The 72089-nt window shown below is 38.0% G+C and overlaps 1 long non-coding RNA gene across 1 annotated transcript; it reads left to right on the forward strand.

Moving 5' to 3' along the window:
• The first annotated feature begins 20779 nt into the window (after positions 1–20779).
• Positions 20780–32037, forward strand: LOC117596844 (uncharacterized). Its single transcript, XR_004577832.2, has 3 exons — positions 20780–21417; positions 31520–31601; positions 31862–32037. It is a non-coding gene; the product is annotated as an uncharacterized LOC117596844 (long non-coding RNA).
• The last annotated feature ends 40052 nt before the right edge of the window (positions 32038–72089 follow it).

Raw genomic sequence — 72089 nt, forward strand, 5'->3', positions numbered from 1 at the left:
TTTTCATCTTTAAATACAAAAATAGAATAAAATAAAATAATTGAATAAAAAAACAATATTTAACCTTGTTTATTAATATAATAATATTCTAAAAGGATAAAAAAAATAATGTTTATAAATTTAATAAAAAAGTCAAAATCAAGGAACCTTGTTTATCTACAAAAAAACAGACAAATATAAAATAATTATTTATAAATTACAAAAATAAATTATTACATAGATTATATAATTTTATCATTCTATGTTGCCTTTATATGTAAATCCATAAACACTCTAACTCCTGCAATTGTTTTCATCTTATTATTTATCAATTATGTATTATTTATTCATTTGAATTAGAGTAAAAATAATGAAGTAGAGTGATTAAATCAATATTTAATTATTGCATGCATTGTGCCAATTTTTTTAGTGCTTTAAATTATAAAAACATAAAACGTTTAAAATAACAATATAATAAATAATTTATATGATTACATTTGGTCCAGGCATCATTCATTCATTCATTTACTTATTCATCAGAGTATACAATAAAAAAAAAAGTAATAAAATCATTACACCACTTATGCATAAAAATACAGTTGGCCTAATCGTAATTATTGTGTTTGTTGTGTGAATTTAATTATTTGTTTAGTTAGTTCAATTGTATTTAAATTAAAAATAAAAATTAAAAAATCTATATGTTTGGTCAACACATTATTTGTTTACTTGTTTGCTTATTTATTTTATGTGTATTAGATGTTATGTTTTTAATGAAAGAGATATCTTAATATAGATTTTAAAAGAGATATATATTTACTCCTGTAATAAATTTAAATCACTGAAAAAAAAAAAAAAAAAAAAAAGGAATTGGTGTGAGGCCACTGGACGATAAGCATCGTGTCAGCTAACAGCATGAATTACTGACTGGCTGTTATAAACACACACACACACACACACATACACACACACGGCCATTAAAGCTAACAAGGTAGGGAACAAAAGTGAGCACTTGGCAGACAAGAAAAAAGTGGAGTTCCTCCTCACTGTCTCTGTGATGAGGGAAAGAGGAACGAGGAAACCTGAACACCGACCCCCAGCGCCATATGTTCCAGGAAGAGCACACCTGAATTATTGATCAGAGAGAGAGAGAGAGACAGGGGCATTGAGGTGGAAGACTAGAACGAAGGAGACGCGATGTTCATTATTGATGACGGGACAAAACAGGCAGGTGATTTCAGGCTTGTATTGATTACTGGAAACACCAGGAGGTAAGTGTACTGTGACCACACACACACACACACACACACACAGAGTCACCTCTTTTATTCTGACTCGTCCTTTCACTCAAACTGAAGGTCAGTGTAGTGCACGAGGGATGAAGGGATCGAGAAATGAAACATGTCCTGTTGAAGTTTGTGAAGTTCTGGTCTCTGCATGGCTGCGTCCCAAACGCACTACACTACACTGAACAGCACTACGTAGTATGCTAACATAGTACACTACAGCTTACAGCGTCACTCTGCTTCCTTTTCATTTACTTTCTTTATTCTTCTATTTTTCTTTGGTTTCTTTTTTACTTTTTTCCCCTCCCTTTCTTTTATTTTTCCCTTTTTCTCTTATGTTAATTTTTTCTTATTTTTTTCTCTTTTTTTCTTTCTTTCTTTCTTTCTCTTTTATTTCTTGTTTCTGTTGTTTAATTTTACTTATTTTTCTTTCCCCTTTTCTTTATTTTCTCAATTTCGTATTTCTTTTCACTCTTCCTTTATTTCCTCTTTCTTTTCCCTTTTTAATCTGATTTCTTTTTCCATTTTCTCCCTTTCTGATTTTTTCCCTTTCTTTATTTCTTTCTTAGTTGATTTTTGTTACTTTTTCTGTCTTTTGTTATTTTTTTACTTCTATTTTCTTTGTTTAATATTTTATTTATTTTTATTTACTTATTCTTTCTTTCTTTCTTCTGTTCATTTTTATTTCCTGTTTCTGTTGTTTGCTTTTATTTACTTTTCTTTTCCCCTTGTCTTTGTTTTCTCAGCTTCTTATTCCTTTTTTTCCACTGTGTCACGTTACCATCCGTTTTATTCGTTTTACTTTAGCGGCCATGTTGGGCTCTAATAAAATTTGATCAACACAGTGGAGACAAATCGAATTGTGTGTAAGTGGAGAGGACGTGTCTGTGTGTGTGTGTGTGTGTGTGTGTGTGTGTGAATATCCACTGCCATCCGTTACTCTCTCCCCTAATGAAATATAAATATCCATTAGCCGTGATTTGTGTAGCAGTGATCCACTCCTGAACAAATCATCACTTTTATAGTAGACGAGAAACAGACTGAGAGAGAGAGAGAGAGACAAAGAGAGAGAGATAGAAAGAGAGATAGAGACAGACAGACACATGGAACAGAGAGACAGACAGAGAGAATGACAGAGACAGAGAGAGAGAGAGAGAGACAGAAAGAGACAGACAGAGAGAGACAGACAGACACAGAGACAGACAGACAGAGACAGAAAGAGGGAGAGAGAGACTTTAGAGATGGAGACACGGCCCATATGCCACGTCGGTGCCAATGTGGTTCTCTCGTCGCTACTACGTTCGGTTCCCTGACAGCGCGTTGTTCTGCGTGTGATTTAATGAAAGCTGACACACTCGCTAACACAAATGCAACACATCAATGAAACCGGTGGTGTTTTTACACATGGAACACGCAAAGAGAAAAACGAGCGACTCTTTTAGATTGTGAGTTCAAATCCCAGGAACTACCACAGAACCACAGTTAGGACCTCAAAGTGTTTGAAGAACCAAACAGCGCAAGTTACGAAGTAAAAGCGACACAGTGAAGTGAATAAACGTGTGGCATTACCTCGACTACACCACACTGGTAAAGTAGAACTTCATCAGCAAGCTAGAACTGTCATTCTCATCATGAAGAACCCTCGAGAAAACCTGTAAATCTGCGCCAATTTGACTCGCTCTTAGAAAATGTAGAACCTTTAAGGGTTCTTGGGTTGTTCCTCTGGGGGAACACGTAAAGATTCTATGTAGAACCCTACAACAGGGTTTCCCTAACTGAATGTTAAGAACCATTAATTACCCAGTGAACCTTTGAGGAACCCTTATGTAAGAGAGTTTTCTCGGGACCTCAAAGTATATGGAGAACCAGAATACCACAAGTTCTCTTGTTATGATGTAAATTAAAGTGAATAGACATTTCAGGTGACCTCGCAATGTGTCGATGATGCTGCACTGGCGTTTTTGCTGTACACTCTATACTCTGGAATAACGTAGAACCCTACAACAGAGAAAAGTAGAGCCCCGGTAGAAAGCTAAAAGTGTTACCCATCCGAAGAACCCATGAGAAAGCATGTGAAAATGTGCCTCTGCGAAATGCTTCAAGGTTCTATATAGATCCCTATAACAGAGTGATTTCCTATCAGAACGGGTTCCAAATAGAACCCTGTTAGGAGGATAAGAACCCTCAATTATCATATGAACCCTTAGAGAACCCTAAGATTATCCTCTCTTAAAAAGAGAGAGAACCTTTAAGGGTTTCTGAAGTATCAGCTGGGATTATAGACATTTTAGAATTTAACCTCCACATGTCAGATATCAGCTGATACAGATATAAACTGTAGAAACTCTAAAAACTCCACACTGTAGAATTTTAAATATCAACTACAGTAATGTCCAATTAGGAGTTTGAAATATAAAACTGATATCCTAGACATTTCACATTTTAAACTTACCTTGGAATTTCAAAACTCTAATAAAATGTGCATTATAAAGTAGAATTTCAGCATTTTTGCATTCTCAGTATAAACAGTGACTGGAATTTAGAATTTCCACAAATTCTAGCATCTCAGTGTTTTACAATTTTAAGTATCACCTGGGATTTATAGAAACTTTAGAATTCAATGCCTGTATTTTAAATTTCAATTTACACTGAAGAAAGTCTAAAAATGGAATACTGTAGAATTGTAAACATCAACTATGATGGAGAATTTCTGAATTTTAGGTTTCAACTAAATAAAGCTGATATTCTAGATTTCACATTTTAAACTTCTCATCTTCAAACTTTAAACTTTTTTCCATTTTAATTTAGAATTTCAAAATTTTAGGATTTCAAAATTCCTCAAGAGTAGCTCTGGAATTAGAGAATTTCCACATACTAAAGTCTCTCTACGATGTAGAATTTCAGTATTTTGTTATTTAAACATAAAACTAATATTTTAGAATTTTCACATTTTAAACTTACCTTAGAATTTCAAAACCCATTCATTCTTTTTCATTTTAAGTTAGAATTTCTTCATTTTAGCATTTTGTATTTCAACAATGACTCGGAATTTGAATTTCCACCTACTAGAATTTCTAAAAAATAATAATAATAAAAAAATCCTAATATTTCAACACTGTACAATATCAACAACTGTTATATAAACCAATATCTTAGAATGTTTACATTTTAAACATACCTTAGAATAAAAAGCTTCCCTTTTGAATTTCTTTATTTTAACATTTTATATGGATTTGTAGAATTTTCACATATTAATTAAAAACAAAAACAAAGGAATTCTCATATTTCAGTTACATTGTTGTAGAATTTCTTCTACATTGTATGAGTTTCACATATAAAACAAATATTTTAGAATTATCATGAATTTCAAAATCTTTTTTTAATTTTAATTTATAGAATTTCAGTGTTGACTCTGGAACTGTAACATTTCCACATATTAAACTTTCTCAAACAAATTTGAGTATCTCAACTACAATGATGTAGAATTTCTTCTACATTTTATTAGTTTCTTTCTTTCTTTTTTACTTGATTTCTTTTTTCCTCTTTCTTCTTTCTGTTCATTTTTTAATCCTATTCTTTTCGTCTTTTATATTTTTCTTTCTTTCTTTCTTTCTTTCTGTCTTTAGTTTTTTAAATTTTGTTTCGCGTCTGGTTCAGAAACTAGGGTTCAGGTAGCAGTAGATGGATTTGCTCATGACTTCTCTCTTTACATGCTCTCTAGGTGAACGAGGGAACCCCAGAACTCTCTGGCTGAGCGACGCAATCCTCTTTTGTCCTTTTAAATGTTATAATTAGCCAAACAAGCGCGAGCCCTGTGGAGCTGGACGCTTATCTCATCCGCCATCACACGACATGGTGTTAAAAAGCAGGCCAGGTCACATGTAATGAATACATCGACCCCGCTAGCCCCATCCAGTGATACGGCTAACACGATGCTAATGTGATATGGCTAACACGATGATAATATGATACAGCTAACATGATGATAATGTGATACTGCTAATGTGATGCTAATGTGATACGGCTAATGTGATGCATGCTAATGTGAGACGCAGTGCAGCTCCAGGTTAAAATCCAAATCCCACTGAGTGCATCAGGTCTCTGAGTCAGTACACTCGTACCGCTAGCACTTAGCCTTAATTCCTGCTGTGTGTGTGTGTCTTTAAAAATAACTGAACCTGCTAACACATTCTGACATCATGAAAAAAAGGAAGCAAGATCTTCCTTGTCTACTTTCTTCTCTCCTCTTTTTTCCTGTTTTTTCCGTCTTCTTTTTCTTTTCTTTTTTCTTATTTATTTGATCTTTTTTGTTTTTTTTTGTCTTGCTATCTGAAAGATGTCTTTCTTTCTTTCTTTCCATTGTTCTTTCTTGTTTCTTCTCACTCCATTTTTTCCCTCACACTATTTTTTCTTCTGTCTGAAAATGTCTCTCTTTCATTCTTTCCCTGTTCCTTTCTTTTAATTTTTTACTGCTTGTTTCTTCTCATTCTATCTTTCTTAATTCCTGCTTTTCTTGTTCCCTCTCTCTCTCTTTCTCTGTCAGGAGTAAAATGAATGTGATGTCACGGGTTAGATGATGGATGTTAATGTGTTTTTCTCTCTCAGACTCTGCAAGGCCGGTGATGTTATAATAACGATGCTGAGGCTGAAATGATAAGAAACAGTGAATGAGATGGAGCTGGGAGCAGGGGGAAGGTAAGTGATGATCTAGTCCACTTCCTCAAGTCTACTACACTTTATATTAATCTGTAATTAATGAAGTAAATGAAGAACACCCAGGCAGTGTGGGGGAGTATGGGGCAGTGGGGAGTAGTGTGGTGCAGTGTGGGGCAGTGTGGTGCTGAGTGGAGCAGTGTGAGGCAGTGTGTGGAGCAGTGTAGGGCAGTGTATAGGGCAGTTGTGGGGCAGTGTGTGAAGCAGTGTGGGGCAGTGTGTGAGACAGTGTGTGTGGAACAGTTTGTGGTGCAGTGTGTGTGTGGGGCAGTGTGTGTGGAGCAGTGTGGGGCAGTGTGTGGCAGTGGGGCAGTGTATGGGGCAGTGTGTGTGGAGCAGTGTGGGGCAGCATGTATGGAGCAATGTGTGGGCAGTGTGTGGAGCAGTGTGTGAAGCAGTGTGGCACAGTATGTGGGGCAGTGTGTGTGGAGCAGTGTGTGTGGAGCAGAGTGTGGGGCAGTGTGGGGGGAGGTGTGTGGGGCAGTGTGTGTGGAGCAGTGTGGGGAAGTGTGTATGGAGGAGCAGTGTGTGGGGCAGTGTGTGGGCAGTGTGTGTGTAGAGGAGCAGTGTGTGGAGCAGTGTGGGGCAGTGTGTGTGGAGGAGCAGTGTGTGGGGCAGTGTGTGTGTGGAGGAGCAGTGTGTGGGGCAGTGTGTGTAGAAGAGCAGTGTGGGGCAGTGTGTGTGGAGGAGCAGTGTGTGGGGCAGTGTGGGGCAATGTGTGTAGAGGAGCAGTGTGTGGTGCAGCGTGGGGCAGTGTGTGTGGAGGAGCAGTGTGTGGAGGAGCAGTGTGTGTGGAGGGGCAGTGTGTGGGGCAGTGTGTGGTGCAGCATGGGGCAGTGTGTGTGGAGGAGCAGTGTGTGGGGCAGTGTGTGGGGCAATGTGTGGTGCAGCGTGGGGCAGTGTGTGTGGAGGAGCAGTGTGGGGCAGTGTGTGTGGAGGAGCAGTGTGTGGGGCAGCATGGGGCAGTGTGTGTGGAGGAGCAGTGTGTGGGGCAGTGTGTGGTGCAGCGTGTGGTGCAGCGTGGGGAAGTGTGTGTGGAGGAGCAGTGTGGGGCAGTGTGGGGCAGTGTGTGTGGAGGGGCAGTGTGTGGGGCAGTGTGTGGGGCAGCATGGGGCAGTGTGTGTGGAGGAGCAGTGTGTGGGGCAGTGTGTGGTGCAGCGTGGGGCAGTGTGTGTGGAGGAGCAGTGTGGGGCAGTGTGGGGCAGTGTGTGTGGAGGGGCAGTGTGTGGGGCAGCATGGGGCAGTGTGTGTGGAGGAGCAGTGTGTGGGGCAGTGTATGGTGCAGCGTGGGGCAGTGTGTGTGGAGGAGTAGTGTAGGGCAGTGTGGGGCAGTGTGTGTGGAGGAGCAGTGTGTGTGGCAGTGTGGGGCAGTGTACAGTAGTGTGTTTTTATTTATTTTATATTATTATTTAATCTGCTGGTTTCATATTCAGATTATAAATAAAATATTTTTCTTACCTTTTTTATATAACCAGATATACAGTTATGTACACTCTAATGGACTAAAATCTTCATATATAATCTTCTTTATTTTTTTCTATTCTTTCTTTCTTTTTTCTGTCTACTTTTCTTGAGTTTTCCTTTCTTGCTTGATATATTTTTCATTTTCTTCTCTTTTTTGTTTTTCCTTCTTCTTTCTTTCATTTATGACCTCAAATGCATGCATACTGATGCCCTATGCCATGAAATATCTTTCTTTCTTTAATTTTGTTCCAGGTGACATTTTTACATTTTGTTGTTCAGCACTTAATTAGCCTTTTACAATGCTAGCATGGCATCTCTGTAGCATCTCTCCAATCCGACTCTGATAAACTCCATCCCTCTCGCTGATCACTGTGAAAACATGAATATTTACATGTTTTCGAAGTGTAACGAGGCATCAGCACTCAGATCTCCCCAGGACACTCGTCTTCTTTTCCACTACTTCATTTGAATCGACGTGCAGAACGCACCAGGGCTTTGTTCACTGCGTGTTGTGTTTCCAGGCCCTTGATATTTACATTTTTCCGTAAGAACAAAGAGGATGCGTGTCAGGAGCCTTGTTATACAGCTTAGAAAAGTTCTAAAATGTAAAAGCGCTTAATTAAAGTTGAGGAAAGTTGTAATAGAGCCGTCGATGCGTGTTTTTTCCTCTCTTCTGCATCTTGAGTTGTACAGAAACGGATAAATGTCAAATTTAGTCTTTTCTGTTCCCTTCTATGCTAACAACAACTTTTAGCATGCTACATGTTTAATTTTGAAGAACACACACACACACACACAAGGAGATGTAATAGCTGATTTTACATCTTGTTGCCATCAGTCACGTTAGCATCGCCAGTAAATTAAGCATAAAACTTATGTATACACCCTAAAAAAAATTTTTATTTACTGTAATGCTAATTTGTGGGTTAGCTTATTTTCTACAATGCTAGTTCAAGTGTTAGCATGTTTACTATAATGCTAGGTCAAGTGTTAGCTTGTTAACTGTAATGCTACTTCAAGTGTTACTCTGATTACTATAACGCTAGTTAATGGTTTAAAATTGTATCTACAATGCTAGTTACTGTGTTAGCTATTTCACTATTATGCTAGTTCAAGTGTTAGGCTGATGAGAATATCGCTCAGCAACTATAATGCTAATTACTATGTTAGCTTTTTGACTATAATGCTAGTTCATGATTTCCCCCATTTATTCTAATACAAGTTAATGGGTTTAGCTTGTTTACTACAGCGCTAGTTTGTGGGTTAGCCTGTAACCTGTTTGATCGTTGTCTAGTACAAATGTCAATTGCTTCTATGTTTTTGTTAAATAATTATCTAGCTAGCATTTAGGCATAGAAATGAGACAGAAATATCAACATTTACCTCAGATGTGTTGGTAAAATACTAAAAAGGGACTCAGTTGGACTAAAATTACACTTTAATCACATGTAGCATTGACTGGATTTCTAAGAGTTATATATTAAGAAATATCAACTAGTTAACTCAGTTGGCACTGTCACAACATTTCAGTGGGGCATTTGTGTAAAATTTTATAAACACAGCGAACACGACCATGTTTTAAAACACACTGCTAGTTACTAACCATTTATGCTAGTTTATCTAGCACTTAATATATTTCTGTCAAAGTTTGTGCCTTTATCATTCTCTGTAATGGTTGAAATACATTAAAAAAAACAGTTTAAGAGAATAAAAGTTTATCAGATTAGATTAGGTGCTGTTTCAGGTTCTGTGATGGACAATGTGACGCTAATCATAGCTAAACAAACAAACTTCTTTCTACCACTTATTTAAAAAAACAAGAAATGGTAATATCGTGCTTGATAAGAGTTCTTATTAAAATCTGAATGTAATGTTTATTAAGAGTTATAAAAGTTAAATGTTAGCAACTACAGTGGTTAGCATGTATCATATTTATGCTAACTACTGGAAACATTTCAACATAACATTTCAGCCTACGGAGTGACATGGCTCTCTTTTTCCCACTTATACAAATAACTGAGAGGGAAATAAAAAAAACCATAAAGTAAGATAAGTATTGTATTTACAGCCACTCTACTGAAGCACAATCTTTCAATAGGCACCACATCACCACAACACACACACACACACGAAGGAAACAGCAGCGTAGGGTTTAAATAAGGCTGTCTGAATTCGGTCTGATAAAGAGCCGGTGGAACCCACACCATAAATAAACGCTGCAGTTGCATTTTAAGGTGATAAATATTACAGAGGCAAGCGGAACCATATTTAAAACACTCTCTGCGCTTCCCGCCGAGAGATTAAGATCCTCTCCGTTTAAAGATAATCAATTGTTTTATTTTATTCGGCTTCAGCTGGGGCCGCCGTAACGGACTCTAATAAACGCTGGAGATCTGCGCGCCATTAATCTACATGTTCTGGAAATGTAGGCAATTGTCAAAGTGCAGCCCGTGGATATTCCATCACGCGTGCAATTGGCTTTTCTCCTGCTGCACAATTCATTTGCGGCGTAATGCGCCCAATAAAAATGTATTCCGACCGCTCTATTGATTGTGAAATAGCTTAATCTCCAGCAGCAGAAAGAGATGAATATGGCCATTTTCTCCCACGAGTACTGTTTTACTCCATCCTCACATGAATTATCGCTGCAGAGGGCTTGGCGCGAGATCCTTTTCTATTGTGTGTTTTTCCTCCTGTGTTGTTGTGCAGCAGAGATGAGAGAGACATCACAAAACACTGCATGATGCTCTGAGCAAGTCAAAGTCAAAGAGGCCTGGCGTGGAGTGTGTGTGTGGTGTGTGTGTGAGTAGTGTGTATTGTGTCTCAAGTTTTGTTGTGTGTACAGTAGGCTGTTGTATAGTGTACATGTAGTGTGTGTAGTGTATATAGTGTGTGCAGACTGGTGCAGTGTATATAGTGTGTATAGTTTATATTGTGTGTAGACTGGTGTAGTATATATAGTGTGTAGTTTATATTCTGTGTGCAGACTGGTGTAGTGTATATAGTGTGTGTAGACTGGTGCAGTGTATCTAGTGTGTGCAGTGTATACATCCTGTGTAGTGTATATATTGTGTCATGAATCTAGTGACTGTAGTGTATACAGTGTGTGTAGTGTACATAACGTGTACGCAGTGTATACAGAGCGTATCATATAGCATGTATAGCATGTGTACACTGGAGGAGTGTATATAGTGTATTCAGTGTGTGTAGTGTATATAGCAGGTGTATGCTTGTGCAGTATATATATTGTGTGTAGTGTATATAGGATGTGTATGCTTGTGTAGTGTGTACAGTGTGTGCAGTGTATATAGCGTATGTAGTGTATATAGTATGTGTAGTATATATAGAATGTGTATGCTGGTGTAGTGTATATAGAGAGTGTCATACCCCCTATCAGCCATAACACTATGACCACTGACAGGTGAAGTGAATAATATTGATTATCTCATTACAATAGCACCTGTCAAGGGTTGAGATATATTAGGCAGCAAGTGACCAGTCGGCTCTTGAAGTTGATGTGTTGGAAACATGAAAAATGGGCAAGCGTAAGGATTAGAGAGACTTTGACAATGGCCAAATTGTGATGGCTAGATGACTGGGTCACAGCCACACTGTAAAAATTGTTCAGGAATGGTTCGAGGAACATGACAAAGAGTTCAAGGTGTTGACTTGGCCTCCAAATTCCCCAGATCTCAATCCAATCGAACACCCCACCCCACCTCGCGTCTTACAGGACTTAAAAGATCTGCTGTTAACGTCTTTGTGCCAGATACCACAGCACACCTTCAGGGATCTAGTGGAGTCCATGCCTCGGTGGGTCAGGGCTGTTTTGGCAGCAAAAGGGGGACCAACACAATATTAGGCAGGTGGTCATAATGATATGGCTGATCGGTGTATGTATAGCATGTGTACACTGGAGTAGCATGTATAGCATGTGTATGCTAGTGCAGTGTATATGTATGTGTAGTATATATATATAGAATGTATATGCTGGTGTAGTGTAAATAGAGTGTGTCATATGTATAGCATGTGTACACTGGTGTAGTGTATATAGTGTATTCAGTGTGTGTAGTGTATATAGCTTGTGTAATGTATATAGTATGTGTCATGTATATAGCATGTGTACACTGGAGTAGCATATATAGTGTGTGTAGTGTGTACAGCGCGTGTCATGTGTATAGCATGCATACACTGGATTAGTGTATATAGTGTACTCAGTGTGTGTAGTGTATATAGCATGTGTATGCTAGTGTAGAATGTGTAGTGTTTACAGTGTGTGCAGTGTATATAGTGTGTGTAGTATATATAGAATGTGTATGCTGGTGTAGTGTATATAGTGTGTGTAGAGTATATTCTGTGTGCAGGCATGTGAAGTGTACACAGTGTGTGTAGTGTATATAGTGTGTGTAGTGCACTACCTTACTGTATAGTGTGCACTAGGATAGATTTAGGACAGAGTGTTTCAGTCACCTCATTATTGCTTTACTCCATTATCTGCAGCCATCTAGTGTCTGCTCTGTGCTCATAGCAAAAATCTTGCTGTATGAAATGTGTGTGTAATTGGGAAGCATCCACAGTGGACCCAGGATGGTTTTTATGTGGCCTATATAGTGACTAGGGTGTGTGGTTTGGGACATGTCCGCAGTGGACCCAGGATGGTTTTTATGTGGCCTATATAGCGATTAGGGTGTGTGGTTTGGGACACGTCCACAGTGGACCCAGAATGGTTTTTATGTGGCCTATATAGTGACTAGGGTATGTGGTTTGGGAAACGTCCGCAGTGGACCCAGGATGGTTTTTATGTGGCCTATATAGCGACTAGGGTGTGTGGTTTGGGACACGTCCACAGTGGACCCAGGATGGTGTTTATGTGGCCTATATAGTGACTAGGGTGTGTGGTTTGGAACACGTCCACAGTGGACCTAGGATGGTGTTTATGTGGCCTATATAGTGACTAGGGTGTGTGGTTTGTGGTGTGTCAGTTCTCCAGTGTAGGGATTAAGAAGTAGTACCTCAGAAGGACCCTACTTTTTAGGTGAAAGGTGAAGCAGGTAAGGAAGTATGAGAGGAATGTTTTACCTTGTGTGTGTGTATTCTGTAGTGCGTGAGAAATGTTAAATTGGTATCTTCACTAGGCCGGTTCCATCCCAAACGCACCTGCAATGCTGCAGGGAATCTGTCGTAGGGGCCTCCACCTGGGCTCAAGACCCACCCGCTGCCCAGGAGGCAAACAAGGCCTGTCAGGGAAGCCATTAATCAGCTTCGGTACCACACACAGTGTAAAGAGAGCAAGTTAACATGCACATACAGACACACACACCCACACACACGAATATAGCATTGTAGCTCTATCTCAAATTACATACAGTATTATGTGTAGTTACAAACTTTCAGGTACTAGAAAGTCAAGTACACAGTGTACAGGGTAGGAATATAGTGTATATTAGCTACTCGATTTGAGATATAACCTTTATGTCAGGAGTGAAAATGTGGTAAAACAAACACAGGCTATAGTTAAAAAAAAAGACTAGAAGAAGTTAAAAAAAATAACACAGGCTACAATGTGAAACTCTCTGAGACATAAGCACGACAACAACAAACATAAACTACAGAAAAACAAACACACACAGGCTACAGAGTGAAAAAAAAACACATGCTGACATAACCACATAATCACACCACATAACCATAGCAACAACAAGCATGGACTACACTAAAACAAACACACAGGCTACACTTAAAAGCAAACCCCAAAAAAGAAACACACTCCAAGACACATCCATGGCAACAAATAACACACAGTGGGGAACAATTATCACAGGCTACAGAGTAAAAACAAACGAACAAAGAAACAAACAAACAAACTGTGAGACATAACCATGGCAACAACAAAGAGAAAAAAACCAAACAGGCTACAGAATGGTTACATTCTGAGACGTAACCATGGCATCAGTGAACATGGACTACAGTTAAGCAAACACACACAGGCTACAGTGGGGGAAAAAAACACATACTGAGATGAAAACATGGCAACAATAAACACAGGATGTTATCGTAGTAACAGCAATCACAGGCTACATCACACTCTGAGACATCCATGGCAACAACAAACACTGTACTGTAAAGTTACATAAACGACAGAGTTATGAAACACGAGTCAGAAGGTGTAGTGTATTCGAGTTCTTCAGCCTGTCACGTCTGCTGTTTTTGGTTGTTGGTTCTATTTAATCAGAAACCAATTATTAAGAATCTTTTGTGAAAATTGCAAACTGTAAACGTTATGATTTCCCATCACCTCCTGCTTAAAATGCTACACACACATGGCCTGTTCTGCTGTTTTTTTTCTTCGGAGAGCCATATTTCACTTCACTATCCTGATAAATGACTGACGACTGCCTGCTACACTTTATTAAAAAATAATAACAATTTTTGTAGGCCCCCTTTTGTGTCGCGAGGGGCCGCCATGAATCACGGCCCGCTGGTTGTCGCCATCTGATAAATGTGTCGTTTACCAGCTGAGGAGTTATTTAGGACTGCCTATTAATTTAAATCCCATTTATCTCCTCGGAAATAAGGCTGACGCGACTGCACAATGATCAGCCACATGGCTAACTCCGTGTGTGTGTGTGTGTGTGTGTGTGTGTATGTGTGTGTGTGTGTGTGTGGAGGGAGGGAGATGTGATTTATTGCTACAGCTAGCGGAACAGAGGCGCACTATGCTAAAGAAGTCAATCTTCAACCACCTTTTGGTTTATGAGATATGAATTTTCTCACAGAATTTCCTCTGCTGCTTTTCGGAGAAAACTTTGGGCCTACGCACCATTCTGTTGTTGAATTCTGGATTCTGATTGGTTGGAAGGTGTTGAAGAATTTTCTGACAGATTTATAATGATATGCTATTGTTTCTATAGTTACGGCTCATTCACAGGGACAGTAGATGCTGCACGTAAACAGATTAAAAATCGTCTTGAGTCGTTGATACAGTGAAATTTTCTGTAAGGAGACCTTTATTTAACAATTATGGAAGGAGTCTCCAGTGTCAGCACTTTGTATAACTGTAACATTATGCTTTTAGACATCTTCAGGACAGAGGAGGTTATGCTTTGTGGTTTCTCGGGAACAAGTTGCTTTTTTTGTCATATTAACTTCATTAGAGAAAAATAGCTTCCATAACATAAGTGAAAACAGGAACTAACTTGCTTCGCCAACATCTCACAACATTAAATGTAACTTTGATAAATAAAAACTTGGAATCATTGGCAAATTGCTGTGGTATAAGAGGAATAGAACACTTCAGGACGTCCTGTTATGAATGGTAAATCCCATTGTTGATTGATTTGATTTACAGCCGCACACACAATGTTTTATCCCTTACATCTCTAACATCATTAACGTTGGCCTGGCACTCGTCCCCAAATCTGTGCTAGCTCAGAAATTGCTTTTTAACTCTAAATGTACAACCATAAAGTGTCCACAGAGGAATGGAGAGGTGGCTATAATTTATACTGAATAAAGTGTATAAAAAAATATTTTCATGTCAGAGCATTCACACCTAATTCACCTCTTCTCCAGAGTTTAGCATTTTCATGTGCTATTATGCTGCTAAATAGTATTTTTTTTAATTGGAGTAGATGTGAGTCAAAATAACTTCCACTTCTTCGTCTGAGGAAATTCCTTTTCTTTTGCGATTTTGTCCTCATTTTGTGCTTTCAGCTCTCTGTGAGCTTTACCATTTATGGAGTTTTGTGGGTGTCGCTAAATGCAAATGAGCTGTGCCAAAGAAAAAGTATGCTTTGCACTTTACAGGTGATTCATAAACATATGCCTGTGGGTATGAAATAAATCTAAAACAAAATAAATGTTGTAAATCTGGCAGTTTTTAGTTCAGTTTGGCCAAAAACACTTTAAGATTAATAAAGGTCCAATGATTTTTAGTGTGCATACTATATAGGGTGGAAGCGTCTTGCTTTTCGGAAGTGGCCTTTATTGGGAATTGTGCATGATAAGTATGTACAGTAGGTACTGTATTGTCTGATATTAACCATTTTTGTAGCGGGTTCATGTTAAGATCTTTAAAGTGCCCACTACTTATGGTGGAAAGCTCGTTTTTGAATATGGACCTTTGGATGACCCTTGAACTTGAAGGAACAAGATGAAAAATCCAAACACAGGCGTCACAGTTACCACTTAATTAAAGATGGCGGGAGGAGCTGAACTGATCCATCACACACACATACACATGCTTGGCCATGTTTGCCTAACCCTGCTTCTGTAGCTATGGTGTTAATTGAAACCTAGCGTTATTAGGTTACTATGTGTACAGTTATAAATGCCGGATATTAACACTGTTTTCTTTTAATTACTTTTTCATTTTACGTTGTGATCGAGTGCATGAGGGAATTCCACATGCTGCTAATGTGTGTGTGTGTGAGAAGTGTGTATTAGCCATATCAGCTAAAAGGTAGCGAAATTAGCTAACACACTGTTTTCCTGTTGTCACATGCCTGAATATCTTAAAATAAAAATATGTAAATATTGTTAAAAATTATTATAGAAATTATAATAAAATTATAAAAAAAAGAAAGTCACAGAATTAAAATTAACTGTTCATTTTTTCTTTTTTCAAGTTATATGTTATTTATATTAATTTTTAAAAATACTTTATATAAAATTATATTTATTTATTTATTTATTTACATATAAGTTGCTGAATAAGCGCAAGCTCATTCAAGCTAGCTTCCTCGCTTTCTCCCACACAGGTAACACTCAATCCATTAACCTTTTTGCTTTTAGGACAGACTTTGTGTCTAAAACACACACACACACACACACACACACACCTAATCCATTTTTTCCTTAATAGTAGCTGAGTGTGCGAGTGAAAAGGGCACCTTGCGCTCCTCTTGACATTGACTCTGTAATAATTGACTCTTTTTTCTCCTCTTATAGCAATAACAATCTCTTCTCTCTCTTCTCCTTCATTTCTCCATCCATTCATCCATCCATCCATCCGTTCTCATACCGCATTCTCTTTTCTCAGTGTGGTAATATGAAAGGGCGTGTGAAAGGCGCAGGTCGTGTTCCAATTGTAACGCAAATGTTATTCCGCAATTATCCGACGGGGCTAAATGTCAACTGCTTCAGGGGGAGGAAAAGAAATCTCTCTCTCTCTCTCTCGCTCTCTCTCTCTCACATGCATGAGTGTGTGTGAGTGTCCGAAGGCACGAGAAGTCAGGAAAGTGTTCTCATGAGTGCCCATACACACACACACCCCCCATACACACTTTCCATCACTCTCTCTTCTTTCCTTTCTTCACACTCTCACTCTTTTTTTTTCTTCCATCGTGACCAAGTCGTTCCCTCTGACCTTAACCTTAACCTGGAGGATGCTTGTGAGCGCGCACGAATATTAAAGAGTGAGCACGCATTCCTGCACACCGAGGTCTCAGGATGATTGACAGCTGAATGAGTTGACTAACACAAAGGAAGGGGGCGGGGCTGTTTTGGTTAGGAGGTCAAGCTAGCCTGGCATTTTTTGCTTACACACACACGCACACACACAGAGCAACAGTTACAGCAGGATTTTCTCAAGTGTATACGCTATACACTGTTCTATACTCTTTACACAGCAACTTTAGTTCCTGTCTGCAATTATTTCCGCAAAACCGGAGGAAAACATATAACCGCACTTTCTTTTTATCCTGTCATATAGCGTACGACGTCTCATTAAATGCGTATAGAGACATTACGAAGAAAAATAACGTTTGGAAGGAAGTAGCAGAGATCGTTGATGCCTCTGTGGAGTGTAGGTAGCTAGTACAGTTAGCTCGCTAATCTGAGAAGAAGCTAGCTGAGCATGCAACGTGAAAATCAAACCACTGACTTTCACACTGATTAGCGCATTACTTATTTTATGTTCAACTAGTTAGAGTCAAATTATATGCAGTATATAGCTACTACAGTGTTGCATCAGAGCTAAAAAAAGAAAAGGACAACTCTGACCAGGCCACGCCCACAAGTCATTCGAGTGACTCGTCACCTGCTAGCGTGAACGTAGGGTTATTTTGGACTAATGTAGTGATCATGTATTTCTGTTTATGAGACAAGATGTACACAAAAGTTTGAATCACATAAAGTATGATGATGAAACACAATTGTGATATGAAAATGCAAACGCCACAAAAAAAAGAAAACTGCCCACACTGAAACAGGTGAAAAGAAAACACAATCTGTACGAAGTTCAATGAGTGAGGCGATGTGGTCGGATTTTATTTTTGTTTCATAGGGATAAGAAAAGGTAATGAATGCCATTCAAAAAATGCCATTCAAAAAAATTTTTTTTTACAAGATTTCTTTGCTGACAGGCTGCATTTTGCTCTTAAATGAGTAACAAATACACAAAATGTGGTTAACTAGCATCCATGCTAATGTCATGAGGCCATTTTGCATCTTGTAATGATTTGCTTTGAAAAAAAAAAAATTAATAATTTACTTTCATGAGTGACCTCATCAGTCAGTATCACAATATATACATACATATAGAAAATAAAAAAAACAAGAATGAAAGGATGCACTTTTTCTTCTTCATGTGATCATCAGGAAATTAGGACGGTGCAACTTCCTGTTTTGGAATACTCCATGTATATGAGAGGGGAGGCAGTGTTCAGGTAGCAGGGTTGAGTGAATGAACTGAATTGTGCGCAGAGAGAAGAAACCAGATGCTGCATACTGGTGCTCACTTCCACATTCAAGTGTCCCTAGGAAGTGGATACGAGTGTCGCTACACGATAACGCTCCCATTCTGATGTAAATTACAGAAACGGCTTTGATAATTATATTACTCCTTTCACCACTCGCCTTTTATTACATTCTGTCTGTGATATTAAGTCATACGACTCGCCTATTATTAAATTATTAGCTCTTATTGTCATGGGCACAAAACCTTGTGTGCAAATCTGTGTATTTTTTTTATATATCTATATATTCTTCCACACGCTCCCTTATCAGCACACGGATGCTATCCGCTTATCGCTGTAATAAAACTAAAGTGCCGGGCAGGAAATTGGAAGCGTCGTCGGACAGGAAATAACTGCGCTCTGTCATCATCTACAGGCCTGAACATGTGTTCATCCGCACAATGTCGCCTCTATCTGATGCGGCAGCGCTTTGCTTTTTTTGTTGTTGTTGTTTTTTTTGGTGCTTGGTCAGCGCACTCGCGTAGTCGCTCACTCGTCCTGCAGTCGTCCCGGATTATTCTCCATCAATCTCTAGAAATTGGACCCAGGACTCAGAGTGACTGCTGATATGAGAAAAGGTGTAAAATACACAAACTATGGCTGTATGACATGTTTGTGTTAAATTATAAAATATAATTATAGATTATTTATAGAATTATAAAATATTACACAATATATTACATAGTCTTTAAAAATACATCTTTTTATTATAAAATAACTAAATTAACAAAAATAATACAATAAAAAAATACTAATTATTTAATAAATATGTATCATGTGTAAGTTACTTATTTACATGGGTTAGTTTATAAAATAACTTAAAATTCTTAAAAATGTCACATCCTGGTACTTTACACATGTACAGGTCTCATTACAAACTGCAAAGTGCATTATGGGTGCTCTGTATGTGTCTCCAAGGCCCATGCTTCTCAAAAGTGGGGTCCAGGGACTTCCAGCGGGTCCGTGATTTATGTATTTATTTATTATTTAAATTTTGCTACATTGGTGTGAATCATGACCTTCCATTATCAAAGATATTTTATGGATCCAAAAATAGCTAAAAGTTAAAAGAATGTTACTAGGATGCATTGATACTATTTTTTTTTTCAAACTGGATACAAGTTTTTTGGTCCACATCAATACCGAAATAAGTCTGATCTAAATTATCTAACTGATCAGGGACGTCACTGAACAATTTTATTTAGCTCTTAACGATTGGAAAAACCTTTAATTTGTGCAGTTTGTGTGAGTCAGTGCCCACTGTAGCCTCAGATTCCTGTTCTTGGATGACAGGAGTGGAACCTGATGCGCTCTTCTGCTGTTGTGGCCCATCTGTGTTAATGTTCGGTGTGCTGAGTTGCTTTTCTGCTCACCACGGTTGTAATGAGTAGTTATTTGAGTTACCATAGCCTTCCTGTCAGCTCGCACCAGTCTGGAAGTTCTCCTCAGAGCCTCTCGCATCAACAACCATGCTACAGTCAAAGTCACACTTTGAGATCATTAGTGTGAACATTAACTGAAGCTCTTGATCTGTATCTGTATGATTTTACGCACTGCGCTGCTGCATCGTGATTGGCTGATTGGATAAGTGTATGGACGAGCAGGGGTACAGGTGTTCCTAATAAAGTGGCCAGACATGTGTAACTATATTGTGAAAATAAGAACTAATGTGAACATGTGTGAAACATGACACGTGATGTGCCTAATCCAAAACCATGTGTAAAATTCACGGGTGACTTTTCTGTATGAGTTAAGGACTGACGCATTATTTATACATTAATTATTATATAATTAATCAGTTAACAGTATTAATTAAAATAACACTGTATGCACCTCTCCATTTAAAAGATAATTAAATATACTCTTGGTGGTTCCTTGGAAGTGTGTGTGTGTGTCTGTGTGTGTGTGTGTGTGTGTGTGTGTTTGGGGGTGTGTGGGGCTGATGGTGGTGGGGGGATGGAAACGCTTACAAGCGAATAACCCCGCCCCCTTTTGGTTGTACGAGACTCTGATTGGACGCGGAGATTGCCGCTCATTTGCATATGAAGGGAAGGCGAGATAAGAGATGTAGGTGACGCAAGAGCGCCCTCTATCCGAAAAAACGGGAGAAATCTCTTTCTTACTTTTTCTCTCTCTGAAACATTCACAAACGAGACCAAATAAATTTTAATTTTTTTTAATTTATTTATATATGTTATTCAGTCCAGGACTGATTTTGATTTGATTTAAACATTTACCTTGAACTTGACTTGTATTTTTTTTCTTAAATGTAGGCAAGATTATTATTATTATTATTAGGTTGTTCTTTTTCAGGGTGAAAAAGTCGCTGAAATCCAACAACTGTCGTAAAATGTGCACAAAATTTACAAATTATATATGCAACATGTAAAAACATTCATAATCAAAACCCGATAAATCAGATCAATCTATACTTGTTAATTTTAATCTTAAAATTTAAGATTAAAAAATCATCTGCTTGGGTGAAAAGATTATTTTTATAAGAGCAAGTATTATTTTAGTAGTGAGCATTATTAACGTGATTGCACGTGCACGCATCGTAATATATGCATCAAGTATACACAGCCTACTATCATGTATCTACACGTCGTAATCCATAATCCATAATCATCTTATAATAAAGCTCGAGAAGGTATAGTGTGTTCATCTATATGGGGAATAATTTTTATTTATTTTTTTTGCTAGTATTTGTGACGCATTGTACCGTGTTAAGCAAACTGTTAGGGATCTGTGTGCCAGTGCCAGTGTGCACGCGTATGCATGCATACACTGAGGTTAGGTGTGGAGTTTGGTAAGGATCACACGTCGTGCATACGCAGTCAATCCAATCTAACAACATTTCCAAACAAACGAGAGTTGAACGCGCGCGCGCCCGCCCACGTGTTTGCTTGGTGTTCTTCTTTCCGACATGTGGACTGTTTCTCTTCGCTCTCTCACTGTAAAACTCCGCCATTGTTGTTCCTCTTTCTTTTCGGTATCTGAGACGCGCGAGCTTCTCGTCGTATCGATTGCGTCGTTGACTTTTAACGTTACTGCGCGCTACGTGTCACGAGATGCACGAGAGCTTCTGGAGCAAGTGTAGAACTGCCCTCACGCGCCTGCACACGTGCATATGCATATATACATATACATACACGCATGCACGCGCGCAACACCTCGGCCCTCACTTCTAATTGATGTAAATAGGAAGCAGAGGCGCGCGCGCGCTGACCTTCTTCTACAGGGTGAGTGACCCCAATTAATCAGAAATCCTTCCAAGATGCTTCAAGCTAATAAATGGCGGTGGGTGAGATTAAAGAAGCCATGTGAGAGGACACACACACACACACACACACACACACACACACACAGAGTGTCCAGAGGCTGACTGGGGGAAAAAGGAGACACTGACTTTTCTTTTAATGAGCGTTTGAACATTTTTACCCCAACCTGCATATCAAATTAGCCTCGAAGCCACAGTAATGATCTATTAAACTAACTGGTTTTTATCCGTGTAAATACTTCTTAATATTTCACTTCTAATCCCGGAAGTCACTGTGGGACGACATTAAGATGCACAGATTAAGATATTACATTTCATCAGAACATAAATAGGACATAATGTAGGCTAAGACTAATCATAACAGCTTAAAGCTGGCATTTACATTTTCCACCACTACACGTTCTGAGTTGCCATTTTCTAAGTGGTGTATGTGAATATGGATAAAAATTAAATGAATGTGTCCTCGGGCATCTACTAGTAGGACAGAATCAGTTCATTAATCCCCTTAAATGCTGTAAGAGTCATCACCTAATTCATTAAAATGAATATATTATAGATTAGAGGAAAGAGCTGAGCAGCCAATCAGAGTCGAGTGCTGCGCTACAGCATGTCACGTGGGAAAATTTTGAAGAAAATTTTCAAAAGATTTTCCTTTTTTATTTAGGTATTTTGTATATTAGTTTGATGTTTATTTAACTATTTATTATTATTATTATTATTATTATTATTATTATTTAAAAGCCAGAATTGGGTGAAACTCATTAAACTCATTAATAACATTTATTAATAAACTTCAAAATGAATAAAATAATTATTCACTTTACTTATTTGAAGTAGATATAAGAGCACATCTGAGCATTTTAGTCAAGTCAAATAGCTGTTTAAAAGAGTTAGTGGAGATGACGCTCACTCTCAACAATAAATAATAATAATAATAATAATAATAATAATAATAAATTGTTACCCGTTTCCCATTCTGAGAACAAGAGGAACAAAACGGCTGATGTGAAACCCAAGCAGGACTGAAAAATTAATGAATGAATGAATTATTGACCCCCTTTCCTATGGAGCAGGCCTGGTGATACACCACGATTAGCATCACTTTTATTATTATCAGGTATTAGCCACGTCATCCATCATCCATCATTCAGGTTAGCGTTAGTGTTAGCATGGAGTTTACACACTTTATCCAATTAGCAAAGGAGTGACCATGAAGAAAACACACCATAGGAAAGACACTCGATCCCTTACTCAAGGTAACACTCGATCCCTTATTCATGAAGCAACCGAGAAAGCAAAAGAGAGAAAGAGAGAGGGAGAGAGAGAGAGAGGGAGGGGGTGGAAAAGATAAGGCACCAATTAAAGGAGGAACAAAAATGTAACGGAAAAAAAACACAAACATACAAGCCAGATACAAAACCGGAGATGGCGAAGGTACGGAATGAATTTGTCACGAACAAAAGGCTTAATTGAAGCGAACCTGTTCCTCGTCTGTCGTTGGCACATTAGCCATTCGGAAAGATGGGCCGATTCGTATTCAGCGTGAATTATTTAAGCGCTGGACCTCTCTCAGGAGCAGCGACCAAACAAAAGAGGTTCACATGACTTGCTGCTTTGGTACATGCTAATTTTCAACAGATAAGTAAATAAGACTGCAAATTATAACCATAATGACAAGGTTGTTTTAATTTATATATAAAACAAATTTATTGTTCATTTTTTCTAGTTTATAAGCCAGCACCCTGCGAAGGTTTTGTATTTTTGTTAATGTGCTATAAACCACAGGATCACAGCTTCCTAACATTTTTTTTCCAATCATTCATCTTGTTATTCAGTCCCTCCACCAATCAGAAGTCAGCTTATTCAGCAACCGATTACGAGTACATTATTCAGAATTAACAGGTGATGTTATTTAAGAAGTACAAATACAGATACGAAGAGGAGAAGCACCACTTGTTTTTGTTTGTTTATTTTCTTTAGAAAGTTTGCCACAGGGCGTCTGGGTGAAAAGAGTTGTATGCATCGGAACTGGGATCCCATGCAGAGAAAGGAAAAATATTTTTGCATTTTTGCATGAGGTTTTTATTAAAACCATGTTCAAATTCTTTTCTTTTCCCCCATTTTCTCCCTAATGTGGTCTTGGCCATTTCCCAGTGCAGCATAACACATTCACAGGAAAGCGCTATCTACCCTCTTGCACATACATGAGCTGACAGAAGTCCACGATTGCCCAATGTTGCTGTGATTGACAGGGAAGACAGGGTATGCCCCTCCCACCCAGAGAACACAGCAAAACCACACTCTCTTAGAACTCCCAATCTCGGGATATTAGGGTGGGCGCTTTTCTGTTGCGCCACTCGGACGCTCCACATTCAATAACTTTAATATGAAAGCGCGGCGCTCATTAGTAACGTTTATATTTTGAAAAATACAGCCAACTAAATTTGTTAGAAAACATAGCAGGCAGAAATAATAACTATACAAAAAATTTTACAAATAAAAAATAAACAAAAAAAAAACAATCCTGCCCACATCTCTATTTGAGCCCAATGATGAACTGGAGTGATGTAGCTGAGGCTGAGGAACTGTCAGAGCCAGAATTCACACGCTGTGCTGACATTTCTGTCATCTTGGAGTTTTCCAGGGTTTTTCCCGGGGGAAATGCTAAGTAGAGATCATATTTAATTAAAAAATAAATAAAAATGTTTAGGCCACGCCCACCTCTGGTTTAAAGCCAGATGTAGATACAGGTAGTCTCACTGTGTCATCAAACTTTATAAAACACGACATTTTTTAATGAAAACAAAAGAGTAAAACTGTGCATCTAATAAAATGCTACCTGCATTCTGTTGAACTGCTGATTTTATATTTCAGGAATTGTCTCTTCTTAACCTTCCTCCTGAGCAACGCTGCTCTTTCAGCCTGGAGGAATTCTGACATATTGTTTAGCTTGTAGACTTTTCATTAGCGTATGTTTCTAAAAGGCCTTCTGCGCTACAAGATGAAGACGTCAACTGCGATTCCAGCTCGATATGTGTCCTGGCACAACATCTTCCTTCCTTCCTTGCAATCTTCGCAGGCCTGTTTTTTTTTTCCCTCCAACATGGCCGCCAGGAATGATGAGCAGCGTGCTGACAGTTGACATTTACCAGGAGAATCGGCTTGGCACGGTCGATCCTGCTCAGCTTGGAACAACAAAAGAGGCGCAAAAAAACGCAGAGTGAAAAGGACAAAACAATCCTCAGCGCTTTGTTTTGGTTTTTTTTGTTTGTTTGTCTTATTTTTCTTTGTGGATGGTTGCCAGCTCCGGGCAAATTTGTTCCTTTTCCGTAACGAAAAAAAAACTCATCAACATTTTCGCTGAACCACTTTCACTCCTGGCCAATTCCTTTTTTTCTCAGCCTTCTTAACCTGCTTTTTTTCCCCTTAACCTGCAGTAAATTCCCCACGGTTCTCCAGAGCAAACACAAGGAAAAAAAGGTTACTCAGAAGGTTTTGCTGAGCAAACATCAAACGGATATTGTTTTTGACGTCTGGTGAAATCGTCTCAATCCGGCGCGGCGTTTAGGGAATACGGGGTGCATCAGGGCTACGTTCGAGGCCCGCTGAAACTTTAATGAATGCAGGCCAGCGCCGCGTTGTCACCTTGGCATATTTTATCATTGATCAAACATTAGTAGGCAGCTGTTGGAAACTTGTAAGTGTCTCATCAGCGGAGGCGAAGGGCCTCGGAGGCACCAGCTCCAGCCTCCTGCCCAGATGCTTCCTCTCGCATTTATTCTCCTTCCTTCTTTTCCTTTTTTCTTTTTTAAACAGTGTATGTGTGTGTGTGAGAGAGAGAGAGAGCTTTCTGTCAGGTTTTGATTTTCTACCTCATGCTTCATGTCCTTTGGATGCAGTTCCAGCTCAGACATGATGTTGTGCGTCCTCTGGGTTTCACAGATCGTTTATTGATACATTTTTCGCTATATTTTGTGTATAAAGTTCGGTTTGTCTGAGTGCATTTTTTAAAAAACAGTTTCTGCTCTTCATGTACAGTGTGAAATTTACACGTGTTTTTTTTTTTTTTTGACACGTTATGTTTCACACATTTTTCACATGGACTGTGCTTTTATGTTCACACGTGATTTCTTTTCCCCACATGATTGCTTTAGTTTCAAATGATTCATTTATGTTCTTATGTTGTTTTCATTTGTAGGAGTTTTTTCACAGGATGAATTTATTTTTCATTAATCAGCTGCGATTTCTTCACGATTCATTTATCTTCACGTTCATTTTTCACAGGATTTTTTTTTTACATGATTCATTTATTTTCACATGATTCCCCCCAAATAATTCATTTATCATCACATTAATTTTTAAAAAAAATTCATTTATTTTTACTTGATTTTTTTTCATGATTTATTTAAATTTTTAATATTAATTTTTCACATAATTAAATTTTTTTTTTACATATAATTAATTTATATTCAAATATTGTAACGTTGTTCATTTATGATTGAATCATATGATTTTCCCCCCACATGATTAATTCCTTTATTCAATGTTTTCCCACATTGTGTTTTTTGATTCATTTATGTTCTCATGTGATTTAATTGCATCTAACATCATCATTATCATCATCATCATCTCTGTCAAGTCCCACATCAAACCTCTTAACAGCGCAGCTTTCCCTTCTTTTCTCTTCTTCTTTCTCCTGATGAAGGCACGTGCTGCTACGTCCCGCTAACCTCGTGCCTCGTTGGCAGTGATTGATTACCCAATATCTAATTAAACCTGATCCAATCTCTTTATTATGCAGAGTGGAACAAACAAACCCAAGTCCGATGTGTCAGGGCGGCGTGATTGATGACGCTGCCAGTCCGCCTATTGTTTAGCCTAATGTCTCGATGCTTGTAACAACTCGCTGAAGCTCTTTGGCACAATGCGTCGTGTCAGTCCATACTCCATCCGGCCCACGCCGGCCAACGGAAACTGGGTTTTTTTTTTCTCCTCCTCCTCCTCTTTTTTTCAGGGCTGGGAGATGTATAATGGTGGACAGGGGGATATTTGTTGGGTTGTTGGCCCTATTAAACCCGAGGCTTTTCTCCTCCACCCCGAGGGCACGACTGTTTTTAAACGGCTGGGGAAAGGGGACGGGTGACAGCTCGGGCCACTAAACAAACACCACTGACTGATACAGCCGTAACACACACACGTTAATATTCATCGTGATGGCAAAGGTGTAGAACAGCGTGGAAATAAATATACACCACTTTTAACATGGAGGCAAAATCTAAAGTTAGAGACACTGTTGTACTTAAATCAATAGTTAACTGAACATTTAAACAGAAAGGTCACACGAACTTCACACCGTTCACACGTTTCTCACATGTACTACATCTGCCCTTATTTTTATTTTTTCAACAGGATTTTAAAAAAAAATTATTTTACTTATTTGAATTTCTTTTATGTTTATTTTATGCACTTTTTTATTGTAGTATTATGCTTATTTTTATGAATTCTTTAACATGATTCACATATTTTCAAATGTGAAAATATATTTTGTAAGCTTGATTCATTTATTTTCACCATTCATTCACATGATTCATTTATTTTCCCTTGATTCTTTTACATATGATTTGTTCAGTTTAACATGATTCTTTTATATGATTCATTTTTTACAAGATTTTTTTTTTTTACACTTGATTCATTTATTTTCATGTAATTTTTTTTTTACATGGCTCATTTATATTAGATGTGTTTTTTTTTTTAGATGTGATTCATTTAGGATGACATGATTTATTACACATGATTTTTCATCTGAGTCTTTTACAAAATTCATTTATTACTTGTGATTCTTTTTTACCCGATTCATTTATTTTCGCTTGTGCTTCTTTTACTCGATTCATTTACTGTTACTTGTGATTCTTTTACACAATTCACATTGTACAATTCACATTGTACATGATTTATTTATTTTCGTGTGATTCTTTCATATGTGATTCTTTAATGTCATTCATTTTTCACATGATTTTTTTTATTCATTTATTTTCACATGACTCTTTTCCACATGACTCACCTTTAATGTGATTCTTTTAAATGATTCATTTATTTTCTTTTACAAGATTAATTCAGTTTCACATGACTTTTACAAGATTCGTTTAATTTTCATGTGATTTTTTTTTTAACATATGAGTCATTTATTCCCATGTGATTTCTATTCTATATGATTCATTTCTTTTCATGTATCTATTGTTTGATTTATTTTTGAGTTCCAGGGCATAACATGTTGAAATGTGTGCGTAGTCACATCAGTATGTGTTTATAAGGTCCAATGCAATAAACAACACAAATATTAAAACATTACAACGTTTAATGTATCAAACATACATAAAGGTCTGAAGAGTGACATCAATTTAATAAACGACTCTTTTATACGATTCACTCGAGCAAACACGTGAGCGCAGATGAGTGTTTGAGCCACAATTTGAGACACTTCCATTAGCAAACAGTTTTTGACCCCTGGCTGAATGGAGGTTATTCAAAAGCGACATGTTGGAAATTGTAGCTTTAATGCTCCGACATCTGATCCCGGTGTCACACGCCTGTAGGCTTTTTTTATTAAACAAACGTGTGTGTGTGTGTGTGTGTTCTTTTTGAAAATATAAGAAAGGTGACACACATCAAACAGCCCTGCACTACATCGGACAGCATTAATCAAAACTGTTTTTTTCTCATTTCCTCAAGAATTAATCATTAAATAATTAATTTCTGGGCTGAAGTGGCTCTTGTGCTTTCCTGCTGCTAAAAATTTGTCCTTGTCTGAGGTTTAGATTGATATATTTATTATTTATCAGATTAATCATGGCTGAGATCCAGCCTGGGCTCATCCAGTGCTATTCAATAGTGTGTGTGTGTGTGTGTGTGAGACAGGCAGCTGCAAATGGTGATTATAAAGACCGGTCACCATTCAATGAAAGAGCCCAGCTTTGCCCTGAGCGTTATTTTTTTTTTTTTCTGCGGAGGAGAGTTGGAGAGGGAGACGCTGCCATTAAACACACACACACACACACACACACACACACACACACACACACACACACACACACACTGCTTGGAAAGGGGTCAGCTAAGGTTCTGGGGTCATCTCTATTTACGCAAAGGTCTTGAAAATGCTCAAAGGACGGAGCAGCGAGTGTCAGAACGCCTCCGCTTCACCCCCTTTGGCCAAAACGTGTCAGAAGTACTAGGCTAAATCTCATTTTTTTTAGTTTCCATTTCTCCTCTGCGCTGATGGACGTCGCACACTTTCATTCACATGCTGCCCCTGAGCCATTGTCGTCCATGAGTGACACTCGAAAAAAAACAAAAAAAACATTCTCTATCAAAATGTGAAGGAAAAAAACAGAACTATTTGTGCAGCATGGAAGGAAATAGCAGGGCTGCAATTCAGAAATCTACTACTAAACTACTGCTAAATGCTGATTAAAAACAGTTAGGCATATCTGGATAGAATGTAAAATGGTACGTTTTATTTTATATTATAAACATGTATACTATCGTAACGTAGCTTTTTAACTACTTGTAACTTTGTAACATTTAAACTAAATTAAATTCTTAGCTACATCACATTTTAGCTACTTTAGCATCATAACTCCAGGGCAAAACCAAAAAAATTTGATGTAGCTAAAAATTTAATTTACTTAAAATGTGATGTAGCAAATAATAGCGTGTAGCTAATGTAATGTAAGCAATAGAAAGCATGCAGATTTTCGACCTGACCTTGCCGTAAACTGCCATAAACTACGTAAAATTGCCGTAAAATAGCATAAACTACACAGAACATGTTTGTTTTCTTTAATCGCAGGTCAGTCGCTAGAGAATCTTCATTGTACAATCTGACATAAAGAACACACAGTGTGTTAGAGAATTCAGCCCAGATTTTTATTGTGATCTTGTACATTGTGATGAGTGATAAAAAATAATAAACGTGGTAAACTTTGCAGTTTAAAATTGCCTGAAGTCTATCAGCCAGTAGCTTTCGTATAAATTTAGGACACAAAGGGACTTCCTGTAATCTATAAACATTTTAACAAAAAAAAAATTTTACACTTACACTTAAAACTTAATTTTGTAAAAAATTAAATGTAAAAAAAACTGTACATGCACTGCCAGTCCAAATTTATTGAAACATTACGGTTATTATGTTTTACATAAGGATTCAAACATTTTGTTTTTATACATCAACAACACAATGCAGAGTTACTGTTACTTCCTGAAGTGTTTTATTTCTTTCATACCACAGCAATTTGTCAATGATTAAAATCTTTCACTTATTAAAGAACGACACATCATACTTTTTATCTGTTTATAATATTGAGGAATATTTATCCATGTAATATTGCGGAAGTTAGTTCCTGCTCTCACTTGCATTGTAGCAGTTCTAAACTGTTAATAAGACACAAAAAGTCATCTTTTGATACTGAGAAACTGCAAAGTGTAAACTTGGAAAAACGTAGTTTTAGCTTTACCTCTGACTGTTACAAAGCACTGACACTGGAGACTCCTTCCATACATGTTAAATAAACATCTCCTCACAAAAAACTTCACCATGTCAAAGATTATAAACACACACCCTGAGTCCTGAGAAAGATCCAGTTCCAGATCCTGTAAACAAACTTTGGATTAATCTAATATTAAATATTCATCAGCTCTGCTACTTACGTCTTTGTTCACGTCCTTTGTAACTGCGTGCCTTTGTAAATGAAGGATTTTGTCCTGCAGATTGAAATAAATGAAAGGAAATGAAACGAGTCTTATTTTGCGATACACAAAGTCGCATTTACACGCAAACAGATTCGGAGACGGGATTATTTACAAATGGCTGTCAGTCCAGGAAACAGCAGCGCCTTTGTCTTAGGCCAAAACGAGATGCTCTGCAGAATGCTAACGCCAAGCAGCTAAACCTCAGCAAAAAAGAATGGTGAGGAAAAACAAAATGGCTGCACGGTAAACAAGATGTAGTGTAAAGTCCGACAGTTTTTGTCAGACCATTCTCAAATGTGCTCTTCACTAAAAATAATTCTAAAATGTACAGCACTTTGGTCAACTTTGCTTGTTTTAAATGTGCTTTATAAATAAATTACTTACTTACTTAAAGATTGTGTTTCTTTGCTAAAAGCAATCGGATGGTTCTAACTCTAACTTTGTGTTGATAATTATGCTAATACGTTTTTTCCTGCTCATTAAACATGACAAAATTATGCTAGTCAAGATTTAAGAACATCATAAAGCCCTTCAATATTAACATAAAATAGATTTAATGCACATTATCTGTATGTAATTACAAATGGAGTTTTTGGGAGTTTTATTTAAGCAACTTCAGAATAATTGTTAAACTAGAGCATCTGTACTCAGTTTTTGTACTAGAGTAAAAGTTTCTTCTTACACTCTCAGTCAGCTGGAATCCTTATTTATTTATTTGTTTGTTTGTTTGTTTGTTTGTTTGGACTGCAATAAGGTGTTTGTATGATGAAACCCGTTAGCATAAATTAGCCAGGTGAGTGACTGGATTGTCTGCTAGTGAACTGCGCTTGACACCTTTGCGTGTATTATTTTATTCGCTAATATGAGTCTTTTTTTTTCTGTATTAACCAACGTTTTATTGTCATAATCTCTTTTAGATTGGAATTGAGTTTTTGTTGTTTAAAATCAGAATGCTATTTAAATTATCATGGTAGAAAATTGATAATTGATTAGCTAACTTGAAATAATTGTCTTTTTTTTTTAGCAACATTTTGTTTTGATGACTGAACTACAATATATAGAACATTGGAGTCAGAAGACATGGGCACATCAAGGCATGCTAGTTAAACACGCTAGCATAAAAATGCTGGTTAAACTCACCAGTGCTGGCGAATGATGTTTGTGAAATAAATAGGTCATTAGATAGTCTTGAAAGTAATTTCTGACTGACTTGTTCAAAATCCAAAATTAGGAACTGTTTGCTAGTCTATTTTCTCATTTTCATGTTTCAATAGCTGTTTATTTGTTAATTTCATTTTTTTTAAAACTGTTTTTAGCAAAACTCCTCAGTGTGGCTATGAGAATGGGAACATGACTGAGGTGAGCGGGAACGGGAACGGAACGGGAACTTAGACTGAGGTGAGTTTTTGTTGCTCATATAGCAAGGTTTGCTAGTCAAATTAGCCAGTGCTTTTGAATAATGTTTATGAATTGAAGTTGAGCTAAATCTGCTTGTTAGTTAATCTTGAACGTAATTTCTGACTGACTTGTTAAAAAATGTGAACTTCGGAATGTTTATTAGCTGATTTTGATTTTGATACATTAAATGTAACTTCTGACTCATTAATGTTTGATTAGCTGTTTTATTAGCTAAACTAACATGTTTTCATGTATTTTAGTGAAACTAATTGATGTAGAAGTTACAATAATGGGAAGATCAACAGATGGAGGAGTGTGTGATAATCTGCAGGAAACGGAGGTGCGTTTTTGTTGCTAATTCAGCAACGTTTGCTAATTACACATGCTAGAATCATAATGCTAGTCAAACTAGCCAACTAGCACATGCTGACTCAGGCATCTTTTCCATCTTTTATACGATGAAATAAAAATAGTTTCTGGCTCCAAACACGGGCCATAATTGTACATCAGAGTCGGATATTAAGACGAGAGAAGCGACAGGACGCCTCTTCACATCTTGACGTCCACAGGGCAATCAAAATCGGCTCCATGTCGGTGTGAAAAACCCATTTGTGTTCAGAAACAAAAACATTTCCCCTCCCTCCCTCCATCCTTCTCAGTCATAATAGGCTAGAAAGTCCGCTTATCGGCAGCCATGCAAAGCCAGACCTCATCACAGGGCCATGTTGCTCTGTTACAGGAGAAAAAAATCCAAAGTGAATTAGAACCAAAAGTGATCTCTCTCTCTCTCTCTCTTTCTCTCTCTCTTTCTCTCTTGCTCTCACTATTCTTTTTTTCCCAAAAAAATGTGTAAGAACCCATTTCGAGCACCAGATCCGCAGGGACTAACCCTTTGACATAAAGTCATACTGTGTCGCAGTTTTAGTCCCTAAATTTGTCCATCAATTATTCAGAGCTCACGCCGATCGTATAAGTGTAGGAAATTACGAGCGACGCTATTTTTTTCCCCCCTCTCGGGCAGGAAGGCAGCGATACGCCGGCCTGTCCGAGGGGCCAGAATTATTTATGCATTAGAAACCAGCGAAAGGGCTAGACACATTATTTTAAACCTTTCATAACATGCATCAATATTTCATAAGAAATAAATAAAGGATGTCGGCCTTGTTTGGAGGACAGCTGTAGCTCCGCGCTCCAGCGGCTCCAGGGACTCGAGGGAGGCCGCCAAAAACCCCCGCAGTAAAACCCTCCATTTCTTTTTAATCATCCACTTAGTGCATTGTGGGTAGAGGAGCTGTCAAGGTGAGCCGACGGCTTCTTCCATGGAGGAAAAGAGCCGCCTTTTGTTGTTCAACTTTTTGTCTTAAACACTTTTTTTTTATATCCACTTTGAGCTCAGAGATGGATTTTTACAGTCTGTGTAAAATGAAAAAATTTCCATCCAGGTCATTGATGTAGTGGGGACTTGAATAGGTTGAAGGTCGAAGAACATTTAGAGAGAGAGAGAGAGAGAGAGAGATGACAAAAGTGCTGTACAGCAAGTTCAAAAAGGGACAAACAAGACCAAATAACTTCAAGGACAAAACAAAATATTTAAAAGCGGACTCTTTGGCCAACTCATTTCTCTAAATAATTATTACATTTTACGAAGAAAAATTTGATTTTATCAAAAAAAGTAGATTATTTTTCCTCTAACAGCACATCCCAAAGTGTTTTATTCTTATACTACAACAACTTTACCGACAATTACAGTTTTTCGTTATTGTAAGAATGAAACGCCATACTTTTTTTCCGTTTATAGCTAAATTTTAATGTTGTGGAACGTCGGTGAAACTACTTCCTGTTCTCACTTACGTTATAGAAGCTAAAAACAGTCATTCCCCCACCAGCCACTCCGTGATTGAGCTGTTGCTATAGAAATGATAACATATTAGAACCGTCATAGCTGCTGTTATAGAAAATGACCAATCAGAATTCAGAAGTGCTGTGTTATTTTATGTAATGATGTAAATAATATGAACCTTCAAGGGAACCTTTTAGGAATAGTAAAAATTCCAAATGTATTAAATGTCTCATTTACCCCAGATGTAGTCGAATTACCCAAGACCCAATTACCCATGTTTGGTTTGTAAAGTTTGCTTCTTTAGTTTTGCACTAGAGCTAAAATGCTAATGTTGCTAAAAATTAATGGACGTCTGTCACGGAACAGTGTCCGTATAATTAGCTGGGACTTACTGTAATCTATAAACATGAACAAAACTTCACCATGTAGCTAAAAACTGGAACGTTTTGAAGGCGGCCATCTTGGACGATCAGAATCACTTCTTTCGTAGTGAGGTTTGGTATGACTCCGCCTACTAGGCCATGCCCCCAAAGTTTGAAGGTAGAATTGTAGCAGAGGTGTGATGTGGATGGCAATAAAGTTCCACTTTGAACTACACTCTTTTTTTTAAGAATGTTGTATGAAGATTTGGGCGTGTATTTTTATGAAAAAGATTTTGGGATATTTTTGGGAGTAGACGCCAGACACCATATTATACCTTTATGTCTACCTTTATGCATATCTGCAGTACGTAAAGAAAAAAAAAGTTGTAAAAATGTTAGGCCTATTTGTGACATTTCAAAAACAATGGCACCCCTAGCGCACTATACAAAAGGGACAGTTGTGTTCATATGCATTGAAGCACGGCTGCAGCGATCCCCGGGGACAGCTTGACTCTTTCCAGGTAAATATAGCTTTAAGGTCCAGGATGGATTAACCCTTCGAGTGATGGAGGATTAACTCATGAAAAATTAAACCACTTTCTGTGTCTAAAACATGGCTAGGGACAAATAAATCCAACAGGACACAGAGTCCAAATTGCTTTTCATGTCACGCTGCACCTTTAGCAGTGTAGGAAAGCATTTTTCTCATTTACTTAAGGAAGAAAACACTGTGTGTCATGCTGTACTAAACAGTGTATTTTTATCTATTTATAGTTATCTTTAAAGTAGCAGAACATCTTCACAACAAGTTCCAGTTGTTATTCACATTATAGCAGCTGTAAACAGTTGTTCCCTCACCAGCCTCTCTTTTTTCTAATTTTAATTTGTTTAATTTCTCTAAGTTTAATAAAACAAACAAAAATAGCATGTAATTTTTTTTGGTTACCGAGAAGGCGTAAACTCCTCTGTCCTGAAGATGTTGGAAAAGTTAAATTGCTCTGACACTGGAGACTCCTTCCACAAATGTTACATAAATCTCTCCTTACAGAAAATTTCACCATGTCAATATTATTCATTTATAATCAACATCTTCTGACCAATCAGAATCCATAATTCAGCAGTGATGTGGTATAAAACAGTTTTGTATCATTTATATCATTTACATTTTATGATCTAAGACAATATTAAGGTCTGTGCCAGTATTGTATAATTCTTGATTATATAATTTCTACTGAGAAAGATGGCACATGACATTGTTAAAAGTTAAAAGCTGTCGTTTCCTGACTTTATGAGCGCTCTCTCTCTCTCAGGCACAACGGGAATATCTAACCAGCGAGCTTTAGCATGCACTCGAGTGGTTTTTTTTTTTCGTGCTGTGCTCTTCAGACTCACGGCCCTCGAGGGAATGGCCATCACAGGCTTCCCTCAGAGAGCATGAAGAGTGCGCAAATGCTCAAATTGCCATAAAGTGCATCTCATTCCTCTAATTGCTGCAGATGGAGCGTCCTGATTCGCCTCTGTCCGGTGAGGGAACGAGGGAATAGTGAGGGAGGGAGGGTGAAGGTGATTTCATAGCTGATGTGCAGAAATGTAACATTATTTTTAAAAAAACAGACTGATTTCATTAAAACAGGCAGAGATTCTTACCAACGCCGCCCCCTTACCTCTTTACGCTAAACTCAGCATTTCAGAGTGTTCTACAAGGAACTGTTCAGTGATCATTTTAGCAGCTATTATGGATTTAGTTTTCAGTTTTAGTTCTCTGTTTACATTTTTCATGCATCTAAAGTACTGGGATTGTGTATGAAAGAGTAAACGCACTCAAAGCCCTATAGGGACGGGATTAGTTTCTCCAGGTGACGTCTGTAATGACATTTTTGCACATCTCTGAAAAAATAAAAGTCTTGCGTACAATTAAAGAAATGAAAGTAAGTTTGTACAGGGTTATTTATCCTACAAACCTGGACGGCACTTCATTATTTTCTTTTGCAGTTGTGCAACCGCTACTTAATAACTACACATTTTTTTTTTGTAATTGTGAGTGGTAAGTTGGCGAGCCAAAAGACTGGCATAACCTGTACTTAATTATTAGCATGCATATTTATTTATTTATTTATTTAAATGTGAATAGCAAGCTGAAAGTATGGCGTGACCAATACTTAATTATTAGTAGAATATTAGTATTTTCTTTTTTTTGCAAATGAGTAGCAAGCTGAAAGTATTTTGCAACCCCAACTTAACTATTAGTAGAGGTGTTTTTGTTTGTTTTTGGTTTTGTTTTATTTTGTTTTGCAATTGAGTGGCAAGCTAGTGGACTGAAAGTCTGGTGTGACCTTTACTTAAAATTTATTATATATTATTATAAGGTTTTTTTCAAAATTGTGAATGGCAAATTAGTAAGTTGAAGTCTTACTAGTCGAAAGTAGCAACTGTCACTTAATTTTATTTTTTTCAGTCTGGTCTAGTGTTAACTATTGGCTCTCTCTCCTGAGGTTCACAAATTTGCTAGTTAAAAAAATTAAACTTTCATTTTTGTTCAGTTTGTTTTGCTACTAAAATAAAAATCTGTTTTCACAGCTGAAAGCTTTTTTTTCAGTCTGACAACTTCTTTAGACCCAAGTATCTTTAATTAGCCAATCAGAACACTGTAATTGCATAATGTTTGTTTTTTTAAGCAGCAGTCCAACTAAAAAGAATGCAAAGCATTTGATTTTGCATTGCTAATCACTTGGGTAAATTTTGACCTGGCGATTTTGTAACCTTTGAAAGCAAGAACCAATAGGAAACAAGAAGGCGGCACTGTGGCGGCATTAAGTTGCTGTTATAGTACTATTTCCTTAATGTCTCTTGGTGCAACAAACAGACTCGCTAGCTTCTGTCTTAACTCTCGGGAACACTTCTCTCAAAAATGCTAGCACTTGTTAGCTAGCTGGCCCTGACATGACACATAGAGAGAATCACGTATAAGCCGTTATTGTTGTAGAGCTTTGATTAAAGTACATTTTCCATATGTGATAAGTAGTGTTTAACATTTTCCACCTCTGAATAGGATGAAATCCTCTCGTTCAGATCCGTCCCCTTTCACGGCCAGCTCCGTTTAGACCTCGCTTCTATAATCTCGGTGAAATAACTCTTTTCTCCTGCTTTGCTTTTATCTCCGTGTTCCTACAAGCCTGCATGAATAAAGAAGTCATTATCTGAGGGACCACAATGGCTCCAGACGTCCGCCTTCAAGATGTTCTATCCGTGATATATTGATCAATCTGTAGAGACTAATCGCGTGCTAATGAATGGAGCGTTGGAAAGCTAATGTATCTGCCTGTGCAGAGTGCAAATGAAGCCTTGGCAGCGGCCAGGGTCAAACCCTGGCGAATAATAATTAGCACAGACGACAATAAAAGTCAAGAGGCGTTACTCTTTCACTCCAGCAGCTATTGACCAGCTGCATGTAATCGAGATGTTCAGTAGTACACTAAACTGCAGGATTTTTCTCATCACTTTGCAATGTCTGAATGCAGTAAAACACAACATTTAAACAAATCATAATCAGTAATCAAAAACTAACTGAAATATTGTGTTGATTGTATTGTTTTTTTTGCTCCTTTTCATAACATTTAACACAACATTGGTGTTTGATGGAGGGAAAAAACTTAAATTGCCATGTACAAGCATTACAAACATAAATGCCTTTGGAGGCAACTGTGTGAGATTTGAGTTGACTGTGTGATTATTTGAGGTGACTGTGTGATTATATCAAGCGAATATGATGATTTGAGGTGACTGTGTGATGATTTGAGGCAAGTGTGTGATATGACGCAACTGTGTGATGATTTGAGGCAAGTATGTAATGATCTGAGCCAACTATTTTGTGAGGCAAGTGTGTGATGATTAGGTTAGGTTAGGTTCTTGTGATTGTCAGAGTATGAGTACAGAGACAACAAAATCCAACCAGTAGTGCAAATAGCAAATAAAGTAAAATGAGGTAACAAGGTTATGATACAATAAGTTAATAGTGTACAGTGGTAAACAATATGATGCATATCAGTAGTGCAATGGCAATTAAGTTAAATGGAATAAATAAGAATTATGGTGTAGTTAGTTGAGATAAACAGTTTACAGGTAAAGGTAAGCAGCATGATGCATGCAATATGATGCAGTGGATACGTACAGTGGATAAAAAATACAGATGTGCAAATAGCAATAATGTGCAAATAACAGTCTGAATATAAATAATAGTAATGATAATAATGACAGATGTTTATGAGTCTTTTTGTGCAACAGCGCAGACGTCTGTAGCGTTTTCCTGATGGGAGACACACAAACAGTCCATGGTGGGGATGGGAGGTGTCCTAGATAATACCTCTCCTTCTCTGCAAGCAATGCTTTTGGTGAATGTCTGAAATGTTGAGCAACTGCACTGATGTGTTTTCACTACCCGTTGTAGTGCCTTCTGGTCAGACACTGTGCAGTCGTTGTACCATACTGTAATGCAGTTTGTAAGGATGCTCTCAATGGTACAATGATAGAAGTTCACCATGATCTGAGGAGCAAGGTGAGCTTTCTTCAGTCTTATCAAAAAGTACAGGCGCTCTTGCGCCTTTTTGAGAAGAGAGGAGGTGTTGAGGTTCAGGAAAGGTCAGCGGAGATGTGGACACCCAGAAACTTAAAGCTAGAGACCCACTCTAACTCCATCCCATTAACAAGGATAGAGTGTGTGTGTGTGTGAGTGAGAGACTCCTCAAGGACTTCCGGTAGTCCACAGTCAGTTCTTTGGTATGCTGGGTGTTAAGGTCGAGGTTGTTATTGGCACACCATGTTACCAGATGCTGAACCTTGTCCCTGTAGGCTGTCTCATCCTCATCTCTGATCAGGCCAACCAACGTAGTGTCATCTGCAAACTTGATTATGGAGTTGGAGCTGTGCACCGGTATGCAGTTGGAGGTGAAGAGGGAGAAGAGTAGAGGACGCATACAACCTTGTGGTACGCCGGTGTTTAGGATGATGGTGGAGGAGGAGTTGTTGCCAACTCTAACAGACTGGGGTCTGTTGGTCAAAAAGTCCGGAGTCCAGTTGAGAGTGGGGGTGATACCAAGACTGGACAGTCTGGTGATCAGCTTAGATGGAATGACAGTATTAAATGCAGAGCTAAAGTCAATGAAGAGCATCCTCAGATAGGAGTTGCTATTTTCCAAATGAGTGAGGGCAGAGTAAAGGGATGAGCTAATGGCATCCTCTGTTGACCTGTTATGATGATAAACATACTGATGGAAATCCAGTGATGGTTGTAGGCAGGCTTTCAGATGAGAAAAGACCAGCCTCTCAAAGTACTTGGTGATGATGGGGGTAAGAGCGACTGGACTGAAGTCGTTGAGCGCTGTTGCAGCACTGTGCTTTGGTATTGGCAGAATAGTGGCAGTTTTGAAGGAGGTGGGGACAACTGCTTGGGCCAGCGATAAGTTGAATATATGTGTGAAGACTCCAGCTAGCTGCTCCACACATGCTCTGAGCACCCGGCCTAGGATGCCATCGGGATCAGCTGTCTTGCGTACATCCACCCTGCCCAGGATGGAGCACGCATCTCTGGTGGAGAGAGGCAGCTAGGAGTCACCAAGTGGAAGCTCAGCTTTGGCAGACGCTGTAGTATTTTTCCGGTCAAGGAGAGCATAAAAAGTATTGAGCTCCTCCAGGAAGGAGCTGTCACTGGTTGAGGGAACGGTGTTGGCTGGCTTGTAGTCTGTGAGAATCTGGATGCCTTGCCACATGCGTCGAGGGTCAGAGGTGTTAAAATTGTCCTCTGTCTGCAGCTTGTATTTGTGCTTGGCATCCTCGATTCCACGCTTTGGCCCTGAATGCACTGTAAGCTTCCCGGTCTCTAGACCTGAAAGCAGCATCGTGCCTTCAGTAGGAGACGGACTTCTTTACTCATCCAAGGCTTTTGATTGGGATATGTTTTAACTGTCTTGAGGGCAGTGATTGAGTCAACACATCTGTTAATATGGTGAAGAACGGAATTAGTGTAGATGTCAGTGTCTGTATGAGAGTCTTCTGTGGCGAGAGCAGCAAATGCGCTCCAGTGTGTGTGCTGGAACTGATGTTGTAATGAGGAGTCTGCCCCCTCTAGCCACACTTTCACATTTCTCACTGATGTTTTAACACGTTTCATGATGGGGGTATACTTCGGGAGTAGCAGCAGGGATAGATGATCAGATTGACCATGGTGGGGAAGGGTGATGGTTTCACAAGCCTCAGTCACATTAGTGTAGACATGATCCAAAGTATTGTCACCTCTTGTGGGACACTAGACAATTTAGAAAAGTCTGGGAAATACAGTCCTTAAGTTAGTGTGATTGAAATAAAGGCACTGTCTGGATGTTATGTTTGTAGCTTGCTAATGTTAGCTCAGAGTTCTTTCATGGCTAGTTTAGCATTAGCATCCGGGAGAACATACACATCAGCGATTATCTCACGCGTAAACTCACGCAGTAGATAGAACTTAATAAAGAGGTACTCAACATCAGCAGAGCAAAGTGACTCAGTAACAACAGTATCCGTATGCCAACCTTTGTTTGCATAGATGCAAACACCGCCTCCTCTGCCTTTACCAGAGTCCACTGCTGTTCTGTCGGTTCTGAAGAAGTTGCGTCCCTCTAGCTCAATCGTGCTATTTGGAGTGCAGCGGTTGAGCCAAGTTTTCATGAGAATCATAACATTGCAGTCCATAGGCATTTTCTGATTTATCCAAAGCTGCAGGTCAGTGAGGATTAGCCTTTAGCTTAGCCCACAGGCCTCTTTGTTTACCGCGTCTTTGTTTATGGTATTGGTGCCGACGCTTGCTACTTCCGGTCGGATTGGCTGATTTGCCCGGGTGTGGTCTTCTGATGATCTCTAGAGGTAGCTGGATGGAGTAGAATCCATAGTCTAGTGCAGTGTCTGTGCACTGAAATTCTATATCCAAAAGTGACTGTTGGCTGTAGGAAATGGACGCATAACTGAATCAAAGTGCATGTGCCGCCATCTTGGGTCAATAATGACCCAAGGGTCATTAGGGGAGTGTGTGATCTGGACCAACTGTATGATGATTTTAGGCGAGTGTGTGATGATTTAAGATGTGTGTATAATGATGTGAGCCAACTGTGTAATGATTTGCAGCGAGAGTGTGATTATTTGAGCTGATTGTATGATGATTTGAGCTGACAGTGATTATTTGAAGTGATTGTGTGATTATCTAAAGTGAGTGTGTGATTATTGAGCCGAGTGTGTAATGATTTGAGGCAAGTGTATAATTATCTAAAGTGAGTGTGTGATGATTTGAGACGATTCTGTGATAAACACACTAGTTATATCCTTTCCTTACTTGTTAGCAAGATTCACTTGGTGCAAAACTAAAGAAGCAAACTTTAGACACCAAACTTGCCCTACATTTGAGGAAAACTGCGTACATTTCACTATTCCTTCAACATACGTCTTCCAAGAGGAATATTCTGGCCGTTATCTCTCCATTATTGAGCTATTTTTCATACTTCTTCTACATGTGCATGCAGAGATTGTGGGTGGGGGTGGGGTAGAGACACACACCAGCTCACAGGAACATTATTACGTCCCTCATTTGTTTTGCTATATCAGTGGAATGGGACACAGCCGGGCGGAGTATCTGTTACTGACAGCGCTGGCTGATAAAAGTTCCCCGTTATGAATAATGCTAAGTATATTACTCACTGACACGCCACAATTCCAATTTATGCACCGCGACGGGCGCAATTTATAACTTTCAATATGCAAGGATGTGGCAAGTCGTTCGAGGAAGATAGTGTGAGTGTGTGTAGTTGTGAGTGTATGTGTGTGTGTGTGTGTGTGTGTGTGTGTGTGTGTCTGTGTTTGGGTCCGACATTTGGTTTACTTACTGTCCTGTGAGTGTTTTGAGTTGTGTTTATATGTTAACCTAAACTTCTCCAGAAGTACATTCTCCAGTCATTAACTAGGAAGTTGGCTAAAAGTACTTCATGATGTAATCAAAACAAATTAGATATCTAAAGTTACATGAGCTTAGCTAGTTAATACTAGATAGCCTATTATATAGAAACAATGCAAATGCATAATACAGTAAACTCAGAATGTGCATCATGATCCTCGAGACTCAAGACGGAAGGGACAAGAATCAAGAGAACTTGAAAATCTTACCCCGGAAACGAAGGACACATGATGGACAGCATCTTTAAAAAACATATAAAGAGTGAGAGGCGCTAAAAAGGATTAAATGAAGAATTAGCTCCCATTACAGAGGCCTCACTTTGCTCGGAGGCCCTTCGTCTCAAATTGAAGGGGACAAGCTTTGGACGTAGTGAGCGAGTGGAGAAAAAAGAGAGTAGAGAGCCAGTGTGAGAGAAGAAACCTTTATTTTTTTGTTCCAAGGCTCCTTGAATGGATTTGTTAAAATGGCACGGTTGATTTATGCTAAGCAGAAAAGGAGCGAGAGGGCCGGGAACATCGCCTCCACTCGCACTTTGATGCTAGGTGCCCAGTCAAAGCAGTGCACCCTCTCCTCCTCTATCCATCCCTCCAAACACACACACTCACACACACATTCTTTCTCTGTCACGCAAAGATAATCAGGTTTATGTAAAGTGTGTGTGCTCTTTTGACAGTCAGGCGCTAGCTCATTAATTCAATCGAGCCCGACGCCATTGTTCGGCGAGTGTTTGAAATGCGTACGGAGGAGGAGGGGGCAAAAGGGGGGGGGGGGGGGGGGCGTAGACGGAGATGGCTCTTCCCTTAATCCTGTCAATCACCGCAAACATTTTTCTCGCCGTTGCCATGGGCCGGGGTTCAGAGTTCATGAAAACACTGTTGGCGAGCCAACAAAAAGCCTCGTTCGGAGGAGCTCTACATTTGCCTGTAGTAAATGTAGACAAGGTTTGGACACTATAGTGGCCCTGGAGGGAGCAAGGGAAGGATGGGCAGGAGGGAGGGAGGGAGGGAGGTAGCGTTTAAAATCCAAAGAAAAAACTTGACCCAGGAGGCTCTGGGAAAAACCTGACGAATAGAAAGAGCTATGTTCTTTCTTTCAGAGCACAATGGACAGGGACGGCTGGGCTTCCTCACGCAAAAAAAAAAAAAAAAGCAAATCATTATTAACACTGAAGTAACTGAGTGTTTAATGTCAAAATGAATGTTCTGTACATGATTCCAGTGACCTCCAAATTACTTGTGTTTACCAAATCTTTATCACTATACTGATTATATTCACTATACTCTATACTGAAACTATGTATATTCACTAATATAGTCAATACTAATAACATATATACTTACTACTAATTCTGTATATATACACTCAACAGTAGTAAAAAATGATTCCCATTGCTAATACTGTGTACATTCACTACTATTCTCTACATACTCCTTACGAATTCAGTATAATACTATATTGTATAAACTCTACTAATACTGCATATATGCACCTCTACACTGTGTATAAGTTTACTACTATACTGTATATACTCATTATTAATATCTCATATATCCACAACTTTATACTCATTGTAACTTTATTACTAAACTGTAAATATTTATTACTATACTGTATGTCATATACTGCCTATGCACTCTACTCAATATGAATACTGTTTATATTCATGACTATACATATCCTGTACTAATACTGTAAATAATCACTAATATAGTGTGTATATTCACTTCTATACTCTACATATGCATTACTAATTCTGCAAATATACTACTGTTAGGCTAGAGTTTCACTACCATACTTTATATACTCCATATACTTATTACTAATGCAGCATACTACTATACTGTATATACTCACTATTGTACAGTGTATACATTCAACACTATACTTTATATACTCCGTATACTTATTACTAATGCAGCATACTACTATACTGTATATACTCCCTACTGTACAGTGTATATGTTCACTACTATACTTTATATACTCCATATACTTATTACTAATGCAGCATACTACTATACTGTATATACTCACTATTGTACAGTGTATACATTCAACACTATACTTTATATACTCCGTATACTTATTACTAATGCAGCATACTACTATACTGTATATACTCCCTACTGTACAGTGTATATGTTCACTACTATACTTTATATACTCTATATACTTATTACTAATGCAGCATACTACTATACTGTATATACTCACTATTGTACAGTGTATACATTCACTACTATACTTTATATACTCCGTATACTTATTACTAATGCAGCATACTACTATACTGTATATACTCTCTATTATACAGTGTATACATTCACTACTATACTTTGTATACTCTATATACTTATTACTAATGCAGCATACTACTATACTGTATATACTCACTATTGTACAGTGTATATGTTCACTACTATACTATATATACGCCATATACTTATTACTAATGCAGCATACTACTATACTGTATATACTCCCTACTGTACAGTGTATATGTTCACTACTATACTTTATATACGCCATATACTTATTACTAATGCAGCATACTACTATACTGTATATACTCTCTATTATACAGTGTATATATTCACTACTATACTTTATATACTCTATATACTTATTACTAATGCAGCATACTACTATACTGTATATACTCCCTACTGTACAGTGTATATGTTCACTACTATACTTTATATACGCCATATACTTATTACTAATGCAGCATACTACTATACTGTATATACTCACTATTGTACAGTGTATACATTCACTACTGTACTTTATATACTCTATATACTTATTACTAATGTAGCATACTACTATACTGTATATACTCACTATTGTACAGTGTATACATTCACTACTGTACTTTATATACTCTATATACTTATTACTAATGCAGCATACTAGTATACTGTATATACTCCCTACTGTACAGTGTATACATTCACTACTGTACTTTATATACTCCATATACTTATTACTAATGCAGCATACTACTATACTGTATATACTCCCTACTGTACAGTGTATATGTTCACTACTATACTTTATATACGCCATATACTTATTACTAATGCAATATACTACTGTACTGTATACATTAATTACTAACACTGCATATATTCACTACTATCCTGTGTATGTGTTCATTACTACACTGCATATACTCATTATTACTACTATACCGCATACTCATGACTAATACTGTAAATATTCACTACTATACTCAAAATATGCATTACTAATGTTGTAAATATTCTACTAATTTCTAATTTCACTAATTAGTAATGCTGTATATTCACTAATATACATTATACCAATACTAACTACTGTATTTAATATACTCATAAATAATGCAGTATACTACTATATTAAATACGTTCATTACTAATACTGCATATATTCACTATTATACTTAGTAGTTATTAGTATGACTTAATATACTCACCACTGATATTGTATATACTCGCTACTATATTATATATATATATATATAATATAATATACTCATTAGTAAATCTTTATATTTTCACTTTTGCCATGGTTGATTTGAACGACAGTAAAGTTTGAGCTTCACAGTAAAGTTTGTCTATTTCTCTAAATCTAAAAGGTTTTAGCTCAGAAATAATATGCCTTACATGCTTTGAGAGATTCTCCTGCTGCTGGCGTTTAGTACAATGTGTAAAGAGTGACCCGTCTAGTCTGATAATAACCGAAAGAACAAGTGGCTCTGCTAATTTCGTTCCTGTACTAACATGTACATAAGTGTGTAAACTCTAAAACTGGAGTGATTTGTCCATGTCTCTCAGCACGCAGCCCAGCAGTGACAAGACAAACATGGCTGCCATCTAGTTGCCAAAGTGCGAGCAACTGCTTCTGCCAATCACAGTCTCATTTCCTGATATCAAGGAACCAAGTTATGTAGAAATGTATTTATGCACCAGTCGAATAGATAATAAAATAGAGCCTAAATCTTAAGTCGAGGAAACATTTTGGAAAGAAAGACTTAAGGTTTAATGCTGAGCTAAGAATGGAAAACATGCATGTCCTTTTTTTTTTTCTTTTTACCCATTTACCAGCTAATCTGGACTAAGGATGTAAAAGAGGAGAAGATTAAGCCATTGAGGCCAAGCTAGCTGCCTACGCATCAGTGTGTCCATTCAGCCAGTTTATCCTCTGTTTGTTTATTAGCACCTCGCTCATGGTATTAGCCCTTAGCTTATCACTATACACACACACATACACACAGAAAGACAGAGGCCCCACAATCCGATACAGGGCATCTGTTTCCCTGAACCTAAGGAGACAAGACTTAGCGGGTTAGCGATACTCACACAAACTGTGTAAACATGCTAGCAAACCTCTGTCTCCTCTCACTCCAATTCATCGTGCCTAATCTCTACTGTTTAGCATATATGTGTTTTGTGTGAGAAATACTGGTGCTTGCTATCTGATCCACTCACTGTCATTTTTCTCTCTCTCCCACTTCCTCTTTGTCTCTGCGCCTCATATTACTTAAGCACTAATGGAAGCGGCCGCCATATATCTGCCCGGCTAAGTCGATACTATCAAAATGTCTCCTAGCAGAGCTACACATTAAAATTCAGAAAGAAAATACAGAGAAACAAACAGCAGCTCAAAGAAATGCTTTCTAGGCTAAAGCAGGACATTTGTGTTTTTTTGTGAGCATTATAGTAATATCAAGTTGCTAATTCTTGGTTAGCAAAATGTGAAACATAGACCACTTCCATTAATTAAAAAAAAAAAAAAAAGCTATGTGTATTTCAAATAAGCTGTGGGAGGAAGAATTCAAAATAGCAAACTTGAAAAGAAGGCAATTTCTGTCTTGCTAGTACAATGCCATGCTAACATCTAGTTTAAATACCTTGTAAAGGTGACTAGCCAAATTAATTATATTTTATTTCAAGCAAATACCGCTGTTTTCATTTCAAAGCTGTCAATCAAGCAATTTTAGTAAAATTGCTGAAAGAGATACAATAAAACCATAGCTAATATCTAGCCTTAGCAAAACAGGCCAAAATCGATGATCACATAAAATGATTATTACATTAAAAGTACATATTTCCTGTCAGAATGATACACATGATAATATTTAGCATATACACTGTGTTAAGTCATCGAAACAGAGGAAAAACAACAAAAATATCATTGAATTGATGACTGGCAACAAGTTCTTTGCAGATGAAATATTTAGTGGAAGACTTTTATAGTCCTGAAAATAGTCCAGAAAACGACAAAATAAAACACATACCATGTGACAGCTTCTGAAACACCTCAAATGAAATGTAGCTAATTTAGACAGGAAGAAATATTTACTGAAGTTCACAGTTTGCAAAATAATCATCCTTCTTTTCTGTTAGCGTGATACTGATCAAGTTAGCAAATCTGAGTAGAAAATAAAAACAAAATAAAAGGGAATATTTAGGAAATGTGCTAAAAAGAGAGGATAAAAAAAAAGCTAGCAAGGATGTAGCCGTTAAGTTGTTTACAGATAATGAGAAGGCAAACTGACCATAAATCCAAGACAGAAATATTGGGAACATCAACATTTCTCTTTAGATTTGTTGATAAATTACTAATAAAATATTTCGTATGACTAAAAAGAATTAAAACTAATTACAAACACAGATGCACGAGCTACGAGTGTTACCTGGGTTGGCGCTAAAAAAAAGCAAAAAACGTAAAACCAGGAACTTACGCAGGAATTTTTAAAAAACATGAATTGGTGCAGGGTCAAACAAATATTACATACTTTTACATGAACACAATTGCATTAACACAATAATCCTAAATGTAAAGCACAAATGCAAACACTCCCCCTTGTGTGTGTGTGTGTATGTGTGTGTGTGTGTGTGTGTGTGTGTGTGTGTGTGTGTGTGGCCCACTATGCCCTCAAGGCACGCTGCAGTAGGGTCTCGATTACAGCGTAAGCAGGCAGAACACCTGCTCCTCATGGGTCTGATCAGACACACACACACAGGCACTGGTGTGTTAACCCCATATAATTACAATGAGACTTTGTAATGCATTGGGGATGTCAGTCATGACACTAGAAGCATGATGGATGGGCCTCTATTATTTGCTATACTTAATTAATTTTCCACTAATAATTCCCGATGGTGATGATTGTTATTATTATTATTATTATTATTATTATTATTATTGATACTATTCTATATTTTTTTTGCCACAAAACTCTAAACCAGTCCATGTTAATATTACGTTTATATCTATGCATAAACAAAATAACCAAAAACACAACAGGAGGGATTTTACAACGTTAGCACCCGAGTTCACCATCGCGACAGGAGAAAATCATTTTCCTCGCTTAATAAAATCCACAGTGCATCTCGATCCGGGCCGCGTCCTGATCCCAGGGCTCTGCTTTATTATCGGCTCCTTGCGTGAATATCAAATTCTCCATTGCTCGCCCCCTGATTCGCTTCCATGCAAACAAAGAGCCGCTGTTTTCCCTTATTTTCATGTAAATGTCTCTATATAAGAGGAGACAAGTGTAATCAATCATCTGTGTGACAAGGTAGGAGGGCCTGCGTTATTGGTGCTTAGTAGCCGAGGGATCATAAAACAGGGAAATTGAAAGTGATATTTAATTGACACTGCCATTTCCAGTGCACGAGGGAGGGAATGAACGACTCCGCCACCTCCCACGCTGAGAGAACGAGCGAGCAAGAGGGAGAATGAGGAGTCCAAACAAATTTCCTCTCAAACTGTGCTCCGAGTGAGTTGTCAATCTCGGCGCTGACAGGAAGAGGTAGCGAGAAAACTTGCGACAAACTTTTTAAATGTCAGCGCTTCACATAATGGCTGCTGCTCATGCTGTTCTGCAAGACTCAACAACATTTTACTTATTCAAGAACCCATTATTGAAAACTGAGATATCCCAGTGCAACGATGGGGCCTTGTTTGAGAAATATAGGCTATGCCCTCAACACTAACGTTTGAGATCCGAGTAAAAGTCATTTATATAACATCGAACCATCGGGAACATCAACATTTCCTTAGATGTGTTGGTAAAATACAATGAAAATACTAATAAAAGACTATACAGTTAAAATTATGATTTGACAAGCTAGCTAGTAGCTATTCAATCACTGATACAGATAGTGTAAAAGCACAGTGGCAATAAAAAACAAGACAGAACCATCGGAAATATCAACATTTACCTCAGATGTGTTGGTAAAAGATTAGGAAACGACTAATAAAAGACTATACGTGTAGAATATTGATCTGGCTAGCTAGCACCTAGCAGGTAAATCCCTTATACAGTCAATGCAAAGGTACAATGGCAGTGAAAATGAGACAAAACAATCAGGAACATCAATATTTACCTTAGATATTTTAGTAAAATACTAAGAAAATACTACTAAAAGATGATATGGTTAAAATTATGATTTAGCTAGCTAGCTAATAGCCATTAAAGTTCTTATACAGACAGTGTAAAGACACACTGACAGTGACAACAAGACAGAACCACCAGGAACATCAACATTTACCTCAGATGTAGACTCCCTACTACTACATTTACACTGTATTTACACTCAACTTTATCTGCCATATTGAAAAATGTCAAAGTTGTGTGGCTGAAGTTGTGAGAACTCTGCTGCTATGCTAGCTAGTTAATGAATTAGGCTAACGATTTAGCTAACTATCATTAACATTTTCCTCACATGTGTAGGTAAATCACTGAAAAAAGATTCCATACTACTAAAATTACATTGTAATTGCAGCTAGCATCAAACACTAAGTTCTGCCATATTGAGTAAAGTCAACATAATGTTGTAACTCGGGAACTTGGACAAAACATGGACATTAGACGCTAATTTGTGTTCAGTGTATGAGAGTGCACTACAGAAGTCACCACACTTAGCTTAAGTCTGATTAATGATACAGAGATACTACACTGCTATCTGTATTTTACAGATAACAGCTACATTAGCACTTTATTTGAATAAACAATCAATCAAAATATATGTGTTCTCTAAAATTGTCAATATTAGCAACAGCACTATGTGAACTCTAGCAGTTGGGATTCTTGTTCTCGGATTCACATCTACTGTGGAAGTCCGTATGAGTGACAGAAACAGAGGTTGATTTAATTGGAGGAAATTAATGATCATTGAGTAGAGACCTTTGAATGGCCAGGTCCTCTGTGGTTGTCCACCTACATCTTCTTAAAACACGCAGAACATTCAGAACTGGCATCAAACGTTGAGATTTATAGGCCACGTCGTTGTGATTGGTTTAGCACTAGTGACGAGAGCCAGCGATGTCAGCGCGTCTGGTCCGGACTAGCTCAGCCATTTAAAAGCACATTAATCACCGCCCAGTTTATAAATCAAGCAGGCGAGTGATTATGAGGTCGCTCCGCCGCAGAAGTACTTAACCAGTCGCTGGATCCTTCCTTTCTCCTCGGGCCAAACGATTTATCATCATTCTTCCCCAGCGGCACAATGGAGCTGACAGAGGGGGGGGATGGCTGAATGTTAAGCAACGTATGGCGCAGAAAGAGAGAGAGAAAGAGAGAGACGCAGAGAGGACAAGGGCCTCTTCAATTCCCTAACCACATCCACTTAGGCTTCTTAAAACCCACAAGGCTCCTTTCATTCCAAAAAGGCGCAACATCTTAAATGATTTGTGGCTTAACGAAGACAAATGCCTTTTTCGATAGCTCCAGAGGTTAGCGTTTAGCGTGGCTAACGTCAACAGCTTAGCCAACAGCGAAAACACTAAGAAAAAACACCAATGTCAAGTCTAAGGGCTTTCCATCATCATCATCATCATCATCTGTCAGCATTAACACGCTCATGTTTGATTGAATGTTTACCAGCAAGGCTCTAGAACTTACAGAACTCTAGAGTAACAAAGCACTGACACTGGAGACTTCTTCCATCAGTGTCCAATAAACATCTCCTTATAGAAAACTTCATATCAATAATAATGTTATAGAAAATGAAATCAGATTTCAACAGCACTGTGGTGTAATTCAAATTAGAGCATGTTGTAAGCGAATATTTTACATTCGCCACATTGTGCATGCTTTTGTTTAGGGTCTTTTTGTGTTAAACATTAAGATCATGTCTCCAGTCCTGTTTTATCACGACTTCTCTGGAGTACTTCCTCTCCGACTTTTAAACTCTCGTCGACGTCTTGTTACCGCAACGGATGAAGACATCCGCTTCATTTCACTCCACATTTCACGATAAATAAAGAAAAAAATCAATGAGATCGACGGCGTGTTGACGTGTCTAACAGGAAGCGAGGAGGCGAATTCCCCGACAGCCAATTGCCTTATGTGACAGAGGAAAGAAGATCTCGTCTTAAGTGAAGGAGACACTTTCCATTACCCGCCGCTCTCTCGGCAGAATCATTCGCCCAGCCTCGCTAAATCGCGCTCTAAGAAGTGTAATGATGTGTAATAATATTCTGTCAGCATGAAGCAAGCATCCTGGGGGATGAAGGAAAGGCCAGACCCTTACTAGAGTCTAACAATCGAAGAGAAACGCAGCTCAAATCTGCAAAAACGCAAACCAGCTGTTTGTTGAACAAACCTAACAAACAGGTGTTGCTACAAGATAGACGTAGTTTTGCGTAATTTTATTGGCCTGACGCTAATCCTCGCAGAAATACAGTTAGCGTTAGCAGTTAAGGTGTTATGAACGTCCCCTAATCCACACTAAGCCTGCTGAGATGCCCTTAATCCCCTCCAGCTTCAACAGAAGAAGTGCAACTATATTCAATTTTAACGTTTCTCCTGGAGGAAAGCGTGTATGGCTGCTTCGCACCTTCTGTCGAAGCTAAACAGCTTCACGCACCTCAGCAGGAAACTTTACAGGTGATCGGAACTGAAATGTAAGCTTTCAGCTAAAAGGACCACCTTAAAAATACATTACACAGAACTGAACTAGCCATATTTACACCTGCCATATTTCACATGTAGCAAACGTTTTTATTTTGAAGTCATTTTTAAGGCTTCTTGTCACTTGCAGAATTCATTTTAAACAGAGGCATTTATAAAGGAATGTCTGGTTGAATGAATAAAAAACAAACAAACAAAACTCCTTCATATTCATCCTATTTCTGCAAATGTAGTTGATGAACACGTTCTTCATTTTTGAACCAGTTTCTTTAGGGTAAAAAAAATCAGTAATTAATTAATAAACAAACAAACAAATAAAGCTTTATATGACATTCATGATCTGTAAAGGAATTTGTTTCAAAATAATTTTTAAGACCCCTTGTTAGTAGAATTAATTTTAAAAGGGGACATTTTTAAAGGGATGGTTGGTTAAAAAAATTCAAAATAAAAAAATATACACCATCATATGTATCACTTGTCTGCACATTAGTCAATTAACATTTAATTGTTTAGTTCTTAAACCATTTTCTTTTTTTTAATTCAAAGTTATAAAAAAAGGAATGTTTGGTAAAAAAAAAAAATTACAATTAATTTAAAAAAAAAAAACACCAATTTTTTTTTTTTAAATTAATTGTAATTTTTTTTTTTTACCAAACATTCCTTTTTTTACAACCACCCTTATCTTCAGGCCTCTTCTGCACATTAGTCAATAAACATCTACTTCTTTAATTTTTTAAACCATTTTCTTTTTTAATTAGAAGTTATAAAAAGGAATTTTGGGGAAAATTATTTTAAAAAAGAACATTTTCCATAAATGTAGTCAGTAAACATATAGTTCTTCTCTTCTTGTGCATAAAAATATTTTAAAAAAATTATGTCCCATATTGCAGCATTACATTCATGATCTGTACTTAATAGGACTTATTTTAAAATATAGTTCGTAAATTTAGTCTTCGCATGTTTGTGCATTGAAGCTAAATGCTTTTACGAGCCTCAGCAGAAACCTTTCCAGCTGATCAGAAATAATTTATAAACTCATAAACCTTTTTTTTCTAAATGATCCCAGGAATCATTATAAAGTTAATGTTTTTCCACAGAATTTAAACACTAACCAAATTCTTACATGCAGCAAAAAATTTGTTTTAAAACCATCTTTAAGACGTATTGTCACTTAGAATTCATTTTAAACAGGGACACTTTTAAAGGAACGTTTGATTTAAAAAAAAAAAAAAACTATATCCAGCTGTTTTCTGTGAAGATAGTGAAAATTTACTTCTTTATTTTTTAAACCATTTTCTTTTGCAAATTTTTTAAATAGATAAATAAATAAATAAATGTTATAAAAACAAAATGTAAGTTTTATGTCATGTACATTCTGATACAGCTGCATTACAGTCATGATTTATAAAGGACTTAATGATGATTTTAAATGATTATAAAGGAATTTTAATTTATATTAAAATGTAGTTTATAAACTCTTAAATGCTAACGTTTGCTGACATTCTTTGAATATTGGCCTTGAAGGAGTTGTTTTGAAATATATTTGTTAAAAATTTTGTAATATATATTTGTGAATTTGACTAATGTACTTGTGTAGCGTTTGTAGCTTTAATTACGTCTTTCTTTCACTTACATATACCAAGAACGTTTTCCCTTTGCTAATTAGATTCTAGCCTACATTTAGGAGTCATAATAAAATAATAATAAAAATATTGGCTGTCATCAGACACATAATTGAGCAGAACGTTTCATCTACAGAGTTATTTTGTTTTTTAGGGTTTGATGATGCTGTTTTGTCATTCTGTTCACTTCCAGCGCGCCGCCTTTATCTCTGACGTGTAATTTATGAAAAATAAAGCACTAGCTATTCTGCTATTAATACTTCATCACAGGCTCCAGTAGAGCAGGGAATCAGCTACCTTGACTGATTACGTTATCATTTTTTAGTGTACTGTTTTGCATAAAAATGCGCAAGGCTTTTGTGTGAGAGGGAGCCATCGTTCACACAAAAGAATGCTTCTCATGGTGGTGCTTTTTTAACGCATTTTAAAACCTCATCAGCTCTGTTTATCTTATAAGGACAAGTCTCCCTGATGTTTATTAGCTTTTCTGTGTGTGTGTGTGTGTGTGTGTATTTACAGATGTATACACCTTTTCTTATTAACAGAAGGTGTTATTAAATGTGCGGATTATTCTGAGGACTGCGCGAGTATGTGAATGAATGAACGAGGTAACGCTAAAGCGATTTGTTTTAAAAAATTTTTAAACTGTTTATTAGTTCTCTATAACAGCAGCTCTGACAGAACTGAGAACCCCCGAGGAACCTCAAAAAGGTTAAGTCTAGCACCCTAAAGGATCCTTGCTTGGCTCTGTGGAGCAGGCTTTCAAGATTTTGTTTAAAAAGAGTTTCCTTTTTTAAAGAGGTTCTAGGTTAAACAGCATGAAAGCTGGAACCTTTGAGGAACCCTTGTCTTCCACTCAAATCTAGCATCTATAAGTGTTCTTTGTTCTTACAGGTAACTGCGTAAGGTTCTTACAACCGATAACCATCTAACAAACCATTTTTTTCTGAAACTTTTAGAAACTAAATAGCCTAAAGGGTTCTTCAGTTCCCTCTGGGGGATGTTTTTCTGTAAATTTCCTCAACAGATGGATTCCTTTTCACAAAAGTTAGGTAGAACATCTTGATAAAACTGGAACCCCTGAGGAACCCTTTTCTTCCACACTTCTAGCATCTTTAAATGTTCTTTGTCCTTCTAGGTAGTTCTTTAAGGTTCTAAGGTTGTAGAACCATTCAAAAGAGAGGGTTTCCTCTTTCAAAAATGTTCCCAAGTAGAACCCCTCTACAGGGCCATTGTTGTTGTTGTTGTTAACTGTTAACCTCAAACCTTGAGGAAACTTTTTCTCTCCAGCTCATAGAAGAAAAAATTAAGCACCGTAAAGTCTTCTTGTTTGTCTCAGTTCTACATAGAACCACTCTAGATGGCTACAACCATTACCCGTCCAACAAGACCTTTGTTCCTCAAATCTAGCAGCCTAAAGGATTGTAGGATGTCCCTATGGGGACATTCTTTAAATGTTTATTTATAGAACTCTATAACAGAATCTTTCTTGTTCTAAAATGGCTAAAAGTAGAACTTCTTTAGAAACCTTGCACCATTAGCCATCCAAAGGAACCTTAAGGAGCTTTTCTAAGGAACTCATAGGGGGAAAAAAAGGGTTCATTTAGTTGTCCTTCATGAGACATTAGAAGATTTAGTGTAAAACTATGCAACAGAAGCTTGTCTGTTCTAAAAATGCTCTTGTTTCAGGTAAGTGTGAACTTTTGAAGGACTTTCGTAGACACTTCCTTAGAAAAACATTTCAGTCAAAGTTCAAGTCTAGCAACCTAAAGGGTTCCATGGTTTGTTCAAGTGGAGGAACTTTAAAAGAATTTCTGTAGAACCAGTTTCTGTACAACAGAGCGTTTCCCTTTCCAAAAACGCTCCAAGTAGAACTTCCTTAGAAACCTACAGCCATTAAACCCGCAGCAGAGGGTTTCCCTTTCTTAAGATGGTTTGAGGTAGAACTTCTCAAAAGCTGGAACCCTTGAAGAACTCAAGAAAAAACCATTAGAAGGCTATAACTCTTAACCGTCCAGAAAAATCTTAGAATAAATGGTTCTTTGGTGTGTTTCCTAAAGGTTCTGTGTATGAACTCCTACAGCCAAGGGTTGTCCTTGCAAAAGCATGCTCCAGGTAGAACTTGTTTAAAAATCCTAAGAGCCCTTGAGGAACCTTTTTTCCTCCTTCAAAATCTTAGAAAGAATGATGGAACCACAGAACTCAAATTCTGAAAGAAACATCGTCAGAACGCCTCGTTACTGCAGTCGTGAGCACGGATCGCACCACGTCAGAAATAAAAGTGTGTACGAGTGAATGAAGGAAGGCAGTGCAAAACTAATGCAGTGTTTGTGTTTGTGAGTGTGTATGTGTGTGTTTGTGTGTGTGTCCTGAACGTAACCACTGTTGTGTGTTATTACACACAGGCTAAATGAGAACGCGTCTCACCCCGGCTGCTTGTTTGATCATAAATTGTGTGGTGTGATGACTTGTCTCCTCCACTTTTCCCTCCCTGGTCAGGGCAGATTTAAAAAAAATAAATAAAAAAGTACCGGTTCCCAGCATACCATTAGCATATATATGAGATTTGAGACATTTTCTAATATTCTTGGGCAGAACTCATCTGTCAGCGGCACTGATGAATTATAAAAGGCTTGTTTAGGAGGCGAGGAGCTGCGATCCCTCTTCCTCCTCGCCTTACACACGTAACCTTTTACTGAGAAGAACTACGTTAAGCCATTTTAATAAACAACGGAGTCACGCGTGTTATTACTGAGACGATGCTGTACGTCTGAGTCGCATCTCCATGCCCCAACAGAGCAATGGGAAGTGAGTACTACAAAAGCGCACTACTTAGGGGTGTTAATACGGCTGCGTCGAGTTAATAGCATTTTCTCATACCCGTTTTACAAGGGTATTTTTTTCCTGATTTACATCTTCCATAATATAATGTCCATGTCCAAGTAATGTCAACAGGTTAGGATGTCCACAACTAACATTTATAATGCAGAAATACTCATTAATAAAGTCCACAATTTACCTTGTCCATATACGATGTCCAAAACAAATGTTTCAAATGCCTACAGTGTCCACTTCAAAAATTGTCCACAGTGCATAAATACTCATAAATAAATAAACCCATGATTTATAATATCTCCACATAATATCCAAGGATTATCATGTCCAGATAAGCATCCAAAACTTGAACATATTCCAAAAAAATGCCTACAATGTACAATGTGTAAGAAATGTCCACGATATTTCATGCTCAAGTAATGTCCACAATATACAGTATAACTATACTGTATGTCCCCAAATCATGTCCACAGACAATATCCACAGTCAGTTAAAATTGTCCAGCTTATGCCTATAAATGATATTGCCTAAGAAATGTCCACTTATAATGTCCAGTTAAATCCACCATTTATACTGTCCACAAATAATCTCCAGTGTATGATAGCTAAACAGTGTCCACAGTGTCAACAATGCTTACAATGTCCAATTAAAAACCCATAATTTACACCATCCACAGATAATATACACAGTGTATGATGTCCAAACAGTGCACGCCGTTCACCGTGTCCAAGTAAATGTCCAAAACTGTAAAATAGTCCAAGTGACAGCTGCAATGTGTCTAATGTCTAAATAATATACACTTTAAAAAAAAGTGCAGTATGATGATGTTTAATGAATAAAAATTGTAATCGTCTTTTTTTAATTCTGTTGCTGAGGAATAAGAGGAATCAAACACTTCAGGATGTGCTGTATAGAAAAATAATCACCTTAGAACCATGATACTAAGTTGTACCTTCCCTTCTCATTGTGATGGTTCCTTTAATCCTTAACCTGTGTGTGTGTGTGTGTATAGTGTAGTGAGAATTTAGATCCCTTAAGGGTTATTTTACCGAGCAAGGTTCTATACAGTACCCTAAAACAGAGTGTTCCACTATCAGAAAGACTTTTTTGGACACTAAGAACCCTTAATTATCCAATGAACCATTTGAAGAACTCTTTTTTTTTCTAAGAGTGTACCAAGAACTAAATGTTAAGCTCCTGAAAGGTTCTAGATACTAAGAAAAAACAAACAGTGAGCAATAATCTAGAGTTTGTGCTGCACATTTACACAGTTAACCTTGTTCTTTAGGGGTTCTTTAAGGGTTCATTTGGTAATTAAGGGTTCTTAGCTTCCTAAAGGGGTTCCACTTGGAACCCTTTCTGAAAGGGAAACACTCTGGTGTAGGATTCTGCATAGAATACAGCTGATATCCAAAGAACCCTTGAAGAATCCTTTCCTAAGAGCGTAGCAAGAACCAAAACCTGACAGATTCTAGTTATTAAGAAGAAAAGAATGATGTGTAATTCAGAGTTTGTATTGCGACACTTCCTCAGTTAGGGTTCTTTAATGGTTCATTGGATAATTAAAGATTCTTAGCTTAAAAAAGGTTGCTAGCTAGCTAGCTTGCATGAGCTGTAGTGAACCACATGACCTTTGTTTAAACCATACAGGTAACCATGTGATGGATTCCCAGCCAATCAGAGACGTCTACTGGCTCTCAAAAAGATGTTATTTGTTTAAATTTGTTCTGTTCTGTAACATTAATCTGGCCCATAAATATAATCATTTTTATCCTGGGTTAGTTTTAATGTCCACAATAATCATCTTTAAAAATCTAGACGTCCAGCCAACGTCAGAAATCCAACATGGCGGCCACATTAACATGGCATCTCAAGGCAGCAGCATTGGTGCGCCATTTTACCCAGCATGCACTGTGTTGTACCAGTGAGACTCGTGAAGGAAATTAGGTTATTAGTTTTCTTTGCAGAGCTTTGTTTTTTTATCTTTATGCCTTCAAAAAAAAAAAAAAACAGACAATACAGAGACGGCTATCCTTCACCCTGCGAAATAAACGCCACGTTAATTAAAGCGACCGAAAGGCGCAGTGGCCTGTGTCCTAAATTAATTGCTTTCCATTAGAGTCGTGGTGGACGTGTTATTAACCCTGTTGGACATTCTCCTTACATTCAATTTCCTTATAGACTCCATCGTCTGCCTGTGTTCATTAAACAAGCAGCAGCCCAGATCCTATCCCGACCCAAACCCGTAACTTATACAGACCTGCTATTACAGCATTCCTTACACTTAATATCTGTTTCAAAAAAAAAAACCAAACAACAACAACAACAGAATCACCACAGACGGATTTGGTGTTAATTGAATGAGCTCAGAAATCAGCAGTGTGTGTCCTCAATAACAACTTTGACTAATGATAATAAAAGAAGAAAAGGAAGCACACAATCACACACTCTCAATTTGCTCTGAATGTCATTACACAGAATAATCGAGTTTGCTTGTGTAGGGATTTTTTTTTTGTCAGAGCATGAAATGTCTGACAGAAAAAATGTGCAGATATACACTTACACACACTTTTTTTAAAAAACGTATTTTATTTATTTATTTATTTGCATCAAATGAGCACACGCACCCGTGTGTATCCCATCTCCGCAATTGCATCTGGATTATTTTACATTTTGATTGAAATGATGTCACGGACAGATAAAGGCGCGCTGCAGCGGCGGTCATTGTAATTGAATCAGCGCGAGTTGTTTTAGATGTGACGCCCAATGCATAAAAGATCCACTCTTGTTTAACACGCCGCTGATTAGATCGCTTTAAAATGGCAAAAAAAAAGAAACAAGAGTGCACTAGCATCTCCATAGAATAGCGCTGGAATAGATAATGCATAAAAAATGCAGCCGCGAGGCCTCCTGTCACGCGTCATCGTGTGTGTGTGTGTGTGTGTGTGTCACTCAGCTCTGTGCATGCACCATCTGCTCAACTTTCCATGTGTGACCAAAAGTTTCAATAAATAAATTTCACGTGGTGAAGGAAGCCAGGTCCATGCGCTAGTTTGAATGACAACACTTAAATAACAGCTAATAGGAAAAAAATGTAAAAATGCCTCCTTGCGCTGCACTCACGCTCCTCAAGCACCGGAGGAATTTAAAACAGGCCTACACGCTTGCACACACACATGCCGATTGCAAACGTGTCGCCACAGCGCACGTGAAGATGATACAGCTCACGTGACAATATCACTTGGAACCATCTCACAGATGCGACATGGTGATGTGGAGTTTAATTTAATCTACACACTGATAGACAGAACGTTTCAGTAAATAAATAAACAAATAAACAAACAAGGACATATTTCAGGTCTTGTCCACAGTAATATGGATACGTTTGAAATGCCGTTTCAAGTTTTTTGCATCATTTTGAAAGCGTTTTAAACTACCACTAACAGCAGTTCTGAAAAAAAAAATCTCCATCCACATGATAAAGCTCTCATGATCACACCAGCAGGTGGCCACCTCAAGAATAACGTTAGAGTACGACAAATCATCCAGAAGTCGTGAGTCCGAATCCCAGCAACGCCGAAGACAGCCGAGTGCAAAGGAGCAAAACTGGCCTTGTTTTCTGGGTGGGAGGGGCATACACTCTCTCTCACCTGTCAATCACAGTGACAGTAACCAGTCATGGGTGCCTGTGAGCTGAACTGTAAGAATCTGATGGAAACCATTAAGCTAATTCCTACTATGATGGAAACCAATAGAGATTTTCCAAATGTTTTTTTTTCCCAATAGGAACGACATGTCATTGATGCTAAAATGCGAACATTGTTGCCAGTGTACTCATGCTTTCAGCTGAAAACTCCCAAAACAAATGATGTAGTACACATTTCTTTGGCATTTGTAAGTTTTCTTGATGTTAAAAACTATTAACCTGTAAACTGTTCATTAGAAAAAGGCAGCAAATTAGCAGCTTTTGCTAGCTGACTGTTGTGCTAGGATAACTTAGCTAGCAGGTACAATTCGCAGCTAGCTACCTGGCTGCTTTTTAAGTTAAAAAAATATTCTTGTATAAATTTCTGTAAACCAGGAAGTGGGAGTTTGTTTATACATCATTTGTGTTACGTTGCAAGCTATGTAATAGCTAGTCCGGCATTTAGTTAAATGTAAAACAAGCCACTTAGCTATTCATTACACACACACACATGTAGACACTGCCTTTTCTCTCTGGCTTAGAGGAACCATTTCATAATCTTTTGTAAGAAAACCTCGAACATCAGCCGTGCTTTTCTCACCGAGTGGAAGGAGTCTGCGTAATTTAGTACAAATGGACTTGACCTTGTTTAGGTCAACAATCATGGAAATAACTAAACACTATCCATAATGTGTAACACATTTAAAAATATGATTTGTGTGGCAAATGACACAGACACAGCGCACACACCACCCCTCCCCACGCTCTTGCGGATAATAGCTTTATTGTGGCGTAATTACTAAATAAAAAAAACTAGCTTTACTACATTTCAGGGCGCAAAACGTTGCAGCACGCAGGTCAATTGCAGCTGGGACAGTGGATAATGATTAAATCATTAAAATTTGGTCTGCGCTTCGGCGGAGCGTGGAGAAAATTAACTTCCCTACTTCGCCGCCGAACATGAAATAATGATTTTTTTTTCTTCCCTGCTCGGTATAATTACAAAGCCCAACATCTGATAGAGTCAGCATCCGCGGGGGATTATCACATGCATGAGCATTAGACCTCATTACCAGCTCCGGCTGCAAAATTATTACATCTTGTAATTGGACGGTGAGATTTATACACAGATCGGGCCCCTGCGTTCGCCGTAAGATTGTAATTACAGGCTTGGCTGCGTCCGCTACTTATCAGCGCATGCAGGAAACACGCACGGGGAGAAAGAGAGGGTTTCATTAAACCGTTGCGCCCTATCAATGGAGGCCCCCTGACTCTATTTATTAGGGCCAAACGGCCCTGTTTGCTGTGTGTGTGTGTGTGTGTGTGTGTGTGTGTGCGTGTGGTGGTCTGGTGTAGCCATTTATTACCAGCTGACAAATGGGATTTCATTTATTTAACCTTGGCGACGAAAATGTATAAACAAGCCGTCCGTTTTATGACTCGCGAGTCAGCGGCTCAATTACGGGAAAAGGCTAAGTGAGTGTTAAAGCACCCATCTGCTAGCAAATGATTTAATTTGTTACTCAACACTTTGCTCAGGAGGAGGGAAAAAAATCCAAACCGGCTCACGCGACAGCATGGAGTTACTGTTAACACACTGAAGATTATTATTCACCAAGAGCAGTGTTTTATTTCTCTTATGCCACAGCCATTTTCCACTTCTTACAGCTTTTTAATAATTAAATAACGACATGTCGTACGTTTAAGACGTTTCAAGTTGCAATTAACGTCTGAGAAGCAAGTTCACATGTATGTTATAGCCTCTGTTTTTTTTCTCTCTTGATGTTAATAAGACGGAAAAAAACGCAGCTTGGCGATTTTCTTATGAAGAAAAAACACAAAGAGTAAACTCCTCTGTCCTGAAGATGTCGGAAAATTTAATTTTACAGTTTAACAAAGTGCTGACACTGGAGACTCCTTCCATAAATGCTAAACAAACCTCGCAAAATATCACCAATCATGTTTTTTTTAAAAATCCGTTTACACGGAGTGAGTGCATTAAGACAAACCTGATTTGTCTTTCAGTCAGAAATACTCTATGAGCTGCTGTCATAAATAATTAATTAACACCTTCTGACCAATCAGAATCCAGAAATCATCAGTGATGTGATGTAATTAAACTAATGCATGATGTAGTTTTTGATGTAAAACTTGGCTTAAGCCTGACTTAAGGATGAACAGGGACGCTCAAGGCAACTAGCTAGACTAGCTAATTTTAGCTAGCTAACCTTTTGTTTATAGTTAAAATTGACATGCAGTGCATTATGGGTAATATAAAGAGTGAAGATTAAAATATCAAGAACCAAGCAAGTCTTAGAGTAGACTCTATGTGTTAGCGCTTTCTCAGTGCTACACCCGCTAGGACGCTTAACATTCATGTAGCTGAAAATAATCATGTTTGCAATGCATTATGGGAAAGACTGGCAATGAAGGAGGGAAGCGGAGGTCATGTGACCATTTTAGGGATGTTTCATTAATTGAGTAATTTATAATGTACATTTTTGTCAGTGATGGAAACAGATAATTTGTTGTGTCTTACTCACACTAGAAAAGTGTGTGTGTGTGTATGTGTGTGTGAGACAGTCTCTGAGTCTATAAACACTTTTTTGCTTGTCGTCTTTTTTTCTAGTTTAATTCTCTGGCGCCTTAGACGAGCAGGATCGATAGAACCGAATGTTTGTGACGAGTGTGTGTATGTGTATGTCTGTGTATGTCTGTGTATGTGTATGTGTGTGTGTGATGTTGTAAATGTGTATGTCTTTGTTCTCTTTTAACACATAATTTACAGCACAGAATGAATATTGACAAGCTGACGGATAAACACACATACACGCACACACACACACACACACACACACACATAGCAATGGAGTTGTTATTGGAGTCCATTACAAAGGCCGGCAGATCAATACACATACAGACACACACACACACACACACACACACACTACAGAGGAATGCTTATGTGAGACAAGCAAGCTTTCTTTGAACTCGGATGAGCTTACACACTCTCTCTCTCTCTCTCTCTCTCTCTCTCTTTCTGCCTCTTTCTGCCTCTTTCTGTTCCTCATTAATTCTCTCCTTTCATTTCCTTTCTTGACTGGTTATGTTTAATAGAGATGCTTTACATCACTTCCTGTTTCCGTCTGGCAGACATTTTATGTTTTTCTTCTTTTTATCACCCAATAATGGCTTTCAGAATACCCACAAAGCACTGCTTCAGTGCCATACACCATTACTTCCTGTGTGGTTTTATTTAAGCTTTCTTTACTCATCACATCGTTTCTCTAAAATACCCATAATGCCTTTCATTTTTACTTTTACTTACTGGCTTCATATGACATCACTTCCTGCTTCACGTAGTACCACACACACACACGCATTTACAGGTTGGTATTTAAATGAAACGGCTCCACATTAACACTCACCATCCATCCGTGTATGTGTGTGTGTGTGTGTGTGTCCTCACACAGCTCAACACCACAAATGGCCCTCACATACTTTCTGTCTTTTTCCTTTTTTCCATTCTTTGTTTTTTTTTGTCTTTTCCTTTTACCCTTCTTTTCCATTTTTTTTTTCAGAATGTCTTTTCCTTTTTTCCATCTTTTCTTTTCTGTATTTTCCTTTTCTAGTTGTCTGTTTTCTGTCTTTCCTGTCTTTTTCCTTCTTTCTTCTCTTTCTCATATCTTTTGTCTTTACCTGTTTTCCTTCCTTTCCTTATAACCTTCTTTTCTCTTTTCAGTTTTTCTTTCTTTTCTGTATTTTCCTTTTCCCCTTCTTTTTCATCTGTTCCTTTTTCATTGTTATCCTTCCCTTCTTCTTATCTCTCTTTTCTTTTTTCCTCTTTCCCTTCTTCTCCTTTTTCTGTACTGTTGGGCTGCCTCCTGAATAACACTTTAACCCTAAAGAGTGTGCTAAATTAGGGCACTAGGAAGCCGGGCATGTCCATAACCACAGAATTCCTCAAACACTAGATGAAAAGTTCATAAATCTGTTTAGAATATTAATATTAATTTTAAAAAAATTTTAAAAATAAAGCTATTTTAAGAAAATATAGCATATTTGCAAGAAATTATTAATTAATTTGCAATATAAGTTTATCAGTTGCAATATCAGGCAAATTTGAATTCATTTTTATAATTAATTTATCATAAATTCTGATCATTATTATTATTTTTATTTAGTTTTACAGGAAACTGACAGCCCTTAAACACGCCACAGTAAAAGATCTGATGAATATCTTAAAGCATTTTAGTTCATATTATTTAAACAGATTGATTTAGACAGAAGTTAAATGACACTTAAACTCTGCACTATATTTATTTGGGCATTGACCTTTGACCCTGGGCCTCCATTAATCGCTGAGTCGATACACAGATGAAGGAGTCAGGTGACCTCCTGCAACTGTCCAAACCACTCAGAAGTGCTTAGTTCCAGCAGCTGTGTGTGTGTGTGTGTGTGTGTGTGTGTGTGTTATTGATCGAGCAGTGAGACAGCAGATGTGCGCTGATCTGGCTGCGGAGCCCTGTTCACTTCCCCCCTCGCGCCCTTCATTCGCTCCCTACACACACTGCGCTGTGATATGAGACACAGCACTCACACACACACACACACACACACACACACACACACACACACACACAAAACCTTGTTACCTTCTCTCTCTCTCTCTCCTGTCTCTCTCTCTCTAGCTTTCTTTTATATTTTCTTTAAGAACTTCTTTTAACTGTCTGTTCTTTTCATTTTCGTTTCTTTCGTTCTCTCATCATATTTCTGATTTTCTGTCTCTCACTTCATTAGTCTCTCTATTAATCTTTTTTTTTTGTCTAGTTTTGTCTATCAAATTTTTTTAAATTTATTTATTTCTTGACCTGCTTATTTACTTCTTTACTTATGTATTTATATACATCTTTACTTGTGTAGTTATTTACTAACTTATTTATTTATTTACATAAACAATTATTTATTGTCAGTAGGATTCGTGTTATTGATTTATATATTGTCCAAATGAAATGCAGTTAGTAATAAACAGGATCAAGAATAATGGAGTAAATTATCATGAAAATAATACTATAATAAATTATAATAAAATTGTTATAAAATCGAGAGAATTTTGTAATAATATTTGTGGACTAAAATAAAAGTTACAGGCACTATTATTATTATTATCATTATTATTATTATTAGGAAATCTCCTGACTAGTGAATTAGACACAAAACTAATATCAAGAAAAAGAGTAAAGATATCATTATCATTATTTCATCAACTTTAAATATATATATATATATATATATATATATATATATATATATATATATATATATATATATTGTGTGTGTTAATAATATATATGTTAATTAAATACATCTGAAAATTATATTAAACATAAAAGTTGCTGGTGTGTGTGTGTGTGTGTGTGTGTGTGTGTGTGTGTGCGCGTGTGTGCGTGCGCGAGTGTGTGTGCAGTTGTGATGATGACCAGCAGATGGCGACTGATTCAGTGCTTTCACACACACACACACACACACACACACACACACACACACACACACGCACACACACATACACACACAAACACACTCTCTCTCTCTCTCTCTCTCTTTCAAGTCACTTTATATATGTAATAAACTAGCTGAAAAATGCCAGATTTAACAGATTAATTATAATAATTAATAATATATTTTTAACACAGCACTGGGGGAGGGGCGGATAATTTAGTACACGTTTACTTTCCTGAATATGATTTACAAAATCTGTTATTTTTATATAATGGGATGTATTTTGCATAATAATTGCAACATTAGTTCAATTAGTTCATTTCATTTGATGAATGCTTATTAATAATATAAAAAAATTAAAAGAAAAAAATATATAATATGTTTGTGGGAAATTGCACTTTTTAAAACAAATACATAATACTATATTTATAATTATAACAAAAGCAAGCAATAATAATAATAATTAAGAAGAAAAAAAGAAATGTAAAATACAATTACACAAAACAAGAACAATATTTGTGGAATATTATTCCGTATGAAGTAAATAGAAAGCAAAAATATGTTTAAAAAACACCACAAATTAAGCAATCACATTCTCTAAGCTAAATAAATTAAAAAAATTAGCAAATAATGAAATAATAAACATTTAAATGTTTTTTAAATTGTTAATTACCTCAAAATATATCTTTTCTAACAGTTCTTGATACTTATCATTTCTATTTAATACTAACTGCATTTTATTTGGACAAGAAACAACAGCAACAACAACAACAACAATAATAATAATAATAATAATAATAATAATAGGTTTTTCTGTCCTTCAGCAGTTCAGTGTGGGAGAATAAAATAAAGTAATTGTGTGTGTGTGTGTGTGTGTGTGTGTGTAGCCCGTGTGGTCGTGTGGTCAGCACTGACCTTTACTGCTGCCTGACTCCAACCTCCATTACACACAACATCCCTCCATCACATCCCTCCATCATTTCTTCTCTACTTTGGTGATGTGGGAGAGAGAGAGAGAGAAACAGGAAATGAAAAGAAACCAGAGAGTGAGCTCAAACAGATGAGTTCCTGATCACAGGATGAGCGCATCACCTCTACAGCACCTGAGAAACTGAAAGAGAGAGAAGGAGAGAGGAAAGGGACAAGAAAGAAAGAGGAGGAGGAACATTAAAAAAGAAAGATTGGAGCAAGGAAAGAAAAGGGAAGGAAGAAAGGAAGGTAGACAGAAGGATCAGAGAGAGACAGATAGACAAAAAGAGAGACAGAGAGTGATTGAGTGAAAGTTGGAGAAAAAGATGTAGAGAGCCTGTGAGAGAGACAGACTGCCAGAGAGAGAGGCAGGAGAGAGAGAGAGAGAGACTGCCAGAGACAGAGAAAAAGACACAGAGAGGTGGAGAGAGAGAAAAAGAGGGCAAGAGAAAGAAAGAGAGACAAAGAGACAGGAAGAGAGAGACAAAGTGAGGGAGTCAGACAGACACAGTGAGAGAGACAAAAAAAATGGACAGAAAGAGAAAATGAGAGAGACAGACGTGAATATTATGAAAAGAAAAAAAATCACTTGATACCATCAGTCAGAAATAATGAGGCAGAAATCAGGTTCATTCCAATACCCACTCTCTGCTCTCTCTCCACTCTCTCTCCGCTTTCTCTCCTCTCTCTCTCTGCTCTCTCTCTCCACTCTCTCTCCGCTTTGTCTCCGCTCTCTCTCTGCTTTCTCTCTGCTCTGTCTCCTCTCTCTCTCTGCTTTCTCTCTGCTCTGTCTCCTCTCTCTCTGCTTTCTCTCCGCTCTCTCTCTGCTCTCTCTCTCCACTCTCTCTCCGCTCTCTCTCCGCTTTGTCTCCGCTCTCTCTCTGCTTTCTCTCTGCTCTGTCTCCTCTCTCTCTCTGCTTTCTCTCTGCTCTGTCTCCTCTCTCTCTCTGCTCCTTCTCCGCTCTCTCTCCTCTCTCTCTCTGCTCTCTCTCAGCTTTCTCTCCACTCTCTCTCTGCTCTGTCTCCTCTCTCTCTCTGCTCTTTCTCCGCTTTCTCTCTGCTCTCTCTCTGCTCTCTCTCTCCACTCTCTCTCCACTTTCTCTCTGCTCTCTTTCTGCTTTCTCTCTGCTCTGTCTCCTCTCTCTCTCTGCTCTTTCTCCACTCTCTCTCCCTCCAATCTCCATCTCTGCTTTCTCTACACACTCTCTCTCTCTCTCTCTCTCTCCTCTCTGTCTCTCTTCTCTGCTGTCTCTCTCCCCTCTCTGCTCTCTCTGCTTTCTCACCACTCTCTATCCACTCTCTCTCCTCTCTCTCTTCTTTCTCTCTCTCTCTCCACTCTCTCCTCTCCGCTGTCTCTCTCCCCTTTCTGCTCTTTCTGCTCTCTCTCCACTTTCTCTCCGCTCTCTCTCTGCTTTCTCTGCTCTCTCTGCTTTCTCGCCACTCTCTATGCTTTCTCTCTCTTTCCACTCTCTCTCCGCTTTCTCTCCACTCTCGCCCTGATCTCTCTCTCCACTCTCTCTTTCAGAGTTGTCTGTCTGTTTCCTGTTTTCACCCTGACCAGCAGTGTGTTCCGTTTCTGATGGCCTGTCATCTGGACGCATGTTTAATAGCAGCGCTGCCAAACTAAACACGGAAGCATGATGGATTCAATCATTCACTCTTAAACTCTCCATTGTTTATTTACTTCCTGTTCCTGTATCACTACATTCACTTCCTGTACAGTTCAGTTCATCAGTGCTTTATTGGCATGAATGTTATAAATCACTTTGTTGCGGAGATTAAACCAAAATGTATACAAATAACACATATATACGTATTTAAACATTACAAACATCATAAAAAAGAACAGTAAAAAAAAATATAGATAGATAAATCAAACAACAACAACAAAAGCCTGACAGGTGAGTGTGTGAACATAGTGTGTGTATTCAGGGTGTGTGCAGGACACTCAGTGTCTCGGCAAAGACTGGAGTATTTCCTTCTCCTAAAATGATTCTCAATTTCCCTTCTTCTGTTAAATTTGCAGAAGTTTGGAATTTTGTGTGTGATGTTTTTGGTGAAGATGTTTCTCGGGTGTTGATATTTTTCACAGTGGAGGAGGAAGTGCAGCTCCGTCTCGACTTCACCGATCGTACAGTGAGCACCCAGTCGCTGTTCTCTGCGTCGGCCCTTCTCCACGGCGAGCCTGTGCTCACTCAGCCTGTACTTGCTCACAATGTGTCTCTGCTTTATATCTCTGACGGTGAAGAGATACTCTGCCAGTTCATACTTTCTGTTTAGGGCCTGATAGCAGTGTAGTCTGGACTGGGTTTGGGTCTGACTGTCGCAGTGCTCCAGATACGCTTTTCTCATCTGCTCAGTAATTTGGTTGACTCTGATTAGACTTTGGTGAGCAGTGCTGGTCTGAGACTGCTGTGTGTTAGTGGTTAGTGTGTTAGAGGTTAGTGTGAGACTCAGGAGCAGCTGACACAGGGGACTGGATTTAGGGCTGAGCTCTTGGGCTTTCAGTGCTTCATAATGTAGTGTGTTTTCATTACTTGATTTAAGATGTTTCCAGAATTTCAGAGCTCTTTTTTGTATGGGTATAATCAGTGGGAATCGGCCTAATTCTGCCCTGCATGCATTGGTTGGTGTTTTTTTTTTTTTAACTTTTAGGATATTTCTACAGAATTCTGCATGCAGGGACTCTATGGGATGTTTATCCCATCTAGTGTAGTCGTGTGTACTGAGTAGACCTCAAACTTCACATCCATATAGCGCAATAGTCGCAACGAAAGTCAAAGATTTTACACCAAATTCTAATTGGAATGTCTATTTTGTAGAATTTATTCTTGATTGCATAAAGAGCTCTTCATGCTTTTTCTCTTACTGCGTTCACTTCCTGAGGCACTGATTTTCAGCCCTAGGTAGTCGTAGTGTAATGAGTACTCTAGGGCTGTGCTTCCTAGAGTGAACTGGTGTCTGTTTTCCTGAAGTCTTGGCCAGGTTGAGTGCCAGGGCCCAGTTCTGACAGTACTGCTCCAGCAGGTCCAGGTGCTGCTGAAAGCCTCGTTCAGTAGGAGACAGCAGCCCCAGGTCGTCTGCGTAGCGCAGGAATTTGACTTTGGTATTGTTTAGGGTGAGTCCAGGGGCTGCAGATTGTTCCAGTAACACCACTAACTCATTGATATAAATATTGAACAGAGTTGGACTCAAGCTGCAGCCCTGTCTCACCCCACGCCCTTGAGTGAAGTATTCTGTCCGTTTGTTGATGATTTTTATGCTGCATTTATTGTTCAGATAGGTAGACTTGATAATGTCATAGACTTTACCCCCTACACCACTTTTTAAAACTTGATAAAATAATCCTGTGTGCCCCGGTAGTTGTTGGGCTCTAATTTATCTCCACTCTTATAAATCGGGGATATAAGCCCCCGGTTCCAGATGTCAGGAAAACAGCCAGCTTGGAGAAGCAGGTTGAACAGTTTTAATAACGCTCTCCGCATTTCAGCAGTGCTGTGTTTTAGCATTTTTGTCCAGATGCTGTCAGGACCACGTGCTTTCCTGCCTTTCAGGTTCCTGAGGGCCTCAGCCAGTTCTTCCTGCGTAATCTGGTAGTCAAGTGGGTTCTGATTATGTTTTATGACTCTTTCTAATTTTTCTAATTTATTTTGGGTTAATATTTGATCTCTTGTTAGATTATGTAGGGAAATTCAAAATAGGTTTTCCATATTGTTGGGTCTTTTATGGATGTTTCCTGAGTTTGTTTTGTGTTTAGATTGTTCCATTTCTCCCAGAACTGATTTCCTTTAATGTCTGATGGTAGTGTTGTTGTTTTTTCTTATAAATCATCTGTTTATAGTTCTTGAATGTTTCACAGTTCTTTAGTCTGAGTTTAGTGTTTGGTGGTAGTATGTGTTTTTGATTAGATAGCTGTCTGAATTGCTGTCCAACTGAAATTATACTTTGTGTGTATTCTTTATAAACCACACTGAAATACTTGCTGTGTTAATTAGCATCCCTGAGGAAATGCTCTAGAACCAAACTCGTTTGTCTTTAGTTAATTACGGGTCATTCGTTAGCATGAGGTTAAGCGATCGTATCGATTCTGATTTGAATGCAAAATTGACTGATTTATTTATTTATTTATTTATTCAACTGCTGTGTGCGAATGGAGAGTTTTTAAAAACTTTGTGGATGAAAATGTAAAATAAAAATAAAAAAAATAACAGGAAAATATTGTGGAAGTCTTTCAACCAAAAAATACCCAAAAACAAAACAAAACAAAAAACATAAAAAGAGTATTTCTAAATTTAATTTTTAAATTATTATTTAAATTAATTTAAATTAATTAAAAATATTAAATTATAATAATACATTTATTTCTTTTAAAAATGCATTACAATTACACTGCTAGGGCATCTCTGTATGTATACATATTTAAATATTTGTATATTAATGCCTGAATCATGATTTTTTTTTAAATCTTTTCTAGATTTGTTACAATATAATATTGAACATATAAAATTCAGTGATAAATAACTGCTGACTGCGTGAATTTCATAATTCAGGCTCTTATACATCTGTATGTTTATATTTATGAAGATCCTCTCTTCATGTATATTTGATGCCAGCAGGTCAGTTCAGTTCACAATCTCCAAAGGAACAACAGTGTTTTACATTTACATGTAAATATATAAAATGCTGCATGTGACTGTGAGGAGGATAAATGGGGTTAAAGTGTTCAGAGCGGAGTCGTCCCCCAGAGAAATACAGCGCTGTTCACGAGGTAATGAAATGGAAGAAACCATACAAGGGAAGAAACTCAAATTCACTCGAGTTTGATACGGTGTAGTGTGCAGGTGAGTTTGGTGAGTTTGATGAGATGTAGCGTACAGGTGAGTTTGATGAGGTGTAGCGTGCAGGTGAGTTTGGTGAGGTGTAGCGTGCAAGTGAGTTTGATGAGGTGTAGTCTGCAGGTGAGTTTGATGAGGTGTAGTGTGCAGGTGAGTGGTGAGTTTGATGAGGTGTGGTGTGCAGGTGAGTTTGATGAGGTGTAATCTGCAGGTGAGTTTGATGAGGTGTAGTCTACAGGTGAGTTTGATGAGGTGTAGTCTACAGGTGAGTTTGATGAGGTGTTGTGTGCAGGTGAGTTTGGTGAGTTTGATGAGGTGTATTGTGCAGGTGAGTTTGGTGAAGTGTAGTGTGCAGGTGCGTTTGATGAGGTGTAGTGTGCAGGTGAGTTTGATGAGGTGTAGTGTGCAGGTGAGTTTGATGAAGTGTAGTGTGCAGGCGAGTTTGATAAGGTGTAGTGTGCAGGTGAGTTTGGTGAGGTGCAGTGTGCAGGTGAGTTTGATGAGGTGTAGTCTGCAGGTGAGTTTGATACGGTGTAGTGTGCAGGTGAGTTTGGTGAGGTGTAGTGTGCAAGTGAGTTTGATACGGTGTAGTGTGCAGGTGAGTTTGTTGAGTTTGATGAGGTGTAGTGTGCAGGTGAGTTTGATGAGGTGCAGTGTGCAGGTGAGTTTGATGAAGTGTAGTGTGCAGGTGAGTTTGATGTGGTGCAGTGTGCAGGTGATTTTGATGAAGTGTAGTGTGCAGGTGAGTTTGATGAGGTGCAGCATGCAGGTGAGTTTGATGAGGTGTAGTGTGGAAGTGAGTTTGATACGGTGTAGTATTCAGGTTAGTTTGGTGAGTTTTATGAGGTGTAGTGTGCAGGTGAGTTTGATGAGGTGTAGCATGCAGGTGAGTTTGGTGAGGTGTTGTCTACCCGGGAGTTTGATGAGGTGTAGTGTGCAGGTGATTTTTATATGGTGTAGTGTGC

Source organism: Pangasianodon hypophthalmus, chromosome 1 (assembly GCF_027358585.1).
Source record: "Pangasianodon hypophthalmus isolate fPanHyp1 chromosome 1, fPanHyp1.pri, whole genome shotgun sequence".
Taxonomy (NCBI): domain Eukaryota; kingdom Metazoa; phylum Chordata; class Actinopteri; order Siluriformes; family Pangasiidae; genus Pangasianodon; species Pangasianodon hypophthalmus.